This window comes from Thamnophis sirtalis, unplaced genomic scaffold (genome assembly GCF_051295495.1).
Source record: "Thamnophis sirtalis isolate CommonGarterSnake01/CBP01778 unplaced genomic scaffold, rThaSir2_p1.2 scaffold_1, whole genome shotgun sequence".
NCBI classification, from domain to species: domain Eukaryota; kingdom Metazoa; phylum Chordata; class Lepidosauria; order Squamata; family Natricidae; genus Thamnophis; species Thamnophis sirtalis.
In genome coordinates this window covers 68,952,275-69,024,363 of record NW_028261381.1, presented here as the reverse complement: position 1 = coordinate 69,024,363, position 72,089 = coordinate 68,952,275, and the positions used below count along the sequence as shown (strand labels likewise).

The 72,089-nt window shown below is 41.2% G+C and overlaps 1 protein-coding gene and 1 non-coding gene across 2 annotated transcripts; both read left to right on the top strand.

Annotated features, from left to right (window-relative positions):
• Positions 1–27,137: 27,137 nt before the first annotated feature.
• Positions 27,138–27,242, top strand: LOC148049522 (U6 spliceosomal RNA). The gene has a single exon (XR_015695316.1). It is a non-coding gene; the product is annotated as a U6 spliceosomal RNA (small nuclear RNA).
• A 12,682-nt stretch (positions 27,243–39,924) lies between these two features.
• On the top strand, positions 39,925–69,339 carry LOC148049521 (acyl-CoA (8-3)-desaturase-like). The gene is made up of 12 exons (XM_087718837.1): positions 39,925–40,146; positions 43,932–44,042; positions 47,280–47,477; positions 47,994–48,095; positions 49,218–49,346; positions 52,457–52,514; positions 53,110–53,186; positions 56,685–56,782; positions 57,469–57,565; positions 67,903–67,982; positions 68,898–69,023; positions 69,167–69,339. Exons 1-12 carry the CDS (start codon positions 39,925–39,927, stop codon positions 69,231–69,233), a joined length of 1,365 nt encoding a protein of 454 aa, XP_087574963.1. The 3' UTR covers positions 69,234–69,339.
• Positions 69,340–72,089: the final 2,750 nt, after the last annotated feature.

Sequence of the window (72,089 nt, the reverse complement as noted above, 5' to 3'; positions counted from 1 at the left end):
GTGGGCCCCCTCCAGGGACAGGTTTTTCTCATCATGGTGGACACGTTCTCTAAGTGGTTAGAGATTGTATGAATGCTGTCCACCACTTCAGACGCTCTGATTGAGGCCCTTAGGAGGTTATTCACCACTCACGGATTTCCGGATGTGCTGGTGTCTGATAACTGACCGCAGCTGAAGTCGGCCAAATTTGAGGGGTTCCTAGCATCTCTAGAGGTTCACCACACTTTAATTTCCCCATTCCACCTGGCCAGCAATGGCCTGGTGGAACGCATGGTACGCTCCTCCAAGGAAGCCCTCACCAAGATGGGTCCGGCCAACTGGCAGGAATGCATAGATGCCTTTTTGTTGGCCCATCACACTATGCCTTGCCCAACTACCAATGTTAGCCCTGCTGAATTATTGATGGACAGGCGCCTCAGGACTTCCCTAGATAAACTGCACCCTAATTCCACAGTCAAGCCCTTGGGCTCCACTGGGGGAGCCCAATCTTTTGCCCTGGGGGAGGCGGTGTATGTTAGGAATTACATAGGCCATCCCTTGTGGGTGCGGGACATTGTGGTTGACCAGACCAGGCCATGTTCTTACAGGGTGAAGTTGGACAACGGCAGGGTATGGAGGCGCCATTGCGACCAGATACAGGCCAGGCAGGGCCAAGTAACGCAGCAGCCTGACCAGTCCCAGTCGGAGGCCGGCACCACGGGAGCAAACATAGCCCTTGCAGACGAGCCTGCAGCCTACCCAGAATTGCAGAACGCCAACTTACCAGGGGAGCCGGTCCAACCCCTGTTGTTCCCATGTCCAGCGGCGCCATCATCCAGCAAGTCCGGGTCCTTGGAGAGTCGGCCATCCACTCCTGACATCGACATTGAGCCGTGCTGTTCAGGCCGGGTTAGGCAGCGCCCGACCTACTTACAAGACTATGCTTGCGCAAACATAGTGGGAAGGAGTGTCATGTTCTGAGCATGCTCACCATGTTGTGTATTGGTGGGAGACAGCCGACAGCTGATTGGCTTACCATCTGGCAGCCCCGAGTATAAAAGGGAGCTGTCAGATGGGAAGCCGTGCTGTGCCTGTCTCGGAGCCAGTTTCCACTGTTAGCTTGTTACTGTTAAGGAATAAACTTGTTAGCCTTTATTCCTGTCTCTGCCTCAGTTACTTCGACAATCACCCACCGTTCTCAGTACAGAACACTTATCTTTTGAGGGGGGTTACCAGTATATAAGAACAAAAAGGGAAGGGCTAGCATGTAGCAGAGTTTAAAGTGTGGCTAAAGTGTGACCCGACAAAAGTGCCCCCGAAAACAGCGGGCTGACAAAACCGCCTTGACAAAACCGTGATGTCGATAGCACACCCACAAAGGCGTGCCGACAAAAGAGCACCGACAGAAGCTCCATTATGGTTAAGGTAAGGGGTAGGGTAAGGGTAAGGGTAAGAGTTAGGTTTAGGTTTAGGTTTAGGGTTAGGGTTAGGGTTAGGGTTAGGGTTAGGGTTAGGGTTAGGGTTAGGGTTAGGGTTAGGGTTAGGGTTAGGGTTAGGGTTAGGGTTAGGGTTAGGTTCAGGGTTAGGTTTAGGGTTAGGTTCAGGGTTAGGTTTAGGGTTAGGTTCAGGGTTAGGTTTAGGGTTAGGTTCAGGGTTAGGTTCAGGGTTAGGTTTAAGGTTAGGTTTAGGGTTAGGTTCAGGGTTAGGTTCAGGGTTAGGTTTAAGGTTAGGTTCAGGGTTAGGTTCAGGGTTAGGTTTAGGGTTAGGTTTAGGATTAGGTTTAGAGTTAGGTTAGGGTTAGGGTTATGTTTAGGGTTACGTTTAGGGTTAGGTTTACAGCGCACTTCTGTTGGTGCGCTGTTGTCAGCGCGCTTCTGCCCTCATTCCTCGGTGCGATTTCGAACTCGCACTTTTTTCCCCATGATTTGCTGGTGCGCTGCTGTCAGTGAACCGGCTAAAGGAGTGGTGTAAAAGGGAAGGCTTTGATTTTATTAATCATGATATCTACAGCTGGTCCAATGAAAAATTGTACAAAAGAGATGGTTTGCACCCATCCAAGAAAGAGACTGAGTTACTTGGCATTAAATTCACAGATTTTCTGGATAAACATTTAAACTGAACAGCGGGGACAGTGAATTAATTGATACAAAACATTTCTAAATGTTTTGTATCTAAATCTAAAATTCATAAGTTTATCAGTGCATGTAAGATACACGTTTGTGCAGGTAAGACTATCAGTCCTGCTGTCAACCAAAAACAACATTTAATGGAGAGTGCCATACCATGTGCAAGAATCATACAAATGGCAAGAAAATAGGGGCAGTCAGGCATAACACAAGAGCCGAGGTGGCGCAGTGGTTAAATGCAGCACTGCAGGCTACTGCTAGATCAGCAGTTCAGCGGTTCAAATCTCACCGGCTCAGGGTTGACTCAGCCTTCCATCCTTCCGAGGTGGGTAAAATGAGGACCCAGATTGTTGGGGGCAATATGCTGACTCTCTGTAAACCGCTTAGAGAGGGCTGAAAGCCCTATGAAGCGGTATATAAGTCTACTGCTATTGCTATTATATAGACAGTAAACACAAGGTCAATCAAAATGGACTCAAATGTCTATACACCAATGCACAGAGTATGAGGAATAAACAAGGTGAATTAGCAATTCAAATAAATGAGGGCAGAAATGATATTGTTGCCATTACAGAAACTTGGTGGGATGAAACCCACAAACGGAACATACAGCTAGAAGGATTTAAATTATTTAAAAGAAATAGACCAAATAAAAGAGGAGGTGGAGTTGCACTATATATAAGAAATAACTACATCTCTACAGAAATAGAGAACAACAATGATGAAAACTATCTTGAATGCATTTGGGTCAATATTAAAGGGGGGGAGGGAAATGACATTGCCATGGGTCTATACTACAGGCCACCTGACCAAGCAGAGGAAGTAGATGAACTTTTTGCTAGTAATAGTAATATTACTATTACTAGCATCACAATAGTAATGGGGGATTTTAATTACCCTGACATCAACTGGGAAACAAACTTTGCACTAAGTGGAAGATCCAACAGGTTCCTAACAAACCTAACAGACAACTTTGTTTCCCAGAAAGTAGAGAAGGGAAGAAGGGGATCAGCCTTATTGGACTTAATTCTCACTAACAGAGAGGAAATGATAGAAGGTGTTGAAGCTACAGGAACCTTGGGGACAAGTGATCATGAAATATTGGAATTCAACATTATGCAAGCTTCTTCCAACATGTTAAAAACAAGAAAAAAGTCAAGGAAACAATTGGTCCATTGCTGGGAGAAAGTGGCAAGAAGGTGACAAGCAACAGGGAGAAAGCAGAACTATTTAACTCATTTTTTTGCATCTGTCTTTACACAAAGGGATAAAACAGTCCAACCTATCAAAAATAGCACCACAAAAATCAGATTAGGAACACAAGTTGAAATAGGGAAGAAAATGGTAAGTGAGCACCTGTCTACCCTAGACGAGTTCAAATCACCAGGACTGGATGGATTACACCCCAGGGTTCTGAAGGAAGTGGCAGACGAGGTCTCAGAACCACTGAACTATATCTTTCAGAAATCCTGGAAAACCAGGGAACTGCCAGAGGACTGGAAAAAAGCTGATGTGGTTCCCATCTTCAAAAAAGGAAAAAAAATAGATCCAGGAAACTACAGACCTATCAGCCTGACCTCAATATCAGGAAAGATTCTGGAAAAGATAATCAAGCAACGAATCAGCAAACACCTAGAAGTGAACAAAGTAATAACCAAAAGCCAACATGAGTTTGTCAAAAACAGATCATGCCAGACTAATCTTATTGCATTCTTTGATAAAGTGACAAAATTAGTGGACCAGAAGAATGCCGTCGATATAGTTTACTTGGACTTCATTAAGGCATTTGGTAAGATAGACCATAACCTACTACTAGATAAAGTAGAAGAATGTGGGTTAGACAACATCATCACCAGATGGATTTGTAATTGGATGACCAACCACACTCAACGTATAGTGCTCAATGGAACTGCATCTACATGGAGGAAAGTATGCAGTGGAGTACCCCAAGGCTCTGTTTTAGGCCCAGTACTCTTCAACATCTTCATCAATGATTTGGATGAGGGAATAAATGGGGAACTCATCAAATTTGCAGATGACACCAAGCTGTCAGGAATAGCCAACGCTCCAGAAGATAGGCTTAAGATACAGAAGGATTTTGACAAACTGAAACATTGGGCACTATCTAACAAAATGAAATTCAATGATGAAAAAAGTAAGATTCTACATTTAGACAAGAAAAACAAAATGCACAGATACAGTATATGTGATACTTTGCTCAATAGTTATAACCGTGAGAGGGATCTTGGATTCCTAGTGGACAACCATTTAAATATGAGCCAGCAGTGTACAGCAGCTGCCAAAGAAGCCAACGCAGTTCTAGGCTGCATAAACAGAGGGATAGAATCAAGATGACGTGAAGTGTTAATACCACTTTATAATGCCTTGGTAAGGCCACACTTGGAATATTGCATTCAGTTTTGGTCACCACGATGTAGAAAAGATGTGGAGACTCTAGAAAGTGTGCAGAGAAGAGCAACAAAGATGATTAGGGGACTGGAGACTAAAACATAGGAAGAACGGTTGCAGGAACTGGGTATGTCTAGTTTAATAAAAAGAAGAACTAGGGAAGACATGATAACAGTGTTCCAATATCTCAGGGGTTGCCACAAAGAAGTGGGAATCAAACTATTTTCCAAGGCACCCGAGGGTAGAACAAGAAGCAATGGGTGGAAACTAATCAAGGAGAGAAGCAACTTAGAACTAAGGAGAAATTTCCTGACAGTTAGAACAATTAATCAGTGGAACAGCTTGCCTCCAGAAGTTGTGAATGCCCCAACACTGGAAGTCTTTAAGAAGATGTTGGATAGCCATTTGTCTGAAACGGTATAGGGTTTCCTGCCTAGGTAGGGGGTTGGACTAGAAGACCTCCAAGGTCCCTTCCATACAATACAATACAATTGTATTGTATTGTATTGTATGGTATGGTATGGTATGGTATGGTATGGTATGGTATGGTATGGTATGGTATGGTATGGTATGGTATGGTATGGTATGGTATGGTATGGTATGGTATGGTATGGTGTGGTATCAGCACTATAAAGCAGAACAGATTAAGAAACCAATGCCCCAAACATCGGGATTACTTTTATTGGAATACCTATACCAGATTCCTCACACTGTCCGCACCTACCTCATTTTAGCAAAGGGGGGGAGGAGTCATGATACATTACATGCTGACAACATGATGCCGCAAGTTTGACACCCCTGACTTAGAGTAACAGGATCTTGGAAATATGAATATGTTTCCTCCCTTTATGTGAAGCAGGGAGCTGCCTGAGGCATTTACTCAAATTACTTCCTTGGAAAGGGCTCATTGACTTGATAGCAACTCTTTCTCCTGGCTTTCAAGGCCAATACTTATTCCCTCTACATCTGACACAATCGCTATAGAAATACCCTGATGAACATTGGGGCAATAGCAGTGGTGAAATTCAATTTTTTCTACTACCAGTTCGGTGGGCATGGCTTGGTGAGTATGGCTTGGTGGGCATGGCAGGGGAAGGATACTGCAAAAATAAAAATAAAAATTTCCACTACTGGTTCTTCTGCTACCGGTTCTCCGAACTACTCAAAATTTCTGTTGTCAGACCCTGCTGGATTTCACCCCTGGGCAATAGGTCAGGGAATAAGGCGGTTAGTTTAATGCAAAATGGGATTCAGAGACAGATGTTTGTTTCCTCTAGGATATATTCTATCTTTATTTTAATCACACAGTCATTTTTATATTCTTCTTTTGCATTTTTATATTATTCATTGTCCCATTGATATTTACAATTGGTATCCAAATGGTTTGCTATCATATTTATTTTTAAAAAATGGTTGGTAAGTCATAGCACCTCTTTATTTTAGGGGATTAGTGTATGGTCAAGGGTAACACATAAAGGTCCTGAATCCTCTTTTTTTCTAATGAGCCACAGGAGATGCATTACAAAATGCAAGTTGCTTTCTTTCCTTAATCCCCCAAAACATCATGGGAACATTCCCTGCCATTCATGATTTCATTGGCCTTCCCTCTTGTCAGCACCATTGAACAGAAAATGTACCTTGTTTGGGAAGGGAAGGGAAGGGAAGGGTGAGCAATAGGCAAATATTACAATCAAAGCCAAGGAATGCTTATCACAGCTACAAAGAGCTTACCACAGTCTCTTACCCTGATGTTAACAATGAACCTGTTCCACTGGGTTACATAAGGCATTAATGAAGTTATCTACTAGACTGGGAATCTTTTCCAAGCCAACCTGAAAGTCAGAAAACAACCATACGCTCCTCCAGGCAGAGACAGTGGCAACAGTAAAACAGAAAGGGATGAGGAGCAGAGGAAGAGATTGCCAGGAGATTGCATTTCTAACTGCCATGGATATTTGGGTGCACTTCCAGAGGGATGGGGGAGAGATTATCTGGGCACTGATATGGGGAGTACAGATACATTCTAATAATAATAAGAGCAATGCTCTAGTTAAACATACTGTGGGTATGAAGCTTCATTCCTTCCCATGAATACAGACCCCCCCCCCATCTCCACTACTCAAATTGAGCCATGCCACTACCCATTGCAATTCTCAGCCACTGGAAATGACATCAAAACCTTTAGCAGCTTCAAGAATTCCATTTCTGCCCTAGAGAAATTCTTTCCATTTTGATGTAGAGCATGGTTTCTGCACAACTGATGCTAGTATGCTCCATCCCCACTCCTTTTTTATCATTGTGGGAGTTTTACTAGACACAAACGAAGAGACCCTGAAAGTCCTTCAGCACTACATTGCAGACTGCCTATTACTCCACATGTTATTGCATTATAGTCTTTAGTTTGCCACATTGTAGCTAATTAATCTGAAATTGAAAAAGGAACTCATAATAATGATCCACACATTGTTACCATCGTGCTTATTTAATATTTTGTTCTTTGACGTACAACATAAAAGAAAACACATATTACAAAAATTAAAAGGGACATTAAATAAAGTATCCAAAAAATGATATTTACAATAAAATTTAAAAAATTAAATTAAAATTAACAACCAAATTAATCCTATATTTTATTCTATTCAGGCCAGGCCGGCGTGCTGGAAAACCCAACTTTCTAGGGCGCATCGGAAGGACCGGAGGGACCATCATGCCACCCAAAAGAGAGGGGAGGGACATCTGATCCTGTTGAAGGGAGGAGATGCAAACTGGAGCGCAGCCCCCTCCCCCTCCCGATAGAAGGAGAAGGTGCCCAAAACTGCAACCAGTGTCTCTCCCACGCAGCAAGCAGGCTGCCAAGAGCAGGCAACCCCCTCCCTCTCTCTGAACTAGGAGTGAAGAAGATGACCAGCGATATCAGGTGCAAGCATACCAAGGCCCACAGGAGGCTGGGGGATTAGGACTGAATGACGCACCCCAATTCAGGCAGCAATGCCATGACCGGCAAGACCTACCTGCAAGCGACCTAACCACAAGACTCAAAACTGAACTGCTAGCAGACCCCTGGTTCCAAAACAACCAACATATCTTGATGAAAAGAGATGACCTTGCATGGAAGGGGATGAAACTGTATGTCCCAAAATCCCTACATATCCTAGGTCTCCAGAGGAGTCACGACGCCAAACCGGCAGGCCACTTTGGGTTCCTAAAGACTTTACACTTAGCCCGGAGGCAATTCTGGTGGAAAGAATTGGATAGTTACGTGAAAAGTTGCACCATCTGTGCCACAATGAAGAGACAACCAGGAAAAAACAGTAACAAACAGTGCTGCAAACAGTAGCAGAGCCAATGAGGGCGTGGGAGGAGATAGCAATTGACTTTATAATAGAGTTACTAAAAAGTGGGGGAAACATGGTGATTTGGACTGTAATAGATCTCTTCTCCAAACAGGCACACTTCATACCCTGTAGAGGACTACCCTTGGTTCATAAGCTGGCTAAACTGTTCGTGAAGCATATCTACTGACTGCATGGAGTACCTCAAAGAATTATCTCTGACAGAGAGGTCCAGTTCATGGCTAAGTTATAAAAGGAGTTCCTGCGGTCCATTGGGTCATCTCAGGGTATTAGTTCAGCTTTTCATCTGAGCACCAATGGGGCAGCAGAGAGATGAATACCATGATAGAGCAGTACCTGAGGTGTTACGTGAACTATCAGCAGTCCAATTGGGCAGACTTTTATCTTTTGCTGAGGTCGCATACAATAATGCTGTTCACAGTAGCACAGGACTCACGGTGTTCAAAATAGTGAGCAGTATGGACTTCGTCCCAATGGCTGAGTATCCAAGGGATCCCCCCTCCTCAGTCAGCTTGACTGATTGGATGTCGATGCTGAAATCAACCTGGGAAAATGTCAAAAAGGCACTGGCTAAAGCGGTAGAAACCTATAAGAAATAGGCAGATAAACACTGGGCTCCGCAATGGCCATTTCGGGTGGGAGAGAAGGTTTACCTCTCCACAAAATATTTGAGATTAAAACTGCCTAGCAAGAAACTGGGGCCAAAGTTAATGGGACCATTCCCCATAGTAAAGATCATCTACCCAGTCACAGTGCAATTGAAACTACCTCTATTGTTGGGGAAGATACACCCAGCATTTCATAGTAGCCTCTTAAAACCTATGATCGGATCCACTCTGAGACCACTACCCCAGAAGCCGCTAGGCCCTATGGTCATAGGGAACCAAACCCATTATGAAGTTTAACGAATCCTCGATTCAAGGTGGCACAAAAGATAACTCCAATACTTAATCAAGTAGAAGGGCTACCCATTATCGGAGACATCTTGAGTGAAAAGTAGAAATATCCAGACTGATCGCTTCATAGCAAAATTCCATGCAGAAAATCCAAGCAAGCTTGGGGGAGGGACTCATCCCTAAGTTATATACCTGTACTCAAATTGTCTTTGTGTCACACAGGTCACTTTCAGGAAGTGAGGGGAGCCAGATGTCAACGTCTAAAGTGTTGCCATGACTATTATCAGGCTGGCATGGAAGGGGAAATTCCATGCATGCCTTTAGCTGGAGTTGGATCTCATGTCTACAGCCTAGTTGGAGAATATGAATTATGACGCAGGACAGAAGGGAGGGGATACAGGGGTAAAGTTCAAACACAATTAAGCGAAAGCAGTTTTGGCTCCACAGGAGTCCACACCAGAATATCGATCCTAATAAATGACTGGATTTCTTTTTAACTTTGTCTCGAGGCTCTTAAATTAATTAGGTCATCTTCTGGGAACTTCACACTAGTGCTGGTTATTGCAAGTTTTGCAACAATACAGATAAAGCACTTACAACACCTTGCTTATCTGTTTGTGTCCTTGATGAATGCCAGAACGTGACACTTGAAACTGAACATCTGATTTTGTGAATTAATGAGTCATGGGGAAATTTGGTGAGCCATTCTAGATTACAAATATTATTTGAGAATACTTTCTGAGGTGAAAGAAGGCAAATTAAACAAGACTTACAAATTTGAATAACCCAAAGGGAGCAAAACAGCAGACTTTCAGGATTACAAACACTGTGGATTTTGAGGAATAGTTCAGGGATTGAGAAAATTGTTCTACCATTGATTTTTTGATGTTGTTGAACACTTCTGACCTTGGAACTTGGATGGATTACTGAATAGCTTTTAGCCCATTAAAATAAATTAAAATGTTACAACAAGGAAGAACAAATATACCCTAAATGGAAATATTATTAATGCTTCAAGATATCAAGGAAATTATGATGAGGCATCATAGGGAGATGATAGAACTGATGCATGATACGGATCTGAGACCAGGAAATTGCCAGCAAATGATAATAGACAATGAACAAATTCAAATAATTCAAGTAATTCAGATAATAGAAAAGAATTCAGAAGGATAGAAGAAAAAGGGAGGATACAAATAGATAAAGATATAGAAGAGATAGTAAAAAGAGAGCAGAGAGATTATCTTTCAAGTGGCCAAATATGGAAGAGAGCAAGAGAGAGATCCCTTAGCCAAGACGAAAGAGGTAATGATGGGTATTTTAGAGAGCAGACAACAAGAGACAGACGTAGAGTAGAATAGAGTAGATTAAACATGAGTGATGTAGAGGGATACAAGATCTCAAATGAGGACAAAGGGAGATTGATCAAAAAGTCATTAAGAATTGAAATACTAACAAGGACAAGAGATGATGGATAGATATAGAATACATCCTAATATGGGATTTGTTTTATTAAAGATTAGAGAATAGAAAAATTGGGAAAACACATACTATTAAATTATAGAAGTTACTATAGTTACTATGTATAAGTAAATGTTAGAAGTTAAGACTATTATTATGTATGCTTAATAGGTAAAAATAAGAGATGATGGATAGATACATAATACTTTTAAATATGGGAAATGTACTAAGGATTAGAAATAAGAGACAGAAAATAGAAATTGGGAAAACACCACTATGTATACTGCTATAAAATATAATACATTATAACTACAATGTATATGTAAATCTTAGAATCTGAAAGACTATTATTATGTATATCTAAATAATAATATTATTGTTACCAGTATTTTGTATAGAGTAAATTGACCCAGACAAGGACTGTTCACTAAGTATGTTGAAGAAAAAACAAACAAAAAACCATAAAAATTAAAAAGAAACAATTGCAGGAAGTAATTATCCGCTCTACCCTAACTTTGTCAGATCTCACTTGGAACATTGTGAACAAAGAGCTTTGATGGTGTAGTGCTTAAAATGCAAATTCTGCCCAAAGCCTGGAGTTTGATCCTGATGGGTTTCAAAGGCTGACCTATCCATTACTCCATCTGAGGTTGGTAAAACAAGGACCCAGATTGTTGGGGGCAATAAGATGATATTGTAAATTGCCCAGAGAGTGCTGTAAAGAACTATGGGATGGTATTAGGTCTAAGTGCTATCACTATTGTATTCAGTTCTGCACACTCTATTTAAAAATGGTAATAAACTGGAGAAAGTGCAGAAAGAGCTATGAAGTGTGTGAAAGTATTGGAATCAAGCCCTAAAAGGAACAGTTAAAAGATTTGGGAATGTTTATTTTGCAGAAGAGAAAAGACAGAAGAAGCTTTTGTGAAGTTTCTTCTCCGGTAAGACTGTATTGCTAACTAGGGCATATAAAACCTTTGCCAGACCAATTCTTGAATACAGCTCATCCCCCTGGAACCCTCACTGTATATTGGACATTAACATGATTGAGCTGGTTCAAAGGTAATTCACAAGAAAAGTACTCCTCTACTCACAATAGAATTCCCTATGCTACCAGGCTTGAAATTTTGGGCTTGGTCAATCTGAAATTGCACCGCCTGCAGTTCGATCTAAGCATAGTACACCAAATTGTCTGTTATAACATCTTGCCTGTCAACAACTTCTTCTGCTTCAGCCATAATAATACATGGGCAAACATTCGATACAAAGTCAAGGTAAAAAAGCTTCGAACTCGATTGCAGAAAATACAACTTCAGCAGCAGAGTGGTCAATGCCTGGAATGCTCTACCTGACTCCATTGTTACATCCTCTACCCCCACAGCTTCAACTTCACACTGTCTACTGTGGACCTCACTCCATTCCTAAGAAGACCATAAAGAGGGTGTGCATAGCACACCAGTGTGCCTACTGTCCCTGTCCTACTGCTGCCATTTATCTGTATTTACTTCCTTTGTTCATGTTTATGTTCATACATATACTTGTTATCTTGTACATGTTTGATAAATAAATAAATTAAGTAAGTAAGTATCTGAAAGGCTGTCACACTGTAAAAGGTTGTTTCACTTGTTCTGAAGGATAAGACTAGAACTAAAAGGATGACGTTTCAAGATATAGACACAGATAAGATATTAAGGAGAACTTTTTGACAATAAGAACTGTCAGTCAGTGTAATGGTTAACCACATGGAGTAGTATCTTTCTCTTCATTGAAGGTTTTCAAACAGAGACTGGATATACTCTGTTGGGGATGGGATAGTGAATCCTGCAGGGTACAAGGGATTGAATTTGATGGCTTCTTCCTTCCAGCTGTGTGATTCTATGATTCATGTGTTTGACCTTGCCTTAATTGTAAAAGCTGCTTTTGATTTGGTTGTTAAATTGGGTTTACAATTACTTCTTCTAATTATTGTGTCAATGATCTGCACCACACCTTAGCGAAGATGTGAAGATTAGTGTTGTGATTTATTATGATGATGAAATGGTGATGACATTGTTTCTCATTTTCCCAAAATGTATCTTATAGAGGGAGTGTAATAGTGATTACAGTTTTGATTTACAGCAACACAGTTGCTCCCTAACACAATATCTAGTATGCTGTAACAGTAATGTTTCAGACAGAGGGGCTTTGGGAAATATCATTTCCTGTAGGGATGGGCTTCAAAAGTTCCAGCAATGGGTTTGCTGCCCCGTTGCTGGGTGCACACTCAGGAGGTGGCAAGCAAAACCTGGCTCAAAAACCGTAACTGTGAGAGGGACCTTGGAGTCCTAATGGATGATTGCTTCAATATGAGCCAGCAGCGTGCACCAGCAGCCAAAAATGCTAATACAATCCTTGGTTGTATAAACAGAGGCATAGAATCAAAATCACATGAAGTATTAGTACCACTTTATAAAATCTTAGTAAGGCCACACCTGGAATACTGTATCCAGTTTTGATGACCACATTACAAAAACATGTTGAGACTTTGTAAAAAGTGCAAAAAAGAGCAACTAAGATGATTAAAGGCCTGGAGACTAAAGCATATGAAGAATTGTTGCAGGATTTGGGATTTAGCTAGTCTAAAGAAAAGGGGGACTAGGGGGGACATGATAGAAGTATTCCAGTATTTGAGAGGCTGCCACATTTGTTATAAACAAATACAAGATAAAATGGAAAAAGTAAAGATAAGAAAAAAGAATATTCTAGAAATATTCTTTTTTTCTTACTTTTAATTTCCATTTTATCTTTTATTCATTTATAATCCACGTGAATTGTATGCAATTTTGATAAATTAGGGTAATTTTTCAGTTGTATCAGTTTTAGCTTCTAAGGATTTTAACAATGTTTTAATTGTTCAGTCTGCAGGGATATGTTGTACTTTGGCTGTTTTCTCATGATTGAATACAGGCAGTCCTCAACTTACAACAGTTCATTTAGTGACTGTTCGAAGTTACAACAGCACTGAAAAAAGTGACTTATGACACATTTTCACACTTATGACTGTTGTAGCATCCCCATGGTCATTTGATTTACATTCAGATGCTTGAGAACCGACTCACATTTATGATGGTTGCAGTATCCCATCACTACCAGTTGGAGAGGTCAAGCTTTACAGACACCCCTCGCCACACAGAGCTGGATTTCTTTCACTCTTCTCTGTCCCAGACGTTTCACTTTTCTAGAAAGTGTGTGCATCGTCCCTCTGTGGTAAGAACATACAAAATAAATAATAATGACATTCAGGAAAAGCTTAACTTCAGATAGAATCACAGATTGATATGTGATTGAATTGCCTCTGGTGATTGCGGGGCTAAAGAATTGGGGAGATCTTGTTTCTTAATGAAATCAGTCAGAATAGAGCCTCCACAGAGAAACTCCAAAACTTGTTTGCCAATTTACTGGGAAGAGATCGGGCTGCTCAGAAAGCCCGCCATGAGAGCGCTGGCTGGTGATTGATAGGAAAGTCTATGACATCAGCCTGTTCCACAGGAGGCACCCGGGGGGCTCTCGGACCATCTACTGCTCTGCAGGGCAAGGCGCCACAGTAAGGCGTGCAGCAGGTGGCGAGATGAAGATTCCGGTGTCTCCAGTGGCTTGCAGCCATGAAACTTTCACTCTTCCTGTCAAAGCTGGATTCCTTTTTCTTGTTGTTGCCACCTCTTCTTTTTCAGCTTATTTCATTTACATTGCACTAAGGCAGTGGTTCTCAAAGTGAGTGGTACCACCCTCTGGGGGGTAGTGGGATGACCTAGGGGTGCGCTAAGAGGCAAGGGGGGAAGCAGGGGGGGCACTAAGAGGGTGAGGAAAAAAGATCATGTATTGTGTTGGCTGCAGAGGGCGTTGCCCCTAGGTTGATCGCTTCCCCTTAGCTAATTCTCAGATAGAAAGGAGAAACTTGCCGAGCAGAAGATGGACTTTTTAAAGCCCATTGGTGAGGGCAGAAGGACGAAATTACCCAAACAAACCTGGAAATAGCTGCGAGTTTCCCTTTAAGCAATGTCACCACCCTCCCCTCCAATCACCGCCTTCCTCGCAGGAAAGGGGCACCCCCTGCTTCAATCGACCACTTCCCAACACTGCCGGCGTCTTAACTGACCGGCTTGGCTTGTGCAAAGGTTTTTTTTTAAACAGTCAGTGGGTGGGGAGATTGTGCACGCTGTTGTTAGGGGGGTGGGAACCCCACCAATCGAATTCTAGTTGAGTTTGCGAGAGAGTTCTTTGCCCCTGGTTTAAAAAACGGTCACATGTTTCGTGCCATCCTTTTCCTTTGCATGGAGACACTGCTGGGTAAAAGTAACATTAAGAATTTACTGAACAATGAAGTAGTTACTACATTTTACTGAGTTTACTAAGTTACTATTTACTAAGGTTCTTGATAAATAACTATCAGACTTTGAAAACACTGGATCATGTTCAACTATTTTGTTGAATTAACAGTAACTAAAAAGGTTTTTAAATTGGATTTTGAATAAATGTGCAATTAATTGTTACAGTTTTGAATTTTACTGTTACTATCTTCCTTCTGTCATGCAAACCGTCCAGTCACATGACCCTCCCAGCCACGCCCACCAAGCCACGCCTACAGAACCAGTAGTAAAAAAAATGAATTCCACCACTGGGTGGGGGGCACTGAGGATCAGTTTGTAGCACCAAGGGGGACTGAAAAAGTTTGGGAACCACTGCACTAAGATATGTGCACGGGTAAATCCATCTATGATGCCAGACATTACTTCTGTCTGGCAGATGGGTGAGGGAGGGATGGCTGGCAGAGAGGCAATGTGGGCACCGTAGCCTCATGCTTCCTGGTTCCTCCGCCTACTGGCAGGAGAGGCCTAGCACCTGTGGAGAATCTGGGCAAGATGCAGGATGAAGGGACACTAAGTGGTGACAGCTCACCTCTGGCTCGCCTTCCCCTCTGCCACCAGCCATGGGGGGAAGGTAAGGTCACAGGACAAAGAAAGAGGCAGTTGTGGGGGTAGAAGAGGGGAGAATGAGTAAGGGGCCTTTAAAGGAGAGAAAATGGGGTAAGTGAGCCAATCTGGCAAAGGGTGAGACTGTGGTGGAAACATGTGGGATCAAGTGGGGCAGTGGAGGGGAAGGTACTTCTTTAGAAAGGTAAGATGTGGCGTGCCCCCCCCCAACCTGATATGGAGGGAAAGTAGACAGCATGTAGGCGGAAGCCTCACAGAAGGTGAGAGGCAGGAGGTCGCGCATCCCCTCAACCCGCGGTGAAGAGCAAGTGGGCAGCATGCGGGCGGGCGGAGACCCCGTGGAAAGTGAGAGGCAGGAGATGGCATGTCCCCCTGACCTGAAGCAGAGGGCAAGCAAGTGGCATTTGGGCATAGGTCCCACAGAAGGTGAGGTAGGAACTGGCACATCCCCTGACCCAAGGTGGAGGGCAAGCAGACGGCATGCAGGCAGAAGGATAGCAAGAGCCAGGCCCAAAAGGAAGCCGACCCTCACTATGTCCACCCCAAGGTGGCCCTTCAGCTGAGCACATTATGTTCATAGGCAGCTGTTATTAGCAGAGTGGGCGAGTCATGGAGATCAGCTGGGCCATATGGCCATGGCAAAGGCAGGCAAGTGGGTGAGGTGCAGAGATCAGCAGGTCTGCATGGTCTAGGCAAGCGAGCGAGCAAAGGAGCCAGAGAGCAGCTGGGCCTGGGCCTGACTCTAAGTACCAGTCAATGCAAGCAAGGAGAGAGAAGGAGTGGCTGATGGGGCAAGGCCAGCCAGTGGTGGGATCAGCCAGTTCTCCGTACTGTACAAAAAGTAAACAACTGGTTTGCCTGAACCAATCCCAACCAGCTGAAACTCACCTCTGGCTCTCCGTCCATCTGGTGCCATGCAGGGCAGGACGCCACTGTATGTTGCATGTCACATGGTGAGGAAGAGTTGGGTGTTTCCAGTTCCTTGCAGCTGCAAATTTTTCACTTTTTGTGTCAAAACTAGATTCCTTTTTCTTGCTGTTGCTTCTTTTTTAACTTCTTTCATTTACATTGCACTCAGACGGGGTGTCAAACTTGTGTCATCACATTGTTGTTATGTGACGCATCATAATTTTTTTCCCTTTGCTAAACTGGGGGTGGGCGTGGCCAGTGCGTGATGCATCCAGCCCCTGGGCTGCAAGTTTGACACCCCTGCACTAAGATGTGTCTAAGGGTAAAAATGATGCCAGACATGGATTTCTTACTTCCTTTTTAGATTTTTTTTTCAATTTCTTCTTCCTAACCTAATGTAACCTAGCCTGGCCTGGCCTAGCCTAACCTAACCTAACCTAACCTAACCTAACCTAACCTAACATAATTTAATCAAATCTAATCTAATCTAACCACAGATTTCTTCTTGACATTCTTATACTGGTTCTTCAACTTTCATTTCCATAAAGTACCACAGGGAATGCCATGGCTTGCACAATTCTGCTTTTTATAGATATAAACATAGCATTTGAGTATCTTTTCTAAGACCTTCAAGCCTCCTCTACTAAGTGTTGGTTTGTGGAATATTTCTTGACCACTTGTTCCTATACTGTTGATGGTTGATTCTAAAAGACAGAAAATGTCTTCACTATCTTCATTATCAGTTCTAAGACTGGTTCTTCTATCTGTTGCCATTCATTTGGTCTTCTTTATATTGTGTTTTAGTCTAGGTTTTTTCCCCACTTGGACTACTTGGCTTTTATTATTAGAGCTTGCAGATCCTCTGCCTTTTCAGCTGTTAGGACAGCATCATCAGTTTATGCCAGATTATTGATGCTTGTGCCTTCAGTTTTTACAACCACATATTTCTTCTTCCAAATCAGCTTCTTTTAATATACATTTAATATAGATAAGGTGACCAGATTTTCAGATTGGTAAAGAGGGACACCATTGACCCGGGGGGGGCGGGGGCTTGATTAAAAATTTTATATTTTGTCAAAAGGTCACCCCAGGACACTGAAACCAGCATAAATACGAATCTGTTGCCAAACAAAATTGTGATCACGTGACCATGAGGATGCTGCAATGGTTGCTAAGTGTGAAAAATGGTCGCAACCATTGACTTATAAATAGAACTAATGTTCTGAAAACCTGACCTAAATTACTATATATTTTAAATAGCTGTAAAGTTATGCTGAAAAAGTTGTTCTCAAGGTATTGTGATAAATTCAATAAAAAGAAGGGAATTCTTCATGCACTTAAGGAGAAATGAGAGTATTGGATAGTAAATGGGCAAATAAAATTACCAATCAAAGAGAATATTTGCACCTCAGGGTTGAAATGAGATGTTCTCTCCTACTCTTTCCTCTTCCTCTCTTCTCTCTCTGTCTCTCTCATCCTCTTTCTCTTTGACTCTCTTCTCTTTCTCCTTCTTTTCCATTCTTCCTTCACTTATTCTTTCTTTCTCCCTTCTTTCTCCTTTGTCTCTTTCTCTCTCTCACCCTCCTTCTCTTTGTCTCTCTTCTCTTTCTCCTCCTTTTCCATTCTTCTATCACTTTCTCTCTCCTCCCTTCTCTCTCCGCTTTGTCTCTTTGTCTCTCTCTCTCTTACCCTCTTTCTCTTTTTCTTTCTTTCTCTCTCCTTCTTTCCCACTCTTCTGTCACTTTCTCTCTCCTTCTCTGTCTCTTTCTGTCTCTCTCCCCTCTTTTTCTTCCTCTCTCCCACTCTTTTATCACTTTCTCTCTACCACCCAACCTGTCCCCATACTTATCTTTGACTGATCATGTTTGCAATAATTTACCTTTTTTAAATAGGCGCAGTTCCCTCGCTCAATCAAACACACACACACACACACACACACACACACACAAACACAAACCATTTTTCTCCAAACTTTGGTCACAGCATGGTTCTGACTTCGGCTGGTGGGAACAGCTTTCTCCTTTCCCCGTCCAGTTTGGCAGCGAGTCTAGCGGAGAGCTGTCCCCATCCCCGGTGACTGGGGCGGAGCGGGGGTAGCGAGAAGGCAGGCCCGGCTCTTCTTGGCTTCTGCCTCTCCTTGCAGCATACAAGAAATGGCTCGTGGTCACAGATAAAAAGAGGAGATCGCGACGGAGAAAGAGCATCCTCCATTAGTGCTGCGCTCCCTCCCTTCCCTACTTCTGCGCCCGGACTAGTTTCCCCTCCCACCTCAGAGGCGCCCTGCTCACCATCTGCCGGTGGGCGTCTCCGGCGATCCCCTGCTGATGGCGAAAAAAAGGCCCAACACCACGTGGAGGGCAGAGAAGAGCAGCGCCATCATCGCCTTCACTCTTTCTCCTGCCTTTCCCTCCTGTTGGCCGCCAGCCAGAAGAGGTGGAACCGGGGCAGGGGCACAGAAAGGAGGCTGGGAAAGCTGGCCCGGACGGCTTTCTCACACACAGGATGGGCACAACCTGGGAGACACAGGGAAAGGCGCCCGCTCGCCAGTCTGCCTGCCCACCCTTGGGCTCCAGGGGCAGCACCTCCCCAGTGCCTTCCTTCACACTCTGAGGAGTTTCTTGCACACAGGACGGGCGCGACCTGGGAGACACAGGGAAAACTCCGCAGGGCACGAAGGAAGCAGCGTGGCAGCAGCGGAGCTGGGAAGGTGCTGCCCCCGGAGCCCAAGGGTGAGCGGGCTGGCACGGGCTGGCGAGCGGGTGCCTTTCTCACACACAGGACGGGCGCAACCTGGGAGACACAGGGAAAGGTGCCCGCTCACCAGTCTGCCTGCCCACCCTTGGGCTCCGAGGGCAGCACCTCCCCAGCGCCTTCCTTCGCGCCCTACAGAGTTTCTCGCACACAGGACGGGCGCGACCTGGGAGACACAGGGAAAACTCCGCAGGGCACGAAGGAAGCAGCGCAGCAGCAGCGGAGCTGAGAAGGTGCTGCCCCCGAAGCCCAAGGGTGAGCGGGCTGGCGCAGGCTGGCGAGCGGGCACCTTTCTCGCACACAGGGAAGGGGAGGAGGGCGGCGGCGGCTGTTTCACTAACCCCACACAGGTTACTAAAGGCCCTCAGCAGCAGCAGCAGCAGCAGCCAACAATGACGACGACGACCTCGTGCGACGGTCCTTGGGGGTGCTGCAGAAGCCCTGCCAAAGTGCCCCTTTCCCAGCTCAGAGCGGGATGAGCAGCGAGCGGAGCCTCATTTAAAATGACAGCCGTGGCCGCTCGTTCGCTCCGCTGCTCTTGTGTGGAGGTCTGAGGAGGCAGAGGGGTGGGAGGGGTGCAAAGGAACCAGTGCGGCGGTGCTTGGTGAGCAGATGCCTTTCTCGCACACAGGGAAGGGGAGGAGGGCGGCGGCTGTTTCACTAACCCCGCACAGGTTACTAATTCCCGGTTTACTCACCAGTGATGCAGCAAAACAAAGCAAACAGCTGCGAAGGCGAAATGAAATGGAGACTCCTGCGACTCATGCAGCGTGCTAAGCGGACTCCAGCCAATCAGTGAGCTGGCTGGGATGGAAAACTTTAAGCACACCGCGTTTTTCATCCCAGCCAGCTCACTGATTGGCTGGAGTTCAGGCCAATCAGTGAGCGGCAGGCTGGGCTAGCTTAGATTTTTAGTGTAGATAGAATAGATGGGGGAATGGAACGAGCGAGCTAGCAGCAGCTGATGATGGGCAGGGGAGCCAGCGAGCGCCAAAATAAAGCGGGTTTTTTTGAGAACCGGGCGGGACGCGGGAAAAATGATGAAAAGTCGTACCTGTCCCGCCACATGCGGGACATCTGGTCACCCTAAATATAGAGGTTGAATAAATAAGGGGAGAGTAAAGAGCCTTGTTGCACTCCTTTGGGGCCAGCATGTTCTGTTCATGTTGAGCCTTCTTGACCAGTATATAAGCTTCTCTCATAAGAACAATGAGATGTTCTGGGATTCCCATTTTTGTAAGTGTGTAAAGTAGCAGCTCAGAATAAGTTGCTAGGTAGATAAAACACAATTGTGCAAAGTGTTGTGAAAGAAACCAACAATGTCCAGAAATCTGAATCATGCAGGTTGAGAAACTCAGCCTCATCAAGATGATTTCTCAATGTTTTCCCCCTCTCAGGTTTATCACCTTAATGACAAGTTAACTTTTTAAGAATGGTGGCACAACCTGTAAAAGGATTATTGATCATTCTGCAATTTGTATGTTTCACTTTCATATAGACACTCTTTTTTTTTGCAATTATGGCCATCTTTCAACAGTGCAGCATGTTTGAAGGTGAAAATCTTCTGCATGAAAAGGAATTTTTGTAAGATTTGGGGGGGGGGGTTACAGTCCAAACTAGGTATGGCTATAAAGCCTCCTTCTTGTAAATTCTTTATTTCCACTCCTAAATAGTTCTTTATTTCTCTAGACTCTTTTACTGAAATTCCTTTTCAAGTTATTTTGCAAATGAGTAAATTTGTGATTGTTCTTTTGTTATGTAACAATTATCATCCACAAATGCTAACAATATAGAACTTTTGCCTTCACAAGTTTTAGTATACAAGCATGGATCAGCTTCATTTCTTCTGAAACCCATTTTTTTTCAAACTGGTACCTAAACATCATTTCCAATTTCTTGTTTTAACCCATATATGGCTTTTTAAAATTTATGCACTGTTCCTGGTTGATCACACTCATAACCAGGACCTTGTGCCTGTAAACCTCAAGTTACAAATGCAATGGATCCAGCTTTCCATTTTTTCTGTTCGCCAGAGGTAAATATAATACTTCTTAGTAATTTTGTGGCTCATTAAAAAATGCTACGTACTTTTACCGCATCAACTGTGAATCTTTCAGGAGCAAAACCTTTGTTTACTCTTTCAGAATTCCTTGGAATAAAATGTTCCTGTTTCACTGGAATCTCACTGTCCAAACATTCCTCTGAGCTGTACTCAGAGCCTGAGCTACTCTCGGATTTCTATCGAATGTGACTGTGAATGTTCATTTATTGGAGATTAACAGGAATAAAAAAAAATTGGTATTGGCATGTACCTTTTCCCAATTCTCATCTTCAGAAAAATTTGCATCAAATAATATGTTTGTGTCTATCTGTAAATCTATATGCCTTTGACCCCAATTGATAATCTTTATGTTTTGATTTCCTTGCCTTTGGCTCTCCTTTCCTTCTATTTGTTTTGGGAATGTGCACCCATGCATTACTGCCAAAGCTTCTTAAATGTGCCAAAGATGGTTGTCTTTTACGTAACATTGTTGGAAGAAATGTCCAGGGGAAAAAGACACTGGAAACATGGAGGCTGCTTGGAAAGATGGTTTAATGGTGGACAGGATCACATGGCTTGAGCTCCTGAACAGAAAAGGGGGATCACGTGCTTCCAAGATGTTGGGTGAAGAAGAAAAGAGGAAGAAGAGCTAAAAGTTCCTGGCTTTATACTCTCTGTTTGGCCTCATCTTCCTGTTTCCTGTTCCTGTGCAAGAAATGTATTCTGATTGGTTGTCAGACTCCTATGGGGCCATGCAAGGGCAATTCTTTAGGTTGTCCTTTGAGTCCAAGTCTGGTTGAGCATATCTATATTGAAAAGGAACTATAAATACCATCAACATAAAATGGAGCTTGCTCAGAAGCTGAAATACACCAATCAAATGAGATGAAGAGTGGGAAGAAAAGGAGAGAGGTAAGGGAAGGAGAGGGATAGGAGAGAGGGTAGAAGCGGGGAAGAGGAGGAGAGAGATGAAGAGTGGAAAGGGGAGAGTGGAGTAGGAAAGAGGAAGAGGAAGTAGAGAAGGGAAGGAGGACAGAGAGAAGAAAGGAGGTAGGAAGGGGGATGAGAGGGAGAGAAGAAAAAGAAGGGGGTGAGAGAGGGAGAAGAAAGAGAAGAAACAAATAGTACATGGAGAGCAGAAGAGCCAATAACTGGTTTTTTTTTTCTTTTTCTTATGGGGACTTGATGGTAAGATGAATTGATATAAACATTTAATAATACAATACGATGTTGGCTATCTAAGAGTATATATGTGATTATATGTTATGAAAATGAAAAATAAAAAGCTTTATGGGGAAAAAAAAGAATGAGTCTGTTTCCTGCCTAAAAACATGTTTCCCCATTTCTTATCCAGGGAAATATAATACTCTGCCTTTTCAATATTTCCCAGACTATTACATTTTTCTAGGAGAGGAGTGGGTACTAACTTCCTTTTACATGTAATATGGAGTTTCATTAATTGCTGAACACCACTGTTGTCCCCAGTTCAGGTCTGAGCCTGGTGCTCAGGCCAATGAAGGACACCAGACACAAGGTGCAGGTTTTGTTTCCTTTTATTGAAGCACTCCAAGAAAAGGGCTTCTGGCCAAAATGCTAAGAGCTCAGAACAAAGGATAAAGAATGCTTTTCACTAAAGCAGAAGGCAGAACAAGGCAGGATAATAATAAATATAATCTAATAAATATTTTAGTAATGGTCTAACAATTTATCCTATTGGTCTCTAGCTGTCCCTATTCCTAAATCTTGGGTAATGAATGTTTCGGGAATTATCTATTACACATTCTATTTGCTTCAGGCCATTAACATTCCTAACTTTTAGCTGAGCTATGCAAGGTGTCTAATTCTTTGCTACTGTTTATCAGTCCCGTAACCACCTACAATTGTAACAAGCTGTACACATGCCTATTCTCTGTGAATAAGCCCTCTTTGTTCTTGCCAGACACATTCCACAATTATAGCCAGTTTTGATTTGTGGAGACAACGTGCTTCAATTTTCTTGACAAGATTTGCAGAGGTGGTTTGTCTTTGCCTCCTTCCTAGGGCTGAGAGGGAGTGACTGGCTCAAGGTCACTCAGCTGGCTTGTGCCTAAGACTTTGATTAAGGGATGTTCTACATGCTGTTTCATCCTAACTTATTAACAGAGTGCTGCTGTTAGTCTAAAATATTCAAACTTGAGGTGGAGAGGAGGTTTATCAGCTGCAAAGTCTTATACTAAATATAGCTAGGCAAGGTACATTGTCAGAAGGTCATTTTTTAAAATTTGTTTTCAGGCCATCATCTACCCAAATCAGAGATTCCATTATTTCTAAAGGTGAATCTGTTTGTGAGTTCTCATGGTCTCAAATGTGAGTTCTTCAACAAGATTTATTTTAGATTTTTTAAATCTCACTTTTACTGCTTTTTTTCAAAAATAGAGCAGTGAAGATATCTATGACTCTTTCTTCCTCCTATTTCTCCCACAACCACCACCCTGTGAGCTGAGTTGGACTAAAAAAAAGTGACTAGCTCAAAGTCATCCAGCTGGCTTTCCTAAAGTGGGACTAGGAGTCACCACTCCTGGTTTCTATGCCAACACCTTAACTGTTAGACCAAACATAGTGATTTCACAGTTATTTCACTGAGTGTTTTTTGGGCTGAAAAATAGGAGTAGGGTGTAATAACCAATCAGGAGATCCAAATATGATCAAATCATAACTACCATATGTTTCAGAGTATAAAACTCACCTTTTTCCCTCAAAAAGATGGCTGAAAATCTGGGTTCCCCCCCCCCCAGCTCCCAGGAGCACTCTATAAACTTCCTAATGCCTTTTTGGGGGGGGGAAACTGGGCTCATTTTCATGAAAAACGGGCCTTTTGGGGAGGTTTGCAGACTGCAAAAACTTTTTTTTTTAATTTGTCTCTTCAAAACCTTGGTGTGCCATATACTCTGGTGCATCTTATACCCCGAATAATACGGTTTTTGTAATCTCCTGGGAGATTAAAAAAATCAGTAATAGCTGTTTCTATCGAGAATTACATCACCCAACTTCTTGTCCTAAAGGTTGTAAAGCAAGTTGTACAAAGCCTCAAGCGTGGGAATGTGTGATAAGTTATAACAGCTCATTCTTTCAAATTGTTTTAGCTTGTACACATAAAGGATAAAGCAGGCTGATTAGCTGACAGATTGAAAGGCCTGTAGATATTATCAGTTGTCAGAAGCTTTTTAAATTTTTAATTGGCATTTTGAAAGTATACCTTAATATGTATTGCAGTTATGACACTTTTTTGTAATTTGTATTATAATAGCCTTTAATTAGTTCCTTGTTATGACCTAGATCATTCAAGTTCTACTGGACAGTCACTTGTCTGAAGTGACATAGGGTCTTCTGCTTGAGCAGGGGGCTGGATTGGAAGACCTCCAAAGATCCTTCCAGCTCCATTTTGATTGATTGCGCCATCATTTTTAAATGTTCATTCTCTAATGAGCTTGTAAACATGTTGTTAACCAAGGTTGGTTTGTGGTCTCTTTCTAAATAGACATCTACTATAATAACCCATCCTAGGACTAATTTCTGGACGTATGGAGCATTGTGGGAACCATTGATCTGAGTTCTTGCTTTGTGGACTTGTAAGATATCTCTTCCTAGGAGCAAGATTATCTAAGTCTGAGGATTGAGCTCTGATATCAGGTGTGCAGTTCAAATGAGGGTGATGAATTGTGCATTTGGTGTAGATCTATGGTTAGGAATCTGGTTGCATTCAATAAGAGTTGATAAATTCAGGCATGTTCTCCCATCTACTGATTGACTTAGAAATAAGATACAAAGTCCACGGAAAAAGAGAAGGGGATTAATGGAACATTGTACTTTCTTTTGCATTTGGAGTCTTGTGTGGTCCACTGCTTTTGTAAGTTATGGGGTAATTTTTGTGCAATGGGGTTGACAACTCTGACTGTGTCAAGGAATGCAAGTCCTGGCAACTCCCCTTCCAAATTATCTACTTGAAGTTCCATCAGTAAGTCATTAAGTTCCCTAAGTTTCTGATAAGGCCTGTTAGCTATTTTTGGGAAGTCTTCAAGTCTTTTGAATAGTGCATTTTCTACTGCTTCTGCTGAATGATAACACTCACCAAGTCTGCCCCAGACAATTTTAAGGCTTGTCACAGGATAGTTTATATTTATTATCCTGATTTGTTTTGCATGCTACGCAGATTCAATTCTGAGCCATTTAATTATTAAGTATCCCTTCACTATATGACAAATCTAAGCCTCTGATGGCATTTTGAAAATTGCTAGGCTCTATAGCTTTCAGGGCAACCATTAAACCTCATAAAACTCATGTCGTCCCAAGAACTTGGCCAAGCCTATGGTGGCTTGATTATCTGACTGGGTATTACTGTGGTGAAAAAGTGTTATGTAATCATACCTTTTAAGGGTCTCTGGTTTCAGCTGGCCCTTTCTATGCTGCTCTGGCAGGAAGGCCGATCCTGTCTGAGTTGCAGACTCAGGTACCTTGGGTGTAGGATGCAGCTTTGCTTGGAGCTCTCTCGTTTGTAAGTGTGAGGTTTGTCATTGGCTTGTAGTGGTACTGTGTAGCATCTCTGGCTTGCTTCTTGAAGATTGTCTTTTCCATCTAAGTGAGCATTGCTGCTTGGCCTGAAGTGTTGATAGGTGCACTCTGAAATGCATTGCAAAGCATGTTGGAGTTCAGCTTCTGGCCCAAGCGTGTTGCTGCATTTGCTGCATTCATTGTCAGAACATACATGTCTTCCTGGGGCTTTGTCTTTGGCTGTGACAGCTGCTATTTCTTTCTCTATGGTAAGCCACTCTAGGTTAGCTTCTAACAGGACTTCCTCCATTTCCAAGGATGCCTCTTGCTGCATTCTTTCAGGTTCTTTCTCTATTCTTTCAGGTCTCTAACCATGGTCTCTCTTTTTTCATTTCCATTTCTTGATCAGTAAAGGCTGCTCCTGCTTTTGCTGCTTCAGCCTTTGCACTGGTGATGGTAAGTGCATTACTTGCTTATGACTGTTTGGAAAAACTACAGATTTGAGACCTTGCTTTGTTTGAAGATGGCTAGGTATGTGACATGGTGTCTTCTGGAGGTGCTCAACTATGTGAAGACTTCTGTATTGCCATATGTAGGTGACTGCAGTGACTGGGTAGTCACTATCCCAGATCCCAGTTGCTGGGTAGCCACCATTTCACTATTCTGTCCTTACTACATGTTACTCTGCAGCTTGCTAAACCCATCTATCCTCCAATAAAACAGACCATGTGCATAGAGTTGGTTGCTTTATTAGAGGAACAGAGGGGGTGAAACTGGAGAAAAATAGAAATATATACAATAAGAACTCAAATACAAAATAAGCAGCGATGAGTTGCTGGTGGGCATAACAATTAACAAATGTCACCAGCGATGCTGTATGTATAGGATGTGGTTTTTTATCCTCAGATGAACATGTATCATAGATCAGACTGGATTCTTCCTGGTGCTTCATTTTCTTCAGAATGCTAAAGGAAATGGAGTTTGGCTTCCCAGATGCATTTGTTTTTGGAGTGAAGGTTGATGGGAAGATGACTCTTAAAGGGTCCAGTCAACTTCCAATCAATACAGATTGGTATTTGGCCCCAGCCACTAGATGGGGCCAAAGAAGAACAACAGTTTATATATAAATTATATACTGAGGGCTTGGCATATGGATTGCCATATAGCAGTGGTGGGTTACAGGCAGTATGCCCCAGTACAAGTGTACTGGTGCCTGCCCGGAGCACCGGGTACCATTCCAGTACGGTGCTCCAGAGGGCTCACCTGCCCAACTGAGCTCCTTACCTGTATTTGAGCTCTTTGGCGCTTCGGCGCATGTGCACGGAGCACATGCCGCCTGTGCAATGCGATACCAAGCAGCTGGAGCGTCGTGGAGGCATCACAAGAGGTAAGGACACTGTGTACGTTCATGTAGTGGACGCTGGTTGCAATGGGATTGAGAACCCATCACTGGCATATAGGTAGTTTTATCAGGGAGTCACATTGAGAGGGAGGGGGAGAAGACCCTTCATTAATTAATCATAGGCCATGTAAGAAAAGGTAAAAACCTTCTCACATTGTTGGAGTTTGAGTTGAACAAGATCCATGTTAAAGGATGTGCTGAGCATATGCAAAATAATAAGTAGCAGACAGCTCCAATTAAAAACTTTGTGGTATTATTTTCTTGGATGTAGCATATAACTTCAACTCAGCTATCAATAAGCTATCAATAATCATGTGCTCGCTTGGAACAATACAGAGAAATTGGAATGATACAGAGAAGATTAGCATGGCCCCTGCGCAAGGATGACACGCAAATTCGTGAAGCGTTTCATATTTTTATATGATTAATAATTAAGTTCCCTAGGTTGATGGTCCTGGGGGACTTCAATTTGCCGTCGCTCGGTGAAAACTCTGATGGGGCGCAGGAGTTCATGGCTTCCATGACAGCCATGGGCTTGACCCAAGTAATTCGGGGCCCAACCCATTCAGCGGGACACATGCTTGACCTCGTATTTCTCTCGGAGCAGTGGATTTGTGATCTTGGTCTGAGGGGGAGTGACATCATACCCCTGTCGTGGTCAGACCATTGCCTACTGAGGCTCGACTTCCGGAGGCCAAACCCCCACTGTAGGGAGGAGGAACCGACCAGGTGGTTCCGCCCCAGGCGTCTGATGGAGCCGGCAAGGTTCCAGACAGAGCTTGGGGTTATTCCTGACACTTTCGCCCACAGTCCGGTGGAGACTCTGGCTGCTGCGTGGCACTCGGCAGCGTCGGAGGCCCTCGACCGGATTGCGCCACTGCGGCTCCTCCGAGGCGGTGGATCCCGGAGACCCCCTTGGTTTACCGAGGAACTCCGGGAGATGAAGCGCCGGAGGAGATGCCTAGAGCACCGTTGGAGGTCCGATAAGTCCGAATCGAACCGGGCAATGGTAACCACCTGCACCAGGGAATACACCAGGGCACTTAGGGCAGCAAAAAGATCGCATATAGCCACCCTGGTAGCATCCGCTGAGTCCCACCCAGCCGCCCTGTTTAGGATAACCCGCTCCCTATTGAACAAAAGGGAGGCGGGGGAACCCTTGCAGGGCAGAGCTGAAGAATATGCCCAATTCTTAGCGGACAAAATTGCTCGGTTTCGGTCGGACTTGGACTCCACCCCCGCAGTTCCAGCCGAGGCACAGGGGGACCAAGTAGAACAGCTCTGGGTTGAGTTTCAGGACGTTACCCCCGGGGATGTGGACAAGGCCATGAGAGCTGTAAGTACCTCCACTTGCGTCCTGGATCCGTGTCCCTCATGGCTGGTTACTAACTGCAGTGAGGTGACACGAGGCTGGATCCAGGCGGTTATAACCGCCTCCCTTCGGGAGGGGAACTTCCCCGCCACACTGAAAGCGGCGGTGGTGAGACCCCTCCTGAAGAAACCATCCTTGGATCCAGCTGTTCTAAATAATTACCGTCCAGTCTCCAACCTTCCCTTCCTGGGGAAGGTTGTTGAGAAGGTGGTGGCCTTCCAGCTCCAACGGTCCTTGGAGGAAGCAAACTACCTAGACCCCTTCCAGTCTGGCTTCAGGCCCAGTTACAGCACAGAAACCGCTTTGGTCGCATTGATGGATGATCTTTGGAGAGCCAGAGATGAAGGACGTTCCTCCATCCTGGTCCTCCTTGACCTCTCAGCGGCTTTCGATACCATCGACCATGGTATCCTTCTGCGACGACTGCGGGAGGTGGGAGTGGGAGGCACCGTGCTACGGTGGTTCTCCTCCTACCTCTCGGACAGGTCGCAGTCGGTGTTAGTGGGGGGGCAGAGATCGTCCCCTAGGCCCCTAAATTATGGGGTGCCTCAGGGCTCGGTCTTATCCCCCCTACTATTTAACATCTACATGAAACCGCTGGGAGAGATCATCCGCAGGCACGGGATTAGATACCATCAATATGCGGACGATACTCAATTGTATCTGTCCGCCCCGTGCCAACTCAATGAAGCGGTAGACGTGATGAGCCGGGGCCTTGAGGCCGTTATGGACTGGATGAGGGTTAACAAGCTTGTGCTCAACCCAGAAAAGACCGAGTGGCTGTTGTGTTTCCCTCCCAAAGATTTGGCTATTATTCCACCACTCAGGCTGGGGGGTCAAATTTTATACCCCTCAGAGAGGGTTCGCAACTTGGGAGTCCTCCTGGATCCACAGCTGTCATTTGACCACCACTTAACGGCTGTGACCAGGGGGGCATTCGCCCAGGTGCGCCTGGTGCGCCAGTTGCGACCCTACCTGAATCGGGAGGCTCTCACAACAGTCACTCGGGCCCTCGTGACCTCTAGGCTGGAATACTGCAATGTGCTCTACATGGGGCTGCCCTTGAGGAGCATCCGGCGACTTCAGCTAGTGCAGAATGCAGCCGCGCGAGTGATTGCGGGTGCACCCCGATTCACCCGCATAACACCTATCCTCCGCGAGCTGCGCTGGCTACCTGTTGATCTCCGGATGCGCTTCAAGGTGCTATTAATCACCCATAAAGCCCTACATGGCAGTGGATCTGGATACTTGAGAGACCGCCTTCTGCCAATTACATCCCTGCGACCGATAAGATCTCATAGATTAGGCCTCCTCCGTATTCCATCGGCCAGCCTGTGTCGGCTGGCAACTACAAGGAGGAGGGCCTTCTCAGCAGTAGCCCCGACCCTTTGGAACGAGCTCCCCGTGGAGATTCGTACCCTCTCCACCGTCCAAGCCTTCCGCATAGCCTTGAAGAACTGGCTCGCCCGTCAGGCCTGGGGATAGGATAGTTACCCCTCCCGAATGATGAATGCATGTTGCTTGCTATTTTATTACATGTTTTGTCCTAATGTCTGTATTCCCCCTTCCCAGTTTTTGTGTGAGCCGCCCTGAGTCCCCTCAGGGAAAAGGGCGGCCTACAAATTCTAAATTCTAATAAATTAATCAATATGGCCAAGTGTCAGGATTTAAAATAAATTTAGGGAAAACAAAGATGCTAGTTACGAATATGAACACTAAACAAAGGGAAGAATTAGAAGGAATGACAGGATGTGAAATAGTCAAAAATGTCAAATATTTAGGGGTTTAGATTTCAACCTCAAATGGGAAGCTATATAAGAATAATTATGAACCACTATGGCAGAGATGAAAATTTGGGAGAAATTACAATTATCGTTGTTGGGAAGAATAGCAGCTGTGAAAATGAATATTCTACCTAAATTTTTATTTCTTTTTCAAATGATACCAATATTTAAAAAGGATGCGAATTTGCTAGAATGGCAGAAGGGCATTAATAAATTTGTATGGGCAGGAAAGAAGCCGAAAATAAAACTAAAAATAATGCAAGATGTGCGTGAGAGAGGAGGCTTGAAATTACCCAATTTAAAACTATATTATGAAGCAGTAGTTTTATCGGGAATTAGTGATTGGATTAATTTAACAGATGACAGAATACTTAATATTGAAGGGTATGATTTGGTCTATGGATGGCATGCTTATTTGTTATATAACGAAAAGGTAGATAAGAACTTTAAAAATCATATTTTAAGGAATGCTCTATTGCGTTTCTGGAAAAAATATCAATATAAATTATGTGATAAGATACCCATGTGGGCAATTCCTAGACACGCAATAGAAAATATAAATATAGTACAAAAACAGGATGTAATTACATACAGACAGCTTCTTACCTTAGAAAAAGGTGTATTACAGTTAAAACTTTTGAATGTACTAAAAGAAGAAAAGGCAATTCAATCATGGTTTCAGTATGGGCAGTTACAGGCCAGATGGAAAATAGATCAAAAGGTCGGCTTTATGCAAGTCGAGGATAATTTACTCAAACAAATTAGAGATCAAAGTCCAATGCATATAAAGAGATTATATAATGTATTAATAGAAATGGATTCGGAAACAGAACTAGTTAAAGACTGTATGATAAAATGGGATCAAAATTTTGAAGAACCAATAATGTTGGATACATGGGAAAAGATTTGGGTAAGAAATATAAAATTTACACAAGCCCAAAATATGAGAGAAAACTTTTATAAGATGTTTTATAGATGGCATTTAGATCTTTAAAAACTGGCTTCTATGTATCCGAATTTACAACCTAAATGCTGGAGATGTGACTGTGCTGATGCTGCTTACTTTCACATATGGTGGACTTGCAAAAAGGTTAAAGCATTTTGGATAAAAATATGGTGGATTATGCAAAATGTTCTCAAAAAAAGGATAACGTTTACCCCTCAGTTATTTTTGTTAGGTATAATTACTGATTGTACAGTTGTAGAGATTAACTTGATTTTGCATTTAATAACCGCTGCTAGACTTTTGATGGCGCAATACTGGAAGAAGGAAGATTTGCTACGATTCAAAAATGGACATTGAAAGTAACAAACCTAGCTGAGATGGCTAAAATATCTGCATATCTTAAGGACCACTCAAACGAGAGATAATTAGAGAAATTAGGAATGATATAAATTGTTTAGAGTTAGCCTAGCAAGGAGGAGTTAAAGCTCAAGTGAAAGATGTTATTAACTTTTTTTTCTTTTTAAGCTTATTTAGGCATGTTTTTGTTAAAGATGTATACCTTGTATCAGTTCTGGGAAGTCTGGGAGGGAAGGTTGGCGGGCATTGGGGGGGAGGGGGGGAGGAGTAAATATTTGTAAAAGCTTGTTTTTTAAAATTTTCAATTAAAAAAAATAAGATCAATAATTAAAAAAACTGACTTCTATTTGAATTATACCTTGAAGACACACGTGCGCGCACACATACACACACACAGAGAGAGAGAGAGAGAGAGAGAGAGAGAGAGAGAGAGAGAGAGAGAGAGAGAGAGAGAGAGAGAGAGAGAGAGAGAGAGAGAAGACCCTTCTTTAATTAATCATAGGCCATGTAAGAAACAAGCACAGAGGCAGCAGGTGAAAACCGTCACCTTATCTGTCACCATTTGCCTTAGTGGTCAACAGACTGTTAGGTGGAAATAGAGAGTACAGTTGCCAATAACATTTTTGAATGGGCTGATACTCACACTTTCCTCTGAATGCTATGCAGGATATGACACCTCAAAAACTGTAGGTAGGAATACAATTTATTTCATTCCATTTGTATGTGTGTAACATGTGTTTGGATACTTTCATGTCGTTGTTGACTCCTGGCAATTACTTAGATAAGTCCTCACAGGTTTCTTGGTAAAGGGTTTTTTTTAAGTAGTTTGCCCTTGCCTGCTTCCTACGCCTGAGAGAAAAAGACAGCTGGATGATCTGGCCCAAGATCATCCAGCTGTCTTCCAGTTTCTAGCCTGATTCCTTAACCACTACATCAAACTGGCTCTCACTTTCATTTCTATTTACTGTACTTAAAGCTAAAGGTAAATGCCTACTTTCCAGTCTTATATTTTAAAATGTTCTCTTCCTTTTCTTCTGTCAAATTAAGATAACAATTGTTCTTGGACCCTCAAATTGTGCATGTCTGACGTGTAAGATTTCAGTGCCAGTCTCTTAGGCACAAGGTTACTGTACAAGGTACATTGTCTATTAGAGCTAGCCTGAGTCAAACATTTACATTCAAATGTTAGAAAACAAAGAGAAACCAAACAGAAGTCCAGACCCACAAGCCAAAAATAAGGGTTTCTTGGTTCAGAGTCTCTCTATGATAGGAAGCACCAATGCCTGAAAAGCACCAATTGGAGGGTTTCACCTGCTGTCTCTTCCTCCCTTAGCTCTCAGCAACATGCCATTGTTGACCATTCCTGGTTCAATGACTGGTTCACTGGGCACCTGAACTTCCAGATTGAGCATCAGTGAGTATGAGCTAGACAAGGAGCAAGGGCATAGAAACGTGTGTTTTTGGGAGTGGGGGACCTTTGAAGCAATCATACAACACACATGGTCAACATTAAGCAGGGCTGCCATGTTTTGCACCTAACAAAAGTTCTGGAATCATCACCTGGCACCCTCTTTCCTTCTTGCAGCCTTTTCCCCACCATGCCTCGGCACAATTACTACAAGGTGGCTCCTCTGGTGAAATCTCTGTGTGCCAAGCATGGTGTTCACTACGAGTGCAAGCACATCCTCACAGCTTTTGCAGATATATTGCAGTAAATTCCCGGCTCAGGGAGGCTCCTTTTGGGCACTGGATTATCCAGAAGGGATTGCAGCTAGAAAGAGCACAAAAAAGATTGCCTGGGGTGAAGTTGTTCTCACTGCCGTCAATCCTCTTCTCCTTTCTCTTTCTGCAGCCATCTGAAGGAATATGGGCAGTACTAGCAGGAAGCTTATCTCCATGAATTGGGAATGGAAGATGTTCAGACAGCAACAAAAGTGCATTAACTTGGTGAGAAAGGATGACTTTTAATTATGGAGAGAATATGATATTTCCAATACTGAATTGATCACCTCTATTCTCCTTCTTTAGCAGAGACATCAAGAGTTGATTACCTGCATGTTTCCCCATTTATGAATGGGAAGAGCCAGGGGGCTGAGTTTTGGTGAACCTCTTTAGCACTCTCACTTTGGTAGCAAGAGCTGCCTGTTTTATTCCAGTTTATTCCATTCTCACTAGAATAGTCCCCATTCTTTCTTTTTCCAAGAAGTTTGAAACATGGATACCCAATGCCTCCCTCTCCATATTGTCTCCTTATACTAACACAGTCCATTTCTCCACACCTACACCCAATGAATGAATGAAAAGGTGCTCATAAGAAAACCTAATTATTTCTGAGACTATTACTTCCCATTCTTCCTGTTCTGTATCAAATCTTTGTGCAGGTTCAATGGATGGTCAATGCTGAAAGGTTTTGTACTAGGGCTAGCATCAATCTGCAGCTGCTATGGTGACTTAAATCTTCTGCTGGGAACACAAAGTGAGGCTTTTGCCTATAAAGGAGAGCCAGGGATCGAGGCCATGCCTCCATCCTGGTTCTCCTTGACCTCTCAGCGGCTTTCGATACCATCGACCATGGTATCCTTCTGCGACGACTGCGAGAGGTGGGGGTGGGAGGCACTGTTTTGCAGTGGTTCTCCTCTTACCTCTCGGACAGGTCGCAGTCGGTGTTAGTTGGGGGGCAGAGATCGAACCCTAGGCCCCTAACATATGGGGTGCCGCAGGGTTCGGTCCTGTCTCCCCTACTTTTCATCATCTACATGAAACCGCTGGGCGAGATCATTCGGAGGCACGGGATAAAATACCACCAGTATGCAGACGATACCCAGCTGTATCTGTCTGCCCCATGCCAACTCAATGAAGCGGTGGACGTGATGAACCAGGGACTTGAAGCTGTTAGGGACTGGATGTGGGCTAACAAACTCGTGCTCAACCCGGATAAGACCGAGTGGCTGTTGTGTTTCCCTCCCGCCAATTTGGCAAATATTCCATCTCTCAGGCTGGGGGGTCAAACATTATACCCCTCAGACAGGGTCCGCAACTTGGGAGTCCTCCTGGACCCACAGCTGACTTTCGAACACCATTTGTCAGCTGTGACCAGGGGGGCATTTGCCCAGGTTCGCCTGGTGCACCAGTTGCGCCCCTACCTGAACCGGGAGGCTCTCACAACAGTCACTCATGCCCTTGTGACCTCTAGGCTGGAGTACTGCAATGTGCTCTACTGCAATGTGCCCTTGAGGAGTATTCGGCGACTTCAGCTAGTCCAGAATGCAGCCGCGCGAGCGATTGTGGGTGCACCTCGCTTCACCCACGTAACACCTATCCTCCGCGAGCTGCGCTGGCTACCTGTCGATCTCCGGATACGCTTCAAGGTGCTACTTGCCACCTATAAAGCCCTTCATGGTAGTGGATCTGGGTACTTGAGAGACCGCCTACTGCCGATCACCTCCACACGACCCATTAGATCTCATCATTTAGGCCTCCTCCGAGTTCCATCCGCTGGCCAATGCCGACTGGCCACCACGCGGAGGAGAGCCTTCTTGGTGGTAGCCCCGACCCAATGGAACAATCTCCCCGTGGAGCTTCGTGCCCTCACCACCCTCCAGACCTTCCGCACAGCCCTTAGAATCTGGCTATACCGTCAGGCCTGGGGCTAAAGATTGTAACCCGCCCGAATGGTATGAATATTGCGTTTTAATCATGTACTGTCTTATATGTAAAAGTCTGTTTCCCCCCCCTTCCCTTGGATTGTGAGCTGCCCTGAGTCCCCCAAGGGAAAAGGGCGGCATACAAATAAACAATCTAATCTAATCTAATCTAATCTAAAGATTCTGCTATAAAATGGTGAGAATGTGCTCCTAAAAAATGGTTTGATAGAGATTGCGTGCAACTAAAAAGGATATATAATATGGAGTACAGGAAAAGTAAAAATGTCCCTTTTGAGGATCACACTCACTACTTAAAGCAGCTGAAAGCACAATATAAGACCCTTCTAAATGAAAAGAAAACTGCGACTCTGAAGGAGTCTTGGCATAGACTAATTACGTCAGTCAGGACAAAAAATGCATCCCTTTTTTGGTACATCACCAGAGGATTGGGAAAACCTCCCCTACCCCCCAACTAATCAGGTTCTGATTCATGCCTGGGAAGAATATTTTAGAGAGCTTTATACAGATCCTGACTATGTAACCAAGGAGAGCCAAACTAGTTTGGACCAAACTCCTTACTGGCCCCCTTTTACACCAGAAGAGATATCCCGGTTGATCGGAGCCCTAAAGGCTAATATGGCACCTGGGGCTGATAATGTCCTGCCAGAAATAATCAAAAGAACGCCAGTTGGTGGGCTCCACTTTTAGCATCACTTTTTACATTTATAGATAAAGCAGGTCATATGCCAAGAGATTGGAGAGTAGCAATTATCATTCCAATTTATAAAAAGGTAATAGAAATGACCTAGGCAATTATAGATCTATTAGTCTTCTGATTATTATTAGTAAACTGTATGCCAAACACCTAAACTTTAAACTTCAGGTTTGGCTAATTTCAGGGGAGATAATCAAAGACAAAAAAGCCGGTTTTAGAGAAGGAAGATCTACAGTGGATCATATCTTGGTACTCCACCATTTAGTACAAAAATACATGTATATAAAAAAAATCCTCTCTTTTTGTGGCCTTCCTTGATTTTAAGCAGGCTTTTGATTCAACATCCAGAATCACCCTCTGGGAGAAATTAAAATGCATCACTATCGATAAACACCTCGTCTTCCTCTTACAAAAATTGTATGCCAATTCTACCTTGAAAGTGAGATGCAATTCCCAAGGGAGTTTAACCGACCCAGTAAGGGCACAAAAAGGGGTATGGCAGGGTTGCATCCTGTCCCCCTCTCTCTTTAACTTCTATATCAATCCTCTGATCGATCTCTTACAGAACCCTGATCTCCATCCTCCTAACCTAGCACAACACAAAATTCTGATTCTCTTATATGCTGATGCTGATGCTATTATTTCACAAACTCCTGTAGAAGAGAGCAATTAGGGCAACACTCCGCTATTGTAGGCAAAGCAAGCTGGTTCTTAGCTTTGATAAATAATTTTTTTTAGTTTTTGCTAAAAGACCTAGCCAATACTCCTGGAAAATAGAAGGACATAGTTTGGAACAGGTTAGAACATTTAGATACCTTGGGGTGGAAGGCACACCTGAATCATACATTGCTTTTGGCTTCGTAACAATTTCTCTTCTTGATAATTTCTACAATTAATTTGAATATCCCATTTGCTTTCTTTTGTCCCTTGGTTGTTGGCTGTCTCTTTTACATATATTCTTAACAACCTCTTTGATTTAATTCCATAGTTCCTATTTTCTATCAATGAGGAGCCATCTACTCCCCTTCCCAAGCCTGGTAGAAGATGAAGAAGCAGCAGAAAGGAATGCCAGCTGGGTGCCTGGCTCAAAGAGTTGACGGTCAAGCAGACCTGAAGGTCCAAATGTAAAAGATGGCTTCCAGGTCTGACAGATGGCTTTCTTTCATGTTCCCACTAACTATCTTTGCATCTTTGGAATTTCTTTCATTGCATAACAACAGTGGAAACTAAATATTTATAATCCTTTAATGTACTTGCTTCATAAACACTACGTAGTCTGCAAGGTATACACTCTCCATATTATATTCATTATCTGACTGGAGGTGCCCATTATCTATCATTATTTTCTCAATCACCTTATCTATCCATGTGATTTTCCATGGCATTCTCTAAGTATTAAATTGTCCTTGTTACTAAATGATAATCTACCTTCTGTATTTTGCACAACAGTTCCCTGATATGTAAGGTGACCAGATTTTCAGATTGGTAAAGAGGGACACCATTGACCGGGAGGGGGGGGGCTTGATTAAAAATTTAATATTTTGTCAAGCATGACCCCAGGACACTGAAACCATCATAAATACGAATCTGTTGCCAAACATCAAAATTTTGATCACGTGACCATGAGGATGCTGCAACAGTCGCTAAGTGTGAAGATGGTCATTAAGTGTGCAAAATGGTCATCAGTCACTTTTTTCAATGCCATTGTAACTTTGGTCACTAAATGAACTGTTTGAAAGTTAAGGCTAGCTTGCATTATAATGCCTTATGCTAGCTTACATTTTCAAGAGAGAGAAGCTAAACTCCTTGTTAGAATTGAAATAGAAATGAATAGAGTAGAGTAGAGTAGAGTAAAGTAGAATAGAATAGTTTATTAGCCAAGTGTGATTGGACACACAAGGAATTTGTCTTTGGTGAATATGCTCTCAGTGTACATAAAGAAAAATAAAATAGTAGGATAGTGGGATCCTTGCTGCACCAAGCTCAGAAAGCAGCGATCCCAACATCTCCCCCACACCTCCTCTTTCTGGAAGAGGAGGTGTGGTGGGGGATCCTTGCTCACCAAGCTCAGAAAGCAGCAATCCCAACATCTCCCCCACATCTCCTCTTTCTGGAAGAGGAGGTGTGGTGGGGGATCCTTACTCACCAAGCTCAGAAAACCTCCTCTTTCTCCCTCTTGTTCTCTGAAAAACCTTCCGACAGTTGAGCCACTTGGCCCGGGACTGAGCCTCCTCCTCCGCCAGAAAACCACCGCTCTCCCTGCAGAAAAACGCAATGCGTCAGCGCGCGCACGCACAGGAGAAGAGGGAGCTTTGCCCCTCATCGGGCACTGCGAGTGAGCCGAGTGGAGAGAGGGAAACCACTGCCCTCTAAAGGCCACATCGGGAAGGACACTTCAGAGAAATAAAAACTTTTCTTTTAACGGCGTCCTTTTTAAAATTGTTTTCTTTCTTTTGGAAAATCGGGACTTTTTGAACACGCTGTGGGACATGGGACAAATTATTAAAAATCATGACTGTCCCGCCAAAAGCGGTACGTCTGGTCACCTTACTGATATGGGCACACCCTTATTGAACTGGGAAGCTGAGACGACATTCAAAACTTTTGTTGATTTTGGTAGGAGAATCTAATCCTATATACTCCCAGGATTCTTCGTTCATTCATTTGAGAAATACTGGAGTTCTACACCCCACCATCACAATGAGGCAGCAGAACAGGACTGTGATGGGGAGATAGTCAGGATCTAAAATTAAACTTTCAGACAAAAGCATGTTAGCAGTCTTCTAGAAATTTTAGACTATAGCTCTTTTAATATCTGTCTATTAGGTCTGCTAGTCGGAATAGGCATTCATAACACAAAGCTTCAAGAAGGCAGATAGTTAGGAAGCCAGAAGCGCCACAACGGGAACGGTTGGGAAATAGTGGAGCTCTAATGGGCTCCGCAAAAACCCAACTGGACACCCGCTACCAGGGACCTTTGGATCAAAACCATTCTGGAGGAACAAGTGAAAAAGAAGAAACATCTCAACAACCAAAGAGGAACTGGCAGTTCCTCGAAAGGTCTGAAATAAAATTCTTCAAACTGGCAGTGGCCACTTTAAAGTCAGGGCACCCGGACCAAGCCATTTGAGCAGGAGAGGTGCTGAAACCTGGGTGAAAGAGTGATCAACCCAAGGTAAATGGGGAAAGATGGGGAGGACTGGAGAGAGGTAGTAAAACAACAGAATTTTAAAAGAAAAGATTGGAAAGAAAAAATATAGAAATTTCAAGATTAAGAAAAAGAAAAAGTTAGGTATATGGGTGAAGAAAAGAAAGTATAAGAGAAGTGAATTTCCTGAGAGACTAAGAAGAAAATGGTTGAAAGGAGAAAAGAAAGAAAAGGATTTACTAGTAAAAAAGAATGAAATTTGGTAAATATAACCAACGGTATATATCCAATACGATGCGAGGGAAACAGATTAATAGTATTACTTGTGGATAACTAACTAAATGAAATGTTTATTATATAAAATTAAATTTGAGGATATATGTTATTAATAGTAAAACAGAAAAAAACATATGGAAATGTGATTAATTTGGAGAGGCAAATATTGATATTGTTTATATATTAAGAAGAAATTAAATTAAGCAGGAAAATATGGAATGAAAATAAGATGACTGAAATGTAAAATGAAAATATGATGTAAAATGAACTATGCATAATAGAAGATATAAATGGAAAAAACCTGGATAACACTTCGTTTAAAAAAGAAGTCCTCATGCCTAGAAGGATTTAGAGTTTTGGAAGCAGTGCAAATGCTTGTGCAATGCTTCTCTTCCTGAATGGGTTTTCCCAATTCTCTGCTTTTCTGCTTTTTGATGTTTACAGAAGGAAGCCCCTTAAAAGTAACTATTGGTGAAGAGGTTGCTAAACTCCTATGGAAAACTGTTATGGAACTTATTCAATTCTTACCCAGAATATTTTACACAGTTCTTTATTATTCTTTAAAAAAAAACCTCAATGGCAATATCTTTTTTAATCCAAGTTGATACTCTAGTACTACTCAATTTCATGTTCTCTGAAAGAAGAGATGCCTTCTATAAGGGGAGGAGAAGGAAGCCTTGTAAGAGTAGATCGGGAGCAACAGGAAGTTAATGGCAGTGTGGGTGGCTAATAGAGGTATATATAAAGTTGGCTGCAACATTTAGCCGAATGAAGAAATAGAGTCGCTTTCACTTTCCACAGGCTTAAAAAACAGTCCAGGAGTTAGTGGAGCAGCATCCCTCAGTGCTTCCAGCCAGGATGCCCCCTCGGTCAGGAGCCAGTGCAGAGAAGCCAGAGAGTCAGCCAGGGTTCCCCCAGCTCTTCACCTGGGAGGAAGTGGGGCTCCGCACAGGCAATGGAGACTTGAAGGAAGAGAGATGGCTGGTCATCGACCGAAAGGTTTATGATGTTAGTCAGTTCTATTTGCGGCATCCAGGTGGGCCTCGTCTCATCAGACACTATTCTGGACAAGATGCCACGGTGAGTCCTTGCTGAGGGGAAAGACAGCCATGGAATGACCTGAAGGCTGCACAAAACACTTACTTTGCATGCACACATTCCGGGTTGAGGTTGTGTCTTTCTCCAAGGGTCTCAAATAGCAGAATGGGTAGAAAGGAATCTCTCTTCTCTGAAGCTGAAGGGAATTCTGACATTACAGAACAGTCATTCTGGGTTGGACAGTCCAATACTTTAACACAATGTAAGGAAGTTCCAGATGGTGGTTGTATTGCTTGGCAATTTTGTAGTATTAATTAACAAAATCTGCCCAAAATTTAGAAGTTTGGAAAAAAGACAGGGCAGCAGCTAAGCAGCAAATGTACAGATGTACAAATTGATGTGATTTGCAGGCTTTCTTTTTTCCAGGTTGGGTCAATGTTTGACTGCAGTTAAATTGCATAACTTTATTGACATCTAGACAATGTGAACAAAATACAGCTGAGGTTTGAGGACCTGATCAGAAGGTGTTTGTGAAAAAGCATGGATAAGCAAAATTCAGTCTGGCAGACTTTCTCAGTGAAAATATATGAGTAATATTGGTAGCATAGAAGTGTGACCTCTACCAAGTATTGCAGGATTTTGTTTCGTTTCGTTTATTGGTTTTGTATGCCGCCCACTCCCAAAGGACTCCGGGCAGCTCACAATAAAACAGGGGAGGGGATAAACAAGACGATACAAACAATATTAAAATCCACAACAGTCACAATTGAAGGGGGGCTGGCACTTCAACAGATTTGTGCTGCACATGAAGCATGTTCTCATAGAAGTTGTAGGAAAAGATTTGCAATCCCACCACTGGAAAGAAGGAACTGGCAACTTTCTAAGTCAGGGCTCTCCAACCTTGGCAACTTAAAGACTTGTGGACTTCAACCAACCTCAAGTTCAACTATGCTGGCTGGGGAATTCTATGAGTTGAAGTCTACAAGTCTCTCAGGACTGAATTCTAGTTAAGTTTAGAACACAATAGTTTATAGAATTTGATTAACATTTTGATAAAATGTTTAAATGTACAGACACCTCTATACACACACATACATGTATGTCTATGTCATTATTGCTTCAGTATATGAAGAAAATATAAATATAAGCTAAATAAAAATTATCAGAACAGAGATTGACTTTTTCTATGTTCCTGTTGTAACTCGCCTGTTGTACAAGGATCTGTAGCTGAGGCTCAGAAACATCTTCTGTGTTTTAGCATATCTATCAGGACTTTCAATCTTGGAAGCATCTGTAGCAGGTGAAAAAGGACCACACTTTCTAGAGACATTCTGTCACTTCTAGACATTTCTGGTAAATACCTGATGTATTCTGCCTTCAAGTTAATCTCTGACTGAAGGCTCTCTTTAAATAACACCATCTATTATGGGACATTCAGGCATTGATGACATACTTGAGACCAAATCTAGCACTGATATTATCAAAATGTCTTCATTGCCATCTGAATGGAAGAATCTATATGCAGTCACTGCATGAATATTGTCTTCAAGGATGAAGCTGGGAATTTATGGACAGAGGTGGTAATGGGAAGGAAAGGAGTGGGAAAGGAAAAGGGAAAACTGGGGTATTAGCAGATGAAGATTCCTTGATTACATAACCATGATGGGTTAAAACCCCACTGTTTTTGTTAAGGCCTTCTGAGGTAGGCGGATACTTCTTGCTATATGTAGGTTCAGCTGTCTCAAATTTTGATCTGGTGGTGAAGGTTGGAATGTGTGTCCATCATGTTTTTATTTTCAGAAAAGTGGGCTTATTGGATTCATCTAGGCTTAGGTTGATAATGGGATTGAAGTATTGGAAGTGTTGCAATCCTGATAGAATTTAATGAGGGATTTTCATGGGTACAGATCATGAAAATGTCATCAGTAAATTTCATATAAATTCAGGAGTTGAGAACATTTGAAATCTTCTGTGAACACATTGGCATATTGCAGAGTGATGTATGTGCACATAAGTCTGCCATTCATGTGCAGTTATAACTGTTGCCAATGTAAAAATAGTGATGGATGAGATAAAAGTCTTTCTCCTTATTTCTAGGTTGAATCTCTCCTTGATCAGTTTCCGTCCATTATGCCTTGTCTGGCCTTCAGGTGCTTTAGAAAATAGGTTTAACCCCTCCTCTCTATGATAGTTCCTCAAATATGGGAACCCTGCTATTATGTCTCCCTTGTTCCTTCTGTTCACAAGACTAGCCATGCCCAGTTCTGTTACTGTTCTTCATATGTTTTAGCCTCCAGTCCCCTTATCATCTTTGTTGCTCTTCTCTGCACTCTTTCTAGAATCTTAACATCTTTTTTGTAGTGTGGTGACCAAAACTGGCTGCAGTATTCTAGGTGTGGCCTTACTAAGGCTTTATTAGTACCTCATTTGATCTTGATTGAATCCCTCTGTTAATGCAATTTAGGACTGCGTTGGCACATTATAGGCTCATATTTAATTGGTTGGCCACTAAGACTCCAAGATGCGTCTCCCAGTTACAGCATTTAAGCCTGGTTTCTCCCAATTTTTATGTGTGTACTTTTGGTTTTTCATGCCTAATGGTAAGACTTTATTTTTCTCTACATTGAATTTCATTTTGTTAGTTAGGGCCCAGTGTTCAAATCTATCAAGATCCATCTGGATCTTCAGCCTATCATCTACGATGTTGGCTATTCCTGCTAGCTTAATATCATCTGCAAATTTGATAAGTTTCCCTTCTATTACTTCATCTAAGTTGTTTATCAAGATATTGAAGATTACTGTACCAAAGATGGAACCTTGTTCTACCCCACTGCTTACTTCCCTCCATGTAGACGTAGACCCATTAAGGACTACTCGTTGAGTACGGTTTGTAAGCCAGTTACGAATCCATCTGGTGGTGACACTATCTATCCCACTTTTTTCTAGTTTACCAAAGAGTAGGTTGTGCTCTACCTTGTTGAATGCCTTGCTGAAGTCTGCTATGCCCACAACATTTTGCTGGTTTACTAATTTAGTCACTATATAAAAGAATGAAATAAGATTTGTTTGGCCTGATCTGTTTTGAATAAACCTGTGCTGACTTCTACTTACTACTTTACTTGTTTCTAGATGTTCACAGATCTGTTTCTTGATTATCTTTTTCAGTATTTTCCCAGGTATTGATGTTAGGCTGATTGGTCTGTAATTTCCTGGGTCTGTTTCCCCCCCCCCTTTTTTTTGAAGATGGGAATCACATACGTTTTTTTCCAGTCCTCTGGTAGTTTGCCAGTGCTCCAAGATTTTTGAAAGATACGGTACAATGTTCTATTGCTTGTCAAACATGTTTTTGATGGATGGTGGCTGTATGTATTCTTTTTCCGTCTTGAAAATATTCCTTGAGCAATGAAAAAAAATCAAGATCTCTATAGAGTTGAGTTGTATAATTTTTGAATTATTTCAGCTCCACTAAGTAGACCAGATCAGGAAATCAATTCCACAGTAAGGATAAAACAAATTTTATTAAGACTGGCTATGATAAGAGAACCTTGCAAGTCTGATTGTGCAGCCAACCAAGTTCAACTATTGCAGGGAAAGATGGTTCTGTCTTATTTTCATTTCAAGTAAACTACAGCAGCACAGTTTTAGTCCTCAAAATTAATCAAGGTCATAGAGTTGGCCTCCTAGAGAGTCAGTTGAGAAGCATCACCTACAATACACTTTTCATTATTTCCAAAAATAACACTTAGCCAACTTAACTGGCATTTCCATCATGATAACCAGATATTCTTCTCCATGTTAACCTTATTTGTATGTGTGTGTGTGTTTAGGATGCCTTTGAAGCTTTCCACAAGGATGAGGATCTGGTAAAGAGATATTTGAATTCCCTCCTAATTGGAGAGCTTGCACCAGATCAGCCATGCTGTGAGCCCACAAAAAATGTGAGTATTGGGTGATCTCAGCTGTTGGATTCCCTTTGCAGAACCTTTATTTGAGACACTTATGTTTATATACAATACAATAGCAGAGGTGGAAGGGACCTTTGAGATCTTCTAGTCCAATCCACTGCCTAGGCAGGAAACCCTATACCATTTCAGACAAATGGCTATCAAACATCTTCTTAAAAACTTGCAGTGTTGGGGCATTCACAACTTCTGGAGGCAAGCTGTTCCACTGATTAATTGTTCTAACCATCAGGAAATTTCTCCTCAGTCCTAAGTTGCTTCTCTCCTTGATTAATTTCCACCCATTGCTTCTTGTTCTACCCTCAGGTGCTTTGGAGAATAGTTTGATTCCATCTGGTGGTGATGCTGTCTAACTCACATTTTTCTACTTTATCTAGTAATAGGTTATGGTCTATTTTAACAAATGTCTTACTGAACTCCAAGTAAATTATATCAACAGTAGTCCTCTGGTCCACAAATTTTGTCAACGAATGCAATAAGATTAATCTGGCATGATCTGTTTTTGACAAACCCATGTTGGCTTTTGGTTATTATTTTGTTAGCTTTTGTTGGCTTTTTGTTTGCTGATTGTAGCTTGATTATCTTTTCCAGAATCTTCCCTGGCATTGAGGTCAGGCTGATAGGTCTATAGTTTTCTGGGTCTATTTTTTTCCATTTTTGAAGATGGAAACTATATCAGCTCTTTTCCAGTCCTGTGCTAGTTCCCCGGTGCTCCAGGATCTTTGAAAGATATTGTTCAGTGGGTCTGAGACCTTGTCTGCCAGTTTCTTTAGAAACCTGGGGTGTAATCCACCTGGTCTCGGTGATTTGAACTTGTCTAGGGTAGACAGGTGCTGTCAGGGTAGTTAAAATCCCCCATTACTATTGTGGTGTGCTTCCTACATACCTTAGTTAGCTGGCAAGAAAAAAACTTCATCTACTTCCTCTGCTTGGTTAGGTGGCCTGTAGTATAGACCTATGGCAATGTCATTTCCCCCCCCCCCCAACTTTTAGGATTGACCCAAATGTATTCAAGAGAGTTTGAATCATTGTTGTGTTCTTTTTCTGTAGAGATGTAGTTATTTCTTATATATAGTGCAACTCCACCTCCTCTTTTATTTGGTCTATTTCTTTTAAATACTTTAAATCCTTCTAGCTGTATGTTCCATTTGTGGGTTTCATCCCACCAAGTTTCTGTAATGGCAACAATATCGTATCTGCCCTCTTTTACTTGAATTTCTAATTCACCCTGTTTATTCCTCATACTCTGCATTGGTGTATAGACATTTGAGTCCATTTTGATTGACCTTGTGTTTACTGTCTACATAACCTGTGTTATGCCTGACTGCCCCTATTTTCTTGCCACTTGTATGATTCATGCACATGGTATGGCATTCACTATTAAATGCTTGGTTTTGTCTAGGTGTATGTATATATCCCCATCACACTAATCCCTTTCAGGGCAAATAACATTATACAAAATGCAGTGGCATAAAGAACATTAAATCAAAGGAATTAAAGATATAAGGCAAACAATAAGAAGAAGTTAAATCTAGGTTACATCCATACTATCCACTTTATCTCTTCATATTTTTCTATTAGAAAGTGAAGATGAGCGGCCACTACAAATGTGATAGACAGACAATCAAGAGATATTCTTACGAACTTTAATTGCTTCGTCTATGTCTATTTATCACTTCATTCATTATCTATTGCACTTTTAACTTCTTCTCTCTCTCTCGTTTTAAGGATATCCAGTCACAACTTTCTCAGTCTTCCCCTTGGCTTTTACAGGTTGATCCTCATTCTTTCTTTTTCACTGCTCAAACCACCTCAGTGTATTTATTTCATACAGTCACTCACTTTTGTATTTAATAAATTTCATTTAGGATCTATCTCTTTCTTTTACTACTTCTTCAGTACCTCATTCCTATTAGAGATTTTTACTATTACTGCTGTTATTATTAACTCCTAATGTTGATGGCTTGGTTCTTTGTTTTAAGATCTATTTAGTATAATCACAGAGGGGCATTGGAAAGCATTTTCCAGATGAGACATTGACTTAGTCAATGACCTAGATCAGTGATGGCAAACCTTTTTTGATTGCTGTGCCAAAAGCAGGGGAAGCACAGGCAGGGCGTGCGCTGGTGTACCACACCCATAATGCTATGCATGTGACCACACACCCAGCTCGCACACATGCATGCAATCAGCAACACAAACACACATCACTTTGGCCATGGTTTTTTCGCCTTCCCCAGGCTCCAAAGGCTTTCTAGGAGCCTGAGGAGGGCAAAAACAGCCTCCCCCCTGGACACCTTCCTGAGGCCTCAGGAGCTACAGGGAACCTGGAAGTTTGGGAATAGTGAGTTCTGGTTTGTATGTAGGGCCGATTTTTGACCTCCAGAGCCTTTAGGAGGCTACCATGAAAGCTCCGGAGGGCAAAAAATGGACCTAAGAGCAAATCAGAACTTCCAGTTTGTCCGTAGAGCCATTTTTCACTCTCCAGAGCCTTCAGAGAAGCCGGTTCCCAAACTTCCGGTTTGCCCGTAAGTCCAGTTTTTCACACTTTGGAGGCTTCAGGGAGGCCCCCGGAGGGCGAAAATGGCCTCAAAAGAAGGCCGAAGTCAGCTGGCCAGCACGCACATGTGTGCTGGTCATCTGACAGTGCAACGCCTAATGTGGCCTGACAAATGGCTCTGCGTTACACCTGTGACATGTGTGCCATAAGTTTGCCATCACGGACCTAGATAATATTTTCTGGTCATCAAGTGGTACCATTGAAATAAAACTTTGGGTATTGACTTCATTCCCTTTGTTTTTCATTGAAAGAAGAATACATAATAATTTTTGAAAGCACTCTAGTTACCATTCTAAGGAGAAAGCATTAGGTCCCACATGTGAGAATCCAAAATCCTTTGGGCTGCGGAACCAAGATGATAGACCATTATTTAATTATGTATTGCATTTATATCATGTACTTTTTTTGAACCTCCAGATGACATAAATGGGGGTCTCCCTAATTTATCCCAGCAAGTCTGTGTTGCAGCTTGGTCTGAGAGAGAGCAACTGGTCCTAAGTCACTCAATAAGCTGCATGGTCAAGTGATTCATCCGGGTACAAATCTAACCTAAGGTTTAATACATAAAACTCAAGATGGGCTTTTGGTCTAGTCTATCAAAAGGGTTCTAATGTTCTGAAGCAAGTAAAAAAACCTGTCATCACTTCTTGTAGGAAATGCTGGTCAAGGAATTCCATGAACTGCGTGCAACAGTGAAGAAGATGGGGCTCTTGAAGTCAAGATTCAGCTTTTTTGCTTTCATGTTTCTGCATGCTTTCATACTAGACATTGCATCTTGGTTTACTATCTGGTATTTTGGAAAATCCTGGATGCCTTTCCTTCTTGGAGTAGCAATGTTCACCGTTGGACAGGTAACCTCTTTGAGTTGCAGAGCATAGCAGTGTAGAACAGTATTCAACATATATAGAGCAATTTAATTGTTTTCATTAGTAATTTAACACCTTGTGCACTTATCTCGGTTTTCAATTCTTTGAGCTGTTGAATCTGGACATAGTATTTCAACTACACACAGATTAAGAAAAGTGCTTCAGGATCTGAGCAAGTTATACTGCACAATATGCATAACATTGCTTAATCCTTTTTGTTTGCTGAAATTAAAATGTTTGAAAGGAAGGCAGCAAGTAATAGTATTTGCTGGCAGCCTACAGCATATAAAGTCTTATGTATGTATTGTATGTATGTTTGTGTATGTATACACACATGTACCTATATATACAGTGTATAATCACACAATATTTGCAATATAATTGTGGTTCTTTTTGATCACCATTAATTAATGGTGATTAACGATGCTCCTCTACCAATTAATTCATGCAGGAAAAATGTGGCAAAATTATATACATATGTGTCATGTTTGTTGATTCCAGATCCAGTATGGTTTTCTCCAGCATGATCTTGGCCATGTGTCAGTCTTTGAAAATGTCAAGTGGAACAGAGTAGCTCACTTCGTGGTAATTGGCATTCTTAAGGTCAGAATCCATCCAAGAGAAGGATATTTTAAGTGATGATTTGTGATTATTTATATATTTGAAATTGGGTCTGCCTATCCATCGTTATTTTCTGTCTCTAGGGTTTTGAAAATTAGGATAAAGATAACGAACACTGATATAGAACAATTTAAGCACTGAAGGACTAAAAATATAAGATCATCTTTTTGCAATGCCTCTGTAAGATGACAGTATTATTAATGCTTCCTTACAGAAAAGGGAGATGGTGTTAAGAGAAATATAGTCAGTCTGCATTTTATGGCTATGAATCATTTTTAACAATACTGCACTATACTTGCTTTGATTTTTCACTACTGAAGAGAAAGTAATGGAAGTTGCCATGTAAATATTTTCCAAATGAGGTGCTGTACAAAGAAAGACAGGGCACAGAGTCTCTGAGATTCACGGACAGATCTTCACACTCCTGAAACAAATCTAACGACTAAACAAACAAATTATTTCCTGCAAAAGCCCACCCCCCTTTCGCTCCTCTTTTATTTCCTATGGGAGGAACCAATCACTTTCCACCTGTGACTTTACTCTCAAGTCTACCCTGACTTTGGAGTTGTTCTTTTCTCCTGGAAGCTCTGCACATGCGCACACTGGGAACAGGCTGTAGCTGTTCCTCTGCCTCACTGCTATCTAGCTCCATAAAAAAATGTGTATGCTGCCAGTTTGCACCAGTTTGGGTGATTCAGACATCATCAAGGATCTTCTGTGCATGCCCAGACATGTGTGCTCCCTCTACATAACTGGTAGTGAAGACTCCTCCGTAGGCACCTGATCTAGTCTATTTCTAGTTTATTTTTGTTTCACACAAAGACATTTAGCAGCAAAACTGGAATTTTCAATAGCCAGTCTTGGAATGAAACTTTTTCAGATGCTTAATAAGAAGGAGAGGAAATGAAGCTAGTTTACACAAAAATGATGGAGGTCAGAGCACTGTCACTGTACACAATTCAATTCCTGCTAGATGGAAGGAAGTGTAAACCAACAGAACTGCAGGTGGTTTTTGTTTTATTTTGTTTGTAGTGGGGAATACAAAGGATACAGCATTATTCACAAATAGATGGAATTCATGTTTGTTCTTCTGTACTTTTCCAGGGAATACCAATGAGCCTATGGAACCACATGCATAACCAGCATCACGCCAAACCCAACTGCTACCGCAAAGACCCTGATCTCAACACGCACCCATTCTTTTTCAGTCTGGGGAAGAAACTTTCTTTGAAGGTAAATAAATAGAAAGTCTTAGGCAGACAAAAGACCATGAAAAAGGATTAGCAGTACTAAAAGAAAAAACCTGACACCACAATAACTCTGATGAGCAATCTAGGAAAGTAGGAAGAAAGATTTCTTTCCATCGCCCATATTTCTTTATAGCAACCCTCACTGCTGTTGGATCGGTTGAGGCATTGCCTTATTTTCTAGTCTCTGCTTCTGTAATAATTCTGTAAAACATATTTTCTTATAGACTGGAATGGAATGGAATGGAATAGAATAGAATAGAATAGAATAACAGAGTTGGACGGGGCCGTGAAGGTTTTCTAGTCCAGCCACCTGCTTAGGCAAGACCCTATACCATTTCAGACAAATGGTTATCCAATATCTTCTTTAAAACTTCCAGTGTCAGAGCATTCAGAACCTTTGAAGGCAAGTTGTTCCATTGATTAATTGTTCAAACTGTCAGGAAATTTCTCCTTAGTTTTAAGTTGCTTCTCTCCTTGATTAGTTTCCACCCATTGCTTCTTGTCCTGCCCTTGGGTGCTTTGGAGAATAGTTTGACTCCCTCTTTTTTGTGGCTGCCCCTGAGATATAGGAATACTACTATCCTGTCACCCAGAGTCCTTCTTTTCTTTTAACTAGACATACCAAGTTCCTGCAATTGTTCTTCATATGTTTTAGCCTCCAGTCCCCTAATCATCATTGTTGCTCTTCTCTGCACTCTTTCCAGAGTCTCCACATCTTTTTACATCGTGGCGACCAAAACTGGATGCAGTATTCCAAGTGTGGCCTTACCAAGACATTATAAAGTGGTATTAACATTCACGTGATCTTGATTTTATCCCTCTGTTTATGCAGCCTAGAACTGTGTTGGCTTTTTTAACAGCTGCTGCACACTGCTTGCTCATATTTAAATTGTTGTCCACTAAGACTCCAAGATCCCTTTCACAGTTACTACTGAGCAAGATACCACATATACTGTACACGTGCATTTTGTTTTTGTTTTTTCCCTAAATGTAGAACCATACTCTTTTCACCATTGAATTTCATTTTGTTAGATAGCGCCCAATGTTCAAGTTTATCAAGATCCTTCTGTATCTTAAGCCTATCTTTTGGAGTGTTGGCTATTCCTGCCAGCTTGGTGTCATCTGCAAATTTGATAAGTTCCCCATTTATCCCCTCATCCAAATCATTGATGAAGATGTTGAAGTGTACTGGGCCTAAAACAGAGCCTTGGGATACTCCACTGCATACTTCCCTCCATGTAGATGCAGTTCCATTGAGGACTACACCAGTGGTGGGTTCTGGATCCCATTGCAACTGGTACGCAACAACGGGTCTTGGCGTCCGTGAATGTAAGCAGTACATGGGTAGCACGTGCATGCATACTTACCACCCGCGATGCTCCAGCTGCTTGGTGGAGTGTCGTGCAGGCGTTGTATGCTCTGTGCATGTGCGTGAAAGCCCTGATCAGCTCAAATAGCAGTAAGGAGGGCAGGCGGGCAGTTGGGCCCTCCGGAGCACCATATCGGAATGGTACACCTGTACCAGGGCGTACTGGTCCTATCCCACCACTGGACTACACGTTGAGTGTGGTTGATCAGCCAGTTATGAATCCATGTGATGGTGATGCTGTCTAACCCACATTTTACTACTTTATCTAGTAATAGGTTATGGTCTATTTTATCAAATGTCTTACTGAACTCCAAGTAAATTATATCAACAGTATTCCTCCGGTCCACAAATTTTGTCAACGAATGCAATAAGATTAATCTGGCATGATCTGTTTTTGACAAACCCATGTTGGCTTTTGGTTATTATTTTGTTAGCTTTTGTTGGCTTTTTGTTTGCTGATTGTAGCTTGATTATCTTTTCCAGAATCTTCCCTGGCATTGAGGTCAGGCTGATAGGTCTGTAGTTGTTTGATAGGTTGGACTATTTTATCCCTTTGTGTAAATACAGATGCAAAAAATGAGTTAAATAGTTGCTTGTCACCTCCTTGCCACTTTCTCCCAGCAATGGACCAATTGTTTCCTTGACTTTTTTCTTCTTTTTAACATGTTGGAAGAAGCTTTTTTCGTTATTTTTTACTTTTGTCCCAAGCCTTTCTTCATTGTGAGCTTTAGCTTTCCTCACTTCATCTTTACAGGCTTGGGCTATTTGCTGATATTCTGCCCTAGCTATGTGCCCCCCTTTCCACTTTTTATACTTATCCTTTTTGTCTTTCGATTTATCAGAGAGTTCTTTATGCAGCCATGCTGGGTTCTTTTGAGAGCTGTTATTTTTCTTCTTCATTGGTATTGTGCTAGACTGGGCTTTTATACTCTCACTTTTCTGGTAGTAAAACTGGCAGCAGCCCATCCGTGCTTAATAAGCTGACTAGCAAAAAGTTCATCTATTTCCTCTGTTTGGTTGGGTGGCCTATAGTATAGACCTATGGCAATGTTATTCCCCACCCCATTAATATTGACCCAAATGCATTCAAGATAATTAGATCTGTTAATAATTCTGAGCTACATTTAATGACACAAATTTCCACTTCACTTCTGCATTAATCTCTACATTCTCCAAAGAATATGTTTTGATCCACATTTTCCTGTGAAGTGCAGTCTAATAATGCATTCCCCTTCCCAAAAGTTGTGTTTAGATGAATGCAGAGTCAAATAAGTTAACCAATGAATTGTGTATATTTAAGGCTGCAGTAAAATGCAGTGTCTCTCCAAAAGTTGACAAACTACCACTTTTAATGTGACAAAAAAGAGAAAGTAATGTAACATTGAGAACTCAATGTATGAATTGAAATAAATTGAATTAAATTGAATCAAATTAAAATGAAATCACATTTAATATTGGTATTGTCTTGTCCATGTTTTTCCCCCTGGCCCTGTTTATTTTGGAAAGGTAGCTTCCCTCAAAGATCAGAGGCAACCCTCAGTGCACAAAGGCTGTGTGTACAGCAAAAATTCAAGAGAGACAGATCAAATAATCTGTGATATAATAATATGCAAAGATTAATCTTTTCAAGAACCTATATTGTAAAGAATGGGCATGGACAGCATGACCCTGATGTGGAATTTACATACTTGACAATTTAACTGTTTGTTCTACTTCTTGTGCAGCTTGGAAAGAAGAAAAGGAGGTATATGCCTTACCAGTATCAACATAATTACTTTGCCTGTAAGTGTTTTACGATGTTTACAGGAACCTAAATTTGGAGAAGAATAACTAATAAAGTCATATATCAGCACTATAAAGCAGACCAGACTAAGAAACCAATGCCCCACAGGTTGGGATTACTTTTATTGGAACACCTAGAGCAGGTGTGTCACATTGGCCACACCCGCCCCATTTTAGCGAATGGGGGGAAGTCCTGATACGTTAGGTGATGACACCATGACACCGTGAGTTTGACACTCCTGACCTAGAATAACAGGATCTTGGAAATATGAATGTGTTTCCACCCTTAATGCGAAGCAGGGAGCTGCCTGAGACATTTACTCAAATTACTTTCTTGGAAAGGGCTCATTGATTTGATAGCAACTCTTTCTCCTGGCTTTCAAGGCCATTCCTTATTCCCTCTATATCAGGTCTCTGACTCAATCACTATAGAAATACCCTGATGAGCATTTGGGGCAATAGGTCAGAGAATAAGGCGGTTAGTTTAATGCAAAAAGGGATTCAGAGGCAGATGTTTGTTTCCTCTAGGATGTGTTCTACCTTTATTTTAATCACCCACTCATTTTTGTATTCTCGTTTTGCATTTTTATATTAGTCCTTGCCCCATTGATGCTTACAATTGGTACCCAATTGGTTTCCTATCGCTATTTATTTCAAAGAAAAAAATGGTTGGTAAGTCATAGCACCTCTTTATTTTAGGGGATTGGTGTATGGCCAAGTTTAACACGTAAAGGTCCTGAATCCTCTTTTTTTCTAATGAGCCACAGGAGATGCATTACAAAATGCAAGTTGCTTTCTTTCCTTAATCCCCCACGACATCATGGGAACATTCCCTGCCATTCATGATTTCTTTGGCCTTCCCTCTTGTCAGCACCATTGAACAGAAAATGTACCTTGTTTGCAGTGGTGGGTTTCAAAAATTGTTGGAACCTACTCTGTGGGTGTGGCCTCCTTTGTGGGAGTGGCTTGCCACCCATGTGACCGAATGGGAGTGGCTTGCCGCCCATGTGATGGGATGGGAGTGGCTTGCCGCCCATGTGACTGGATGGGAGTGGCTTGCTGCTCATGTGACCGGATGGGAGTGGCTTGCCGCCCATGTGACCAGATATGAAATTTGAATTAGTACTTAGGTCAGTCCAAGTAGCTATTCAGAAGTTAGTGGTTAGAAGCAATCGTAAAGCAAGATATGGAATTAAAACCAGATATATTTTGTTGGGAGTATAATATATATTTAATTTTACACACGTTAGCAGCTGCTGGAATTGTGTTTGCACAACAGTGGAAAAACATAGATATGTAAATGAATAAATATTACAATGTGCAGGAATAAATAAATTGACAATTAAAATCAAGAAGGCTCTGAATACTTTTTCACGTGGGATTGGTTTTAGCAATTGCCAACTAACGGAAACAGAAATTAGAAATCCAAAAGTATGAAAGAAAACACGAATTATGTAAGGAAAAGTCCCTAAAATGTATAAGGAAATGTTACTAGATCATTATTAATGCGTAGATAACTGTGGGACATTACACACACACACACACACTCACACACACACACACAAACACACACACATATACACACACAAACTATGACAGTGTCAGGAAAACACCAAAAAATAAGAATCCCCCGCCAAAAGACTGCCAATGAAACCAGTTTTTTTTCCCCTAAGCCTAAGGACAGGAAAGACAAAGTAACTGGATTAAAAACCATCAAGGCATTGTGGAAAATTACAAAGGACAGGCGCTTACAGAACTATCAACCACCTCAGAATTACCTAAACAACGAGAGTGAAACACACTAAATCTGGCAAAGCTGCCTTGCACCAACCTGGCCTGCCCATAGAAAAGCAGCCACTTTGAGAAACATAAACTTGGTCTGAACACTTAAAAGCATCACAAAGAAAACATTTGCAAAAAGGAATAACATTTCTTGTAGTAAATATATTTTATAAACAATTAAAAAATAAAATTCCCCCTAAAATAATTTTAAAAAGATATTCTATAAATAAAAGAAATCCTTAAAAACCAATCTTAAGTATTCCACCAGCAATAATTTATAGTATAACTATTTTAAGGTATTATACTAGCCATAGTATACTGTAACCATTATTTCAATCCACCTGCAATAATTTATACTGTAACCATTTCAAACTATAATTTAAAATGAAACCATTAAAAATATTCCATACACAATAAATTACAATAAAACTATTTAAAAAAATTCCATGCACAATACATTTCAAAGTGTTGAGTATAGAATTTTTTAAAATGGTTTATTTTAATTTATTTTGGATAGAATCTTTTTTTAAATAGTCTAAGACATTTTTTAAAAAAATCCACACAGAATAAATTGAAGTAAAATATTTTAAAATATTCTATGCCCAATACTATTAAGTAAAACTATTTTAAAAAATTCTATGCAAAATAAATAAAATATTATTTTAAAATACATTAAAAAAATAAAAGAAAAAAACCCGGGTCACTTACCAGCAGGCAGAATCAGCAGCACTCCGATGCGATGGATCCTCGTTGCGATGGATGAAAGCAACAGGGAGCAGGCAGGCAGAGAGGCAGCAGGAACAGGTAAGACATTAAGCAGGTCGCCTGGCAGGTTTAGCCAGCCAGACGAGGCTGGAGAAGGGGGGCAGGGGTCTTCCCTTAAGGAAGCTAGGCCGCCTTAGCCGCCAGCCCATGGCTTTTGCTAGGGAAGGCCTGAAGGCCTTCCCTTGCAAAAGCTAGGCCGCTGCCGCCCCCCACCCGCCTTCAGCCGCATGGCATACGCCAGCCTGCAGCTTTTGCTAGGGAAGGCCTGAAGGCCTTCCCTCACGAAAGATAGGCCACTACCGCCACTACCGCCCCCCACCCAGCTTTGACGGTGTGGCGTACACCAGCCCGCGGTGCCTTCCCTCGCAAAAGCTGGGCTGCCGCTGCCCACCCAAAGCCTCTTGAGTCCCGCTGCCGGGGCTTAGTTGCTTACCCAAGGGGGAAGCAGCAAGCTCCTGGAAGGCGAAGGGAGTTTTCAAATGGAGGTCAAGCGCGAAGCTTTTAAACACTTCGACTCCAGCCCGCTAACTGATTTGTTGGACTCCAGCCAATCAGTGAGCAGCAGGCTGGGCTAACTTAGTGCAGACAGGCGGGTTAGCGGGCGAGCGAGCTGTGACGCACCAGCAAGGGCGCTTTGCAGAGACAGGGGCCAGGAACGGTACCAGCGTTCCCGGAAATTAATTACTTCCGGGTTCACCAACAAACCGGTTCACAAGGACCGGCAAGGACCGGTAGGAACCCACCCCTGCTTGTTTGAGAAGGGAAGGGAAGGGAAGGGTGAGCAATAGGCAAATATTACAATCAAAGCCATGGAAAGCTTGTCACAGCTGCAAAGAGCTGATCACAGCCTCTACCCTGATGTTAACAATGAGCCTGTTCCACTGGGTTACATCAGGCATTGGGGAAGTTATCTCCTAGACTGGAAATCTTTTCCAAGCCAACCTGAAAGTCAGAAAACAACCATACGCTCCCTCAGGCAGAGACAGTGGCAACAGTGAAACAGAAAGGGATGAGGAGCAGAGGAAGAGATTGCCAGGAGATTGCATTTCTAACTGCCATGGATATTTGGGTGCACTTCCAGAGGGATGGGGGAGAGATTATCTGGGCACTGATATGGGGAGTATAGATACATTCTAATAATAATAAGAGCAATGCTCTAATTAAACATACTGTGGGTATGAAGCTTCATTCCTTCCCATGAGTACAGACCCCCCACATCCCCACTACTCAAATTGAGCCATGCCACTACCCATTGCAATTCTCAGCCACTGGAAATGACATCAAAACCTTTAGCAGCTTCAAGAATTCCGTTTCTGCCCTAGAGAAATTCTTTCCATTTTGATGTAGAGCAAGGTTTCTGCACAACTGATGTTAGTATGCTCCACCCTCACTCTTTTTTTTATCATTGTGGGAGTTTTATTAGATACACAAATGAAGAGACCCTGAAAGTCCTTCAGCACTACATTGCAGGCTGCCTATTACTCCACATGTTATTGTATTATAGTCTTTAGCATCTCTATTTGCCACATTGTAGCTAATTAATCTGAAATTGAAAAAGAAACTCATAATATTGATTCACACGTTGTTACCATTGTGCTTATTTAACATTCTGTTCTTTGACAGGAACTGTTTATCAATCTTTTCTATAACTTCCGGGTCTGCCTCATGTATGTTCCTTTAATGGGATTTAAGAGCTTTATGGCTTACTACTGGTTAGCAAGGTAATATTATATAAAACGCTACCCTGCTTCTATGACTCAGCTAATGCTTTTAAGTGCTGTGAAATCAAAGAGAGACCTTCAATATGTACATTGCTAGATTCTTGGTGTAGCTATTGGCCAGTTCAAACTGAGCAACAATTGGCTCAGACTGATGTGTGTGAAACCCAAACTCACAAGTATATAATTAGCATTGAGCTACAAGTGTTTTGATTAATTGATAGTGAGGACACAGTGGAGAAATCAGGCTGGTTTTAAAGTATATTGCAAATAATTTGCAAATGAGAAGTGATTATGGAAAAGGAGCTGTGAAGGGAAATACAGACAAATCTTAAGCACTTTCTGCCTTCTTTAGGAACTAAGCTGAATTTAAGCACCTTTATCCATCTTTCTTGCCCAATAGGTAATCCAAATGTGGGCAGTTCATCAACTTGTTTAACTGAAAATACTATTTACTCAATTGAGAACTCTGAAGAATGTAAGTTTTAGAATACCTGAAACTTCTAACTAGGTATGAGGGATTAAAGTGTGACAGATTGCATAAGATTATTACAGAATGCCATAGCTTTAACTCCCTGCTTTTATCTATAAAAATTATGTTTCTGTATAATCTGTGCAATGATGTGGTAACAGTAATGATTATGTTATGTTTTGTTTGAATCATTATTATTGTTTTTATGTCCACACAGGTTCTTAGAATCTGGATGGTTTACTTGGGTCTCACAGATGAACCATATTCCAATGAATATTGACTATGATCAGAATTTAGATTGGTTCTCTGCCCAGGTGAGATAGTTTCTATTTAAAGGGGAAATTTCTTGTCTTCAGATAATCTTATTCAGAAATGCTGGGTCCTTAGTTCTGAAACACAGGGCCAGATCATGTTGTTGTTTTCTTAAATATTTCATGCCCTTATCTACATTGAAACATTGTCTTTATGAAGAGCAGGTAGTACAAATGAAATGTCTATGCTGACAGCTAGAAATCACTTTCATATTGCAGTTTCTGGGAAAATCACAATTGCAGCATGATGCCCTTTCTCTTCTCATGGAGAAAAGTTACAGGGGCCAACAATGAACTCATTGTCCATAGTAGATGATGAGATGGTAAACAATGTAGTACATTGCCTGTTAATCTTCCTTGCTTCTTCAGTAAAGCAGGAACAGCTTTATTGTTACTGCTATTTACTACTCAGTAAAGCAGGAACAGCACCAATGCTATTAATCCTCCATCCAAGTCCCCACATGTGGACCCCAATTCACATTATTGTTCTTTTTGTGGTCATGAACCAGTTTTTCAATGGCATAGAAATTAACTTTGTGAGATGCATTATCCACAGAATGAGAATATAGATCCATAAGACTAACTGATTCCAGATAGGAATAGCCAAACATTGATGGTGATAGGGGAAATACTGGCATTTTCTCTTTATATTGTAGAGAAGAAAATATCAGAGTGTTGAAAAACATTTTGTTGGAATGTATATTTATGCAACAACTACAATAGTATGCAGCCAGTAGATAGTAGTGTTTAAAAGTTTGGATCTATGGTCTATGTTTTTTTGTACTAAGTAGAGTTTCCTGTTACAGTTGAGCAATTAAGCAGTCAAGCACATGGTGACTGTACTCTTTATTTGATCTGTGGTGCTATATATGAACAGAATTTCTAACCTGGAGGAAGTCTTATTTTTGTGATGGTTGTTACAGCAATCTCCCCAGAAAGGGTACAGTGACTGTGTATATGAGGATGTACCTTTCATTTTTTTAAAGCATGTTTCTTCATGCTTTCTTGGCGTCATTTTCCCTTAGGGCTTTTTACCAGGTATTATGGAACTAGAGATTGGCTTGGATACACTCAATTTCAAACTGTGGTTTAGGCAAGATAATTAAGGGATGGGACTAAATGAAAAGATTATGTAACTAGGCCTCCAGCAAGTATTAGGCAATTTAAAGTTGATACCTGAAACCTTACTACAGTGATGCAAGTTAACAAGAGAAACAGCATATAGTTGTTGTGACATTAATAACAGATGGTTTCTGCATAAATAATCTGCTCTATCACAAAGAGAGAGTGAAAGATGATGAGAGACAAGACAGGTTTTCTCTCTTTTTTAACAGTAAATCATAAAACAAATGCAAAATGGCTAGTTGTACATCATCTTATAGGTCCTCCAAATGTAAGCTAGTGCCAACCTTTATTATATATTTACTGTTGGTACATCCCTACCAACCATGTTTATGTTACCCATCTATATATTTTATTTGGATTCTACTTTTTCTTTATGGGACTTACAGCCAGTTTTTAAGGTAGCTCTAAAGATTGGTGTATTCATGCACAGTTTTCCTTTTCCAATTTCTCTTTTGTTTTATTTTTGTAATAGCATGATATAATTCCTGGGGATGGAAAATAGTTAACTTCTATTTATTTATTTACTTATTTATTTATTTATTTATTTATTTACAAACATGTAAATTACACACACACAAAACTTAGACGTACACCACATTTACACAATATAATACGAACAGGAGCTTCCTGTTCTTTCTAATAGCAATTATCAATCGATACCGCTCACCTTATATTATTTCACCTTCTATTATATTTCATTTGGATTTCACCATTCTTAACTCTCTTATTTTACTCATAACTATTATTTTTGAGTTTTGTTATATTCCTTCATTGATTCTTGTTTCTTTCCTCCATCCACCTATACCATTTATCCAATATCTGGTAGAATTCTGATTCTTCTTTTCCCTGGATTTCTTTAGTTAGTATGTCCATTTCAGCACAATCCATAACCTTTCTTATTATTTCATCTTCGCTTGGAGTTAATTTGTTCTTCCATGGGAAATGGTTAACTTCTAATGCATGTTTATCAGTGATGGGATTAAAAAAAATTACCACAGGTTCTGTGGGTGTGACTTGGTGTGTCGGGTGTGGCTGGGTGGGGGTGATAGGGGAAGGATTCTGTAAAATCTTCATTCTAGTCACATTCCAAAGGAAAGTTACTGCAAAATTCCCATTTCTTCCCAATCAGCTGGGACTCGAGAGGCAGAGAAGATGGGGGCGGAGCCCATTAGAGGTGGTATTTACTACTCAAAATTTCTGCTACCAGTTCTCCAGAACTGGTCATAACCTGCTGAATACCACCTCTGATGTTTATATTATTATTTTTATTAAAATTGGAGGGTACATTAATTCATATGATTTGGTTATATCCAGTTTTGATTTTTGTTTGAACTAAAATTAAACCCCATAAAAGTAGATTTATGAATAAATGTTTTATATTAAAATGTTATTTTGAATACATTCCAAAACCAGGCAAGTTGAATTTTAAAGGAATTACATGAATTATGAATTATATAAAATATAATTATGAAATGATTTTTGAGGAATTATTAAGGGAAATTATATTGGATGAAGTAAATGGTATTGAAAGACCTATCTATTTTTGAATATTAAGGACTGTATTCAAGAAAATGTAACAATTTTAAAGCTATTTTTTCTACTCAAAAGACAATAATTCAAAATAATTTTATAATGGTACCTTCTTTTGAAAATAGAAGAAAAACAATTGGCCTAAATCTGCTTACGGGTGGCTGAATGGAGACTTGGAGACTGCTCTTCTTGACCCTAACCTAATGTCCTAACTTTTACAGAAGTAATTGCATAATATTTCCATGTCTACTTCTAAAGAAATAGTTCAATAAGAATGACTCAGGGAAGACGACTTTAGATTCACTGGTTGGTTGATTCACTCCAAAAGAGAACTACATTTCTCCTGAAAAGAAGCCAGCGTGTTAAGCAGAATAAGCCATTGAATCTGAAATGTCACCAATATCCTAGTCTGTGCAATTTTTTCCCCACGCGTATACACTATATTGCCAAAAGTATTCACTCACCTGCCTTTACTTGCATATGAACTTACAGTATTTAACCTGTGATTATGTCTCCCCACTGAATTGCTGTTAGTATTTTTTCCCCCTTTGGATTCATTGTTCAGTCCCTGACACTGCATTATTGCCCATAATGTGGCTAGATATTTCCTTAGTCTACTCCATGCTTCATTCATTTTTATTATCCCACAGATGCATACCAGTTATAAAGTGACTTCTCCAAATTATTGACTTTTTTCATTATTCTTTGTGCTAATTATAGTTAGTCTGGATTTTATCAGACTAATTTAATTTATCTGTTCTGTATTAATATGATTATTGGGTAGAGAATTTGTAACAACATCCATTAGACATCAGTCAGCAGAGATCTGGAGCATGCGGCATGTCCATGTGGGAATGCATGGTGCAGGAAGAGGTTGAGGGGAGCAGGTAGTCACCAAGCCACCAAGTCCTGGCTGTTCCAGCAGGCTGGGGGGAGCTGAGAAGCATCTACCTCCACGGAAATTGTGAATGTTGGTTTTGTTTTTAATATGTTGTCTTTGTCTTGTTCCCCCCTTTGTCTCGTTCCCCCCTTTCCCTGTGTGAGCCGCCCGGAGTCCTCCGGGAGTGGGCAGCATACAAGACAAACAAATAAACAAATAAATAAATAAATAAATAAATAAATAAATAAATAAATAAATAAATAAATAAATAAATAAATAAATAAATAAATGCATGCATGCATGCATGCATGCATGCATACATACATACATAATAAATAGTCCTGCAAGTAGCTCAGTTCTATGGTATCTAAAGCTTTGAAGGCAATAACCAGGAAACTTGAATTGCACCTGAATATCTATTGGGAGCCAATATAGGTTCATATGCGAGTAAAGGCAGATGAGCAAATACTTTTGGCAATATAGTGTATATCATTGGATTTCATCCCATGCACATAGCACCAGTTCAATAGTTGGCCTGGATTGCCTGGCCTGGATTCAGAAATATTTCTTTTATAACAGAACTTTTTTATTTTTCTTTAAAAAAAAACACAAGTATGTCATCATTTGTCAGTCATTAAAACATTGAAGTACAATTTTTTTTGTGTGTACCCCTCCCTCCCTCCACCCCCCCACCCCCCCTCCTCCTTCCCCCCCCCCGACTTCCCAGAACCCGTACACGGTATAGAATTTTAACTAACACAGTCTAAAATCTATTGAGAAAAAAGAAATAAAGAAATTAATGACATTCTAGATTGACCTTAGCTTCTTCTTACTGAACTAACTTTAAACAATTTAAATCATTTCTGATCTTAAGCATAGGCTAACTGGAATTTCTTAGTCCCGTATTTATTTTGTATATAATCAATCCATTTTTTCCAGTCTCGTTTATATCTCTCATTTGAATGATCTTTGAGATATGCCGATATTTTAGCCATTTCGGCTAAGTTTGTTACTTTCAATGTCCATTCTTGAATTGTAGGCAAGTCTTCCTTCTTCCAATATTGCGCCACCAACAGTCTTGCTGCAGTTATCAGGTGCAGAGTCAAATTGGTCTCTACCACTGTAAAGTCAGTACATATACCTAGTAAAAATAACTGAGGACTAAACTTTATCCTTCTTTTAAAAACATTTTGCATGACCCACCATATTTTTATCCAAAATGCTTTAACCTTTTGGCAGGTCCACCATATATGATAATATGTAGCATCGAGAGAACCGCATCTCCAACATTTAGGCTGTACATTCGGATACATAGAAGCCAACTTTTTAGGATCTAAATGCCATCTATAGAACATCTTGTAAAAATTTTCTCTCAGATTTTGAGCTTGTGTAAATTTCACATTTCTTACCCAGATTCTTTCCCATGTATCCAACATTATTGGTTCCTCAATATTTTGAGCCCATTTTATCATACAATCTTTAACTAACTCTGTTTCCGAATCCATCTGTATCAATACATTATATATCCTCTTTATATGCATTAAGCTTTGATCTCTTATTTGTTTAAACAGATTATCCTCAACTTGAATAAAACCAATTTTTTGATCTATTTTCCACCTAGCCTGTAATTGCCCATACTGGAACCATGTTTGAACTACCTTCTCCTCTTTTAATACCTCTAAAGATTTTAATTGTAATACCCCCCTTTCCGAGGTAAGAAGCTGTCTGTAGGTAATTCTGTCCTGTTTTTGTGCTGTATTCATATTTTCAATTGCGTGTCTAGGAATTGCCCACATGGGTATCTTGTCATTTAATTTATATTGATATTTCTTCCAGACCCGCAATAAAGCATTTCTTAAAATATGACTTTTAAAGTTCTTATCCAATTTTTTGTTGAATAACAGGTAAGCATGCCAACCAAATACCAGATCGTGTCCCTCAATGTTCAATATTCTATCATTGGTTAAGTGAATCCAGTCACTAATTACAGATAATACCACTGCATCATAATATAGTTTTAAATTAGGTAGTTTCAATCCTCCTCTCTCACGTACATCTTGCATTATTTTCATCTTTACCCTCGGCTTCTTTCCTGCCCACACAAATTTGTTGATACCCTTCTGCCATTCTAAAAGGTTCGCATCTTTTTTAAGTATAGGTAACATTTGGAAGAGAAATAAAAATTTTGGTAAAATGTTCATTTTCACTGCCGCTATCCTACCCAGCAAAGATAAGTGCAATTTCTCCCATTTTTTCATCTCTGTCTGTATGCTATGCCAAAGTGGTTCATAATTATGCTTATATAATTTCCCATTTGAAGTTAAAATGTTAACTCCAAGATATTTGACTTTTTTAACTACCTCACATCCTAGCATCACTCCTAATTCTTCCTTTTGTTTAATATTCATATTTATAGCTAATATTTTGGTTTTTCCTAGGTTTATTTTAAAGCCCGACACTTGACCATATTGATTAATCATATTCATTAAAACCATACTGGATTCCTGCGGTTGTTCCAATATTATGACCAAATCATCCGCAAAAGCGCGGACTCTATATTCTTGCTGCCTAATCTTGATCCCTTTTAAACCATCCAAGCCCCGTATTTTATTCAACAATACTTCCAAAGTTATAATAAACAATAATGGGGACAAAGGACAGCCCTGTCTTGTACCTTTTCCAATTTGAAAAGAGTCTGTTAGACTTCCATTGACTATGATTTGTGCTGTTTGCTGTTGGTATATTGCTTTAATTGACTGTAAAAAATTATCTCCTATCTGCATTTTTTGCAGTATCTTCAACAGAAATTGCCAGTTAACTCGATCAAAGGCCTTCTCAGCATCCAAAAATATAAACGCAGCAGGGATCTGGTTGTTCTTTCCCAAATATTCTAATGCATTAATAATTAATCTAACATTACTTTTCATCTGTCTCCCTTGTATAAAACCTGTTTGGTCCGTATGTATCAATTGTTGAATGACCAACATTAACCTATTTGCTAATATTTTAGTAAAAATTTTATAATCTACATTCAGTAATGAAATAGGTCTATAATTTTTGGGTTGAGTAGTATCTTGATCTTCTTTGGGTATCAAAGATATAAACGCTGTCTTCCAAGATGGAGGGACTTTACCTTCCGTTTGAATCATATTAAATAATTCTCTAAGAGGTTCTACCATTTCTAACTGTAAGTTTTTATAGTAAACCGCTGTCAAGCCATCTGTACCTGGTGCTTTCCCTGACTTTAATTGCTTAATTACCTGCAGGATTTCCCCCGAGGTTATTGGTTGATTCAATTTTTGCCTGTGTTCTTCTCTAACTGAAGGTATTTTCTCTTTATCTAAATATTTGTCTATGTCTAAACCATTAATTTTATCCCCTTTATACAGTTCTGTAAAAAATTCCCAGAAAGCCTTTTGAATCTCTTCCTGTTGAAACACCTCCTTCCCTCTGTAAATCAGTTTAGATATATTTCGAGTTTTCCTTTTTTTCCTAATCTGATAAGCTAACCATCTGCCAGGTTTGTTTGCATTACAAAAAGTATTGTGTTTTGCATATAATAGATTAGTAGCCACCTGGTCAGAGATCAACATGTCAAATTGAGATTTTAATATGTTAATAGCTTCCTTAGCCTTTGTATCATCTGGGTTCATTGTTAACTCCAGCTCTTTTCTCTTAATTTCCTCTTCCAGTTCTGTTCGTTTTAACCCTTGCTTATTTCTATGTGTTTTATTTATATTCATCAAAACTCCTCTCATATACGCTTTGCTTGCGTCCCATACAAATTCCATAGATGTACCCTTATTCATATTCAAAACAAAATATTCAGATAGTAATTTTTTACAATCATTAATATACTTTTCATATCTAAATAAGTTTTCATTCAATCTCCAAGACCTTCTTGCCTGCACTACCCTTCCCAACTCCATCCAAACTGGGTTATGGTCCGAAAGGATCCTAGCTGCAATCTTTGTTTTCTTGACCCTAGAAAGCAAATCATTAGTGGTTAGAATAAAATCAATCCTTGAAAGGGATTGATGCCTGTCCGAGAAGAAAGTGAAGTCAGATTCCTCTGCATTTCTTTCTCGCCAAATATCTCTCAATTCAAAATCATCCATAATGTCAAAGAAAGATTTGGGTAACTTTGCTCGCATCTTGGTATTTAGGCGGGAAATCTTCTTATCTCTCTTAGTGTCTATCACTCCGTTCCAGTCACCCAATAGTATACAAGAACTATAGTCCCACTGTACTAGTTTAGCATGAAGATTTCTATAGAATCTATCTTGCTGTTGATTGGGAGCATAAATTCCCAAAAGTAATGTCTTTTTCCCTTCTAAGATTAAGTCTAAAGCAATATATCTTCCGAAGGGATCTGCTTCTATTAATTCAGCTTTCATATCTTTTCTTAAGTATACAACTATACCATTCTTCTTTTCCATAGCAGAAGCTGCAAAATGTTGACCAAGTTTTGAGTTGATCAAATATTTTTGATCAGTTGACTTGATATGAGTTTCTTGCAAACAAATTACATCGTTCTTAAACTGTTTGAGATAATGAAATATTTTCTTCCTCTTCTGTGGAGAGTTCAGTCCGTTGACATTCCATGTTAAAATCTTAGTTGTCATCTTTGGTTGGTTGAAGCATTTTTAGAGCTTCCTGCACGGCCTGTTTAACCTTAGGTCTAGCTCCTCCCATTGCTTCCAGATTTGTTGTTGTAGATCCTTGATCGATGGCCGGTGATTGTTGACGCTGTTGCTTTTTAGCTTGTTTCTCCATACGTCTAGTAGTCATGCGGCTAGGTCTTGGTTCCATAGCACCTTGCACTTCTAGAGAAGAGAGATGCTCCATCTTGTCTGGTGGTTGTGTAGTTTGCTGTCTATCCTGTCCTTCTTGTGGTCTTTCTCTAGGTCCAGATGGTGCAGGGTGTCCGGCCTTCAGTATATTATAATAAAAATCTCGGGCTTTCCATACAGAGTTGAGGCGGTACCTTTGCTTATCAAATGTAAATATGATGCCAAATGGTGCATCCCATCTATACTGTATCTGACGGTTTCTGAGTTCTTCAACCAAAAAAGCGTAGTCTCTCCTGGCTCTTAACATTGGAGGTGGTATCTCTTTCAAAACAACCAGGTCTTGACCGCCAATTTGAAGCTTAGTGTTATAAGATGCTTGCAGTACCATATTTCTAAACTCTCTTGTAGTAAAATATATAACGATGTCTCGAGGAAGCTGCTTCTGCTTTGCCAGCCAGGAGTTGACGCGGTAAGCTTTGTCAATTTGCCAGCCTTGATTGGTCCCTGGTCTTCCCATCAGGCGGTCAAAAGCTTCCGATAGGATCTGTTTCAGGTTCTCCTGTTTCTCCTCACGCAGCCCCCTTACTCTTAATGCGAACTCCATTTGACGGTACTGTATCATAATAATTTCTTTTTCAGCATTTTCCACTTTTTGTTCCACCACCTCTGTTTTCAATGTCAAGTTAGCATTGGCATCATTAAGAACCTCTAAAGTATCTTCCACTCCAGAAATATGTTCTGTTAATACAGTTACAAGACTCAGCATGTCGTCTCTAATTTTATCAACCTTAGCCTCAAATTTCTCATACAACTCCTGTTTAAGTCCTTTTATTTCACTTTTAATTTCATTTTTAATTTCTTCTTTCATTTCTTTTATTTCCTCTTTTCTCTCCTCTCTATTATCTCTAAATTTATCTTCCATTTTAATTGTCTGTGCATTAAGAGCCTCGCTTAAATTACTCAGGAAAAATTCTTTCGTTAACACATCCCCAGCAGGGGGCGTAGGAAGCGGAGGCTGCAGCTTTGTGCCAGGCACTGAGGATGTGCCCCTGGAAGTAGAGGGTGACGACTTCAAGTTAATATTTGGTTTTGAGGCCATTTCAAAATTTATCTGCCTGCAGTTAATAAAACTCTATTGCCTAAATAAGCAGCTTTAAAAAAAGAGGCTTTTATTTTGAAGTTTAAGGCTTGGCAAAACTTTCAGTGAGTAAACATTGTAACAAGACCGTTCAACAGATTCATCACCATTTAACTTCCAAATAAGCAAAGTTAATGAAGGAGTAAAATTCTTCTATTGTGAAACCAAAACATTTGATAAGCTATCTCTTTTGTTTTGAATTCTTTTGAGGATTTGCATTGTCTAGCAAAAAGTGCTCGTTATTACCGGAGAAACCAGGCTGCTCGGCGCCATTTTAGAAGCCTCTGAGTAAATAATTTTTCGGAGGAGAAAAATAAAAGAAGCTAAAATGTTGATAAGCAATTAATGTCCACAGTGAACGGATCCAGCTCGTGATAAGAATAAATCAAACAAAACTTTGATCAGAGTGGGAGAGACCTACTTTGTCCTGCACGAGGCAGTTTGAAGTTCCCAGCACGGACAGCCGTTCTGCCTTGGGCTAGCCCCCCTTTCCTTGCAAGCACAAAAGCTGCAAAAATCGAAGAGCATTTGCCAGCAAAACAGTTTCTTCTTTCCTTCTTGCCTGAAGGATAAGAAAACCTGATAAGACGTCAGATGGAAGATCCTCTAAACAGGTACGTAGCCAGGAATTCGGAGGCAGCTGATTTTTTGCTGCTTCCACCAGTAGGCTCCTCCCAGGAAGTCCCTATTCAGAAATATTTCTAATGTCCTTCTGGGCAGGGACCATACTATAAATGGAACAAATGTTTGGAAATGAATGATGGTCTACAATACTGTAAATTGGTAGAATTACATGCACTGTTGATAGAAACTAGGAAGAAGCCTGAAGGAAGTCATTGGAACTCTACTTTTTTTTTTTTAATTTCCCCCTTAGCTCGCAGCAACATGTAATGTCAATGAATCCCTATTCAATGACTGGTACACTGGGCACTTGAATTTCCAGATTGAACATCAGTAAGTACAAGCTATATGGAAAGGTTGTACAGTATATAATGCAATGTTTGTACAGCTTTTGTCACCACTAAGCATCACATGCATATTATGGTCTATGTTTGAAGCCAAATGATGGCTGTGGCCAGGAGTTTTGGCTAGTTTTAAAGAAAGCAGATCTTGTCCCAGTTATACATGCTGTGACTATTCCAGACTGGACTTTGGGTCTATCCTGTAAAAATGCCTAGAAATAGCATTTCATATAAAATGCAGCAGTGAAACTAATGTCTATGAGCCATGGTGGTACAGTGGTTAGAGTGCAGTACTGCAGGCTACTTCTGCCGATTGCCAGCTGCCTGCAATTCAGCAGTTCAAATCTCACAAGGCTCAAGGTTGACTCAGCCTTTCATCCTTCCAAGGTGGGTAAAATGAGGATCCAAATTGTTGGAGGCAATATGCAGACTCTGTAAACCATTTAGAGAGGGCTGTAAAGCACTGTAAAACAGTATATACGGCTAAGTATTAATGCTATTGGGCTTTTCATATCTAACTTCTAGATATATAGCAGGTTAAATGGTTGATAATTAAAATTTATTTCTGGATCAAGTCAAAATGCTGGTTTTCACCTTTAAAATTCTTAACTAAGATTTCAAAACCTGTGAGCAACTCCACAGTACCCTACTACAAAGTAACTCATTAGGAAGGATCATGGTTCAGCAATAATCAGAAGGACCTCAGCTTGTTCATCCCTACCTCAAACTCTTTGGGAACCAGACAGGTGAAAGGTTATCCTCTTCTGTATCCACCTGCCTGTATGCAATACTGAAAAGGAAATTCTCTGACATTGAAATGGGAAGGGCAGTAATGACAGCAGGATCCAAATTACAGTAGAAGTGTCTTCTACTGTGTCCTCTTGATATTTTTCCTCTCTTTCCACAGTCTTTTTCCAACCATGCCTCGACATAATTATTACAAGGCGGCTCCCCTGGTGAAATCCCTTTGTGCCAAGCATAACATTAAGTATGAGTGCAAGCCCATGCTTACTGCTTTTGCGGATATATTGCGGTAAGTGTGAGCCAACAGGAAAAAGGCCATTTGCAGGCATGTCACCCAGAGAATATCTCAAGTGAAGAGTAGCCTGAAAGAACTCATGACTGTGCAAATGTGCTTTTGATTAATGTGTTCCATGTTCCTTTTTCCTTCTGCAGCACCCTGAAGGAATCAGGAAAGGTCTGGCACAATGCTTATTACCAGGAAAAAAAATCAATACAGTGAGGAATTGGGATGACTCCTTTGTTATTAACACCTGCTGTTTTCTCTTAGCCTTTGTGATTTTAAAATAATTTAAATAATAATAATTTTAATCTATTGATTGTTTTATAATGTTATAACGTCAGTTTTTCATGAGATGGATAGCCATGTACAGTGGATGAATAAATAAATAATATTGAAAAGGAATCTTGTGGTAAATTATTCTGGATGGATGGATGGATGGATGGATGGATGGATGGATGGATGGATGGATGGATGGATGGATGGATGGATGGACAGATGGACAAACAGATTAGAGAAGAACAGGCCAAGATGGTAAATGATCCATTCCACAAAGAACCATCCAAGATGTACTTCTAACTGCAGTGCAACACCATAGTAACATGAAAGCTGCCTGTCAGCCAGCCTGCTGCTTGCTGTCATAGAAAAGGGGGTGGGGGTGGTCAGTGGAGAATTGTGCTTTGCAGCTTTGCAGCTTTGCAGCTTTGCAGCTTTGCAGCTTTGCAGCTTTGCAGCTTTGCAGCTTTGCAGCTTTGCAGCTTTGCAGCTTTGCAGCTTTGCAGCTTTGCAGCTTTGCAGCTTTGCAGCTTTGCATCTACCAGCCTTAGTTTTGCTTATCTCTCCATTTCTTCTAGCTTTGTATGCAGCAGCCAGAGACGATGGTCTTGAATCAAAGACCTTCTCAAAACATTTCCTGTCTGGTGCTTTCCCTCTGATTGCCTAGATAGAAGGGGGTCAGGCTCTACGGTTTGTTTCAATTTGATGCTTCCCACACTTTTGCCTCAGATCTTAGCTGAAACTTGTTGCATTCAGTTCTCTCCTACTAAAAGTATCTTTTCTCTGAATCTATGGAGCCAAGGGTTTTTCTTTCCTAGGCAGTAGATGGGGGAAGCCCTAACATGAGGCAAAATATTCTTCAACCCTGAGACAGGTGGTCAATACCAGTAGGATGTGAGATTTGTCACTGTAATGCTTTGACAAATGAAAAGCTGTTTCAGATTCTGCCAGTCTCTTTTTTGTGAAGCAGGTAGAAATTCTCAGCCTGTGGCATTCCAGGGATGAAGAGGAGGAGGAAAGGGAAGAAGCAACTCTGAATCTTTTCAATCACAAGTCAGCCTATTCGCCAAAATGAACAAATACTGGCAAAACTGATTTTGATCCCATCACTACCAGTTGGAGAGGTCAAGCTTTACAGAGAGACTCTAAAACTTGTTTGCCAATTTACTTGCCTTGCGCGACATCACCCTAAGGGTCGTTCATTCTTATCGCTTTGCTTGCGAAGAAATTGGATTTTTACGGAACCAAAAAATAGAGTTTGCTCCGCTTACTGCAAAAACGCTGCCAGTCGCCAACTCCTCTTTCGTACTTGAAAAGCGGAACATCCGAGGGTCAGGCGAGTTGGCTCTTTCGGTACTTCCCTCTCCGCGTTTGTTCTCCACGAGAGCAGCGTCAGTGACGCTGTTGGCCAATCGGTGATGGAACTCCCTCGCCAGGACCCGCCCAGTCCGCACTCCCAATGGTGCTGAAAAGGACAGCGCCAAGTTCCCCGAAGCTTCAGTCGCGGGGGGAGATGGCTTCCCAGCAAGGAGAAACTAGGATCAGACGGAGGAGGGAGGCTGATCCCACGGCCGATCAGTCCGGTCCTTCGCGGCGGTTCACCTGGGAAGAGATCACGCTGCGCAGGGAGCCCGCCATGAGAGCGCTGGCGGGTGATTGATAGGAAAGTCTATGACATCACCGGTTCTACAGGAGGCACCCGGGGGACTCTCGGACTATCTGTTGCTATGCAGGCAGGATGCCACCGTAAGGCGCGCGGCAGGTGGCGAGAGGTTCCTTGAAGCCGCGAAACTTTCACTCTTCGTGTCAAAGCAGAATTCCTTTTTCTTGCAGTTGCCACCTCTTCTTTTTTAGCTTCTTTCATTTACCTTGCACTAAGATATGTGTAAGGATAAATATGAATAAAAAATAAAAAACATTAAACAGAAACATGTTCTTTCTCTTTCATCCATCCACCACTTTTCCTTTTTCTTTGGCAAACAAGTATGCTGAACTTGTTTAAATTTTATGAATCTAGAACTTGATTTTTTAAAAAATAAAAGAACATAAAAGTTTTATAGCAGTAGACCTTGTGCAGCATGAAACTTAACAGATATTAATTAAACCTTTTGGGAAGGGGGAAATGAATTCAACTTTCAATTTTGGATGGAGGAAAGAAACTAAACATTTTTTTGGCAGCAGGAGTTGATTCAACCTGTTTAGGAGAGAGAGGTACTCTGTCATGCTCTGAAGGTTCTGGAGTCTGAAGCAGGCCAGCTTACCAGAACAAGGCTGCTCCCTGCCATCTAAGGAAAAGGCCCCAAACTCACTGCCTCAGCTTCATTGCCCTGGCATTGCTGCCTGCATACTGAGGGGAAATTCAGCCAGTGTCAGAGTAACACCGAGCAACCTTTGCTGCTGCAATTAAGTTGAATTGGCAAATTTGTGCAGGATTTGTTATGAATTGCAAGGCTGGAATTTTTGGCATTGGTCAATAACTTTACCACAGGTAATCCTCATTTAGTAACTGCAATTACTGACACTAAATGAAATACTTAAGTGGCATGGTCACTGAATGAACCATATGACACACACACAGAGAGAGAGAGAAAGAATGTGCTGCCATCACATTCAGATAAAATTGTCTCATGCAGAAACACTAGCTTTTTTTCACTCCAGGGTATGTTGTAGTCAAGTGTGGAAATTTTGGAATAAGTATACATATTTGTCAGAAAATGGTTTTGTTATAGTTTATGACTGTTTTTGACTATCAGTTTAACACTTTTATTAGTTTATGTCAGTGGTGGCAAACCTTTTTGTAAA

Coding starts and splice junctions, on each gene's coding strand:
- LOC148049521 (XM_087718837.1), top strand. CDS start 39,925: ATGCCCCCTCGGTCAGGAGCCAGTGCAGAGAAGCCAGAGAGTCAGCCA. Junction 52,515..53,109: donor TCAACATAATTACTTTGCCT/GTAAGTGTTTTA, acceptor TTTTTATATTAG/TCCTTGCCCCATTGATGCTT. Junction 57,566..67,902: donor TAGATTGGTTCTCTGCCCAG/GTGAGATAGTTT, acceptor TTTCCCCCTTAG/CTCGCAGCAACATGTAATGT.